The sequence below is a fragment of the Cupressus sempervirens genome, chromosome 5 (genome assembly GCF_028749045.1).
Source record: "Cupressus sempervirens isolate cs-2001-9-10 chromosome 5, ASM2874904v1, whole genome shotgun sequence".
In the NCBI taxonomy this organism is placed as follows: domain Eukaryota; kingdom Viridiplantae; phylum Streptophyta; class Pinopsida; order Cupressales; family Cupressaceae; genus Cupressus; species Cupressus sempervirens.
Window position 1 is genome coordinate 107148361 of NC_143122.1, and position 72089 is coordinate 107220449.

Consider the following 72089-nt stretch of genomic DNA (forward strand, 5'->3'; position numbering starts at 1 on the left):
ATCAAGTTTGACCAAAAGTTGACTAGATTTAACCACGGTTGACTTGAGTTGAGTAGTTTCGAAAAGAATTTTTAAATAATTAAACGAAATTATTTAATCAAATGGAGTACTTAGTTCTAATTAATTAAACAAAGTTATTTAATTAAATGAGAAGCCATTCCTAACTAATTAAATGAAGTTATTTAATTAAATAAGAAAAGTGTCTCTAATTAATTAAAGATTATTTATTTAAATAGAAATAGTAATTATGAGAGCATATCTAATTTTATTAAAATAAATATCTCAACAAAATCTCTCTTTAGTTCAAAAAGGGATATTTCTATTTCACTATTGATCAAAAATTCGTTAAATCAATAAACTCTTTTTTCTACTCAAATTGAATCAGTTAACTCCTTATTTTACTCAAATTAAATCTGTTAACTCACTTTAATTTGGAAATTTTCCTTTATGACTAAACTTCACCTTTAATCCTGACCGTTGATTGAAATCGATCTCAACCGTTGATGAATTCCTGGAAAGTCTATTTAACAGACCCTTATCTCTTCATTTTGAAAGGTTGAATGAGAATTTGCATCAAATTGTTGTTGAAATTCATAGTCACATTTGCTCATATTCACATACGCAAAGATCAAGTTTGACCAAAAGTTGACCAGATTTAACCACAGTTGACTAGTTTCGAAAATAATTTTGAAATAATTAAACAAAATTATTTAATTAAATGGACTACTTACTTCTAATTAATTAAACAAAGTTATTTAATTAAATGAGAAGCCATTCCTAACTAATTAAATGAAGTTATTTAATTAAATAAGAAAAGTGTCTCTAATTAATTAAAGATTATTTAATTAAATAGAAAAAGTAGTTGTGAGAGCATATCTCATTTTATTAAATTAAATATCTCAAGAAAACCTCTCTTCAGTTCAAAAAGGGAAATTTTCAGTTCACTATTGATAAAAAATGAGTTAAATCAGTTAACTCCTTTTTCTATTCAAATATAATCAGTTAACTCCTTATTTTACTCAAATTACATCTGTTAACTCCCTTTAATTTGGAAATCTCCCTTTATGACTGAACTTGACCTTTAATCCTGACCATTGATTGAAATCGATCTCAACTGTTGATGAATTCCAAAAAAGTCTATTTAAGAGACCCTCATCTCTTCATTTTGAAAGGTTGAATGAGAATTTGCATCAGATTGTTGCTGTAATTCATACTCACATTTGCTCATATTCACATACGCAAAGATCAAGTTTGACCAAAAGTTGATCGGATTTAACCATGGTTGACATGAGTTGACTAGTTTTGAAAAGAATTTTGCAATAATTAAATGAAATTATTTAATTAAATGGAGTACTTACTTCTAATTAATTAAACAAAGTTATTTAATTAAATGAGAAGCCATTCCTAGCTAATTAAATGAAGTTATTTAATTAAATAAAAAAAGTGTCTCTAATTAATTAAAGATTATTTAATTAAACAGAAAAAGTGATTATGAGAGCATATCTCATTTTATTAAATTAAATATCTCAACAAAATCTCTCTTCAGTTCAAAAAGGGAAATTTCTAGTTCACTCTTGATCAAAAATGAGTTAAATGAGTTAACTCCTTTTTCTACTCAAATTGAATCAGTTAACTCTTTATTTTACTTAAATTAAATCTTTTAACTCCCTTTAATTTGAAAATCTCCCTTTATGCCTGAACTTCACCTTTAATCCTGACCGTTTATTGAAATTGATCTCAACAGTTGATGAATTTCAGGAAAGTCTATTTAAGAGACCCTCATCTCTTCATTTTGAAAGATTGAATGAGAATTTGCATCGAATTGTTGCTGGAATTCATACTCACATTTGCTCATATTCACATACGCAAAGATCAAGTTTGACAAAAAGTTGACCAGATTTAACCACGGTTGACTTGAGTTGACTAGTTGCGAAAATAATTTTGAAATAATTAAATAAAATTATTTAATTAAATGGAGTACTTACATCTAATTAATTAAACAAAGTTATTGAATTAAATGAGAAACCATTCCTAACTAATTAAATGAAGTTATTTGATTAAATAAGAAAAGTGTCTCTAATTAATTAAAGATTATTTAATTAAATAGAAAAAGTAATTATGAGAGCATATCTCATTTTATTAAATTAAATATCTCAACAAAATCTCTTTTCAGTTAAGAAAGGGAAATTTCCAATTGACTATTGATAAAAAATGAGTTAAATCAGTAAACTTCTTTTTCTACTCAAATTGAATCAGTTTACTTCTTAATTGATTCAAATTAAATCTGCTAACTCCATTTAATTTGGAAATCTCCCTTTATAACTGAACTTCAACTTAAATCCTAACCGTAGATTAAAATCAAACTCAACCGTTGATGAATTTCAGGAAAGTCTATTGAAGAGACCTTCATCTCTTCATTTTGAAAGGTTGAATGAGAATTTGCATCGAATTGTTACTGAAATTCATACTCACATTTGCTCATATTCACATATGCAAAGATCAAATTTGACCAAAAGTTGACTAGATTTAACCACGGTTGACTTGAGTTGACTGGTTTCGAAAACAATTTTGAAATAATTAAATAAAATTATTTAATTAAATGGAGTACTTACTTCTAATTAATTAAACAATGTTATTTAATTAAATGAAAAGCCATTCCTAGATAATTAAATGAAGTTATTTAATTAAATAAGGAAAGTGTCTCTAATTAATTAAAGATTATTTAATCAAACAGAAAAAGTGATTATGAGAGCATATCTAATTTTATTAAATTAAATATCTCAACAAAATCTCTCTTTAGTTCAAAAAGGGAAATTTTCAGTTCACTATTGATCAAAAATGTGTTAAATCAGTTAACTCCTTTTTCTAGTTAAATTGAATCAGTTAACTCCTTATTTTACTCAAATTAAATCTTTTAACTCCCTTTAATTTGGAAATCTCCCTTTATAGCTAAACTTCACTTTTAATCCTGACCGTTTATTGAAATCGATCTCAACTGTTGATAAATTCTAGGAAACTATATTTAAGAGACCCTCATTTCTTCATTTTGAAAGGTTGAATGAGAATTTGCATCGAATTATTGTTGGAATTCATACTCACATTTGCTCATATTTACATATGCAAAGATCAAGTTTGACCAAAAGTTCACAAAATTTAACCACGGTTGACTTGAGTTGACTAGTTTCGAAAAGAATTTTGAAATAATTACATGAAATTATTTAATTAAACGGAGTACTTACTTCTAATTAATTAAACAAAGTTATTTAATTAAATGAGAAGCCATTCCTAACTAATTAAATGAAGTTATTTAATTTAATAGGAAAAGTGTCTCTAATTAATTAAAGATTATTTAATTAAATAGACAAAGTAATTATGAGAGCATATCTCATTTTATTAAATTAAATATATCAAAAAAATCTCTCTTCAGTTCAAAAAGAGAAATTCTCAGTTCACTATTGATAAAAAATGAGTTAAATCAGTTAACTCCTTTTTCTACTCAAATTGAATCAGTCAACTCCTTATTTTACTCAAATTAAATCTGTTAACTCCCTTTAACTTGGAAATATCCCTTTATGACTGAACTTCAGCTTTAATCCTGACCGTTGTATAAAATCGATCTCAACCGTTGATGAATTTCAGAAAAGTCTATTTAAGAGACCCTCATCTCTTCATTTTGAAAGGTTGAATGAGAATTTGCATAGAATTGTTGCTGGAATTCGTACTCACATTTTCTCATATTCACATACGCAAAGATCAAGTTTGACCAAAAGTTGACCAAATTTAACCATGGTTGACTTGAGTTGACTAGTTTTGAAAAGAATTTTGAAATAATTAAATGAAATTATTTAATTAAATGGAGTACTTACTTCTAATTAATTAAACAAAGTTATTTAATTGAATGAGAAGCCATACCTAACTAAGTAAATTAAGTTATTTAATTAAAGAAGAAAAGTGTCTCTAATTAATTAAATATTATTTTCTTAAATAGAAAAAGTAATTATGAGAACATATCTCATTTTATTAAATTAAATATCTCAACAAAATCTCTCTTCAGTTCAAAAAGGAAAATTTCTAGATCACTATTGATAAAAAATGAGTTAAATCAGTTAACTCCTTTTTCTACTCAAATTGAATCAGTTAACTCCTTATTTTACTCAAATTAAATCTGTTAACTCCCTATAATTTTGAAATCTCCCTTTATGACTGAACTTCACCTTTAATCTAGACCATTGATTGAAATCGATCTCAACAATTGATAAATTCCAAGAAACTCTATTTAAGAGACCATCATCTCTTCATTTTGAAAGGTTGAATGAGAATTTGCATCGAATTGTTGCTGGAATTCATACTCACATTTGCTCATATTCGCATACGCAAAGATCAAGTTTGACCAAAAGTTGACAAGATTTAACCACGGTTGACTTGGGTTGACTAGTTTTGAAAAAAAATTTGAAATAATTAAATGAAATTATTTAATTATAAAGAGTACTTACTTCTAATTAATTAAACAAAGTTATTTAATTAAATGAGAAGCCATTCCTAACTAATTAAATTAAGTTATTTAATTAAATAAGAAAAGTGTCTCTAATTAATTAAAGATTATTTAATTAAATAGAAAAAGTAATTATGAGAGCATATCTCATTTTATTAAATTAAATATCTCAACAAAATCTCTCTTCAGTTCAAAAAGCAAAATTTCTAGTTCGCTATAGATCAATATGAGTTAAATCAGTTATCTCCTTTTTTCTCTCAAATTTATTCAGTTAACTCCTTATTTTACTCAAATTAAATCTATTAACTTCCTTTAATTTGGGAATCTGCCTTTATGACTGAACTTTACCTTTTATAGTGACTGTTGATTTAAATCAATCTCAAATGTTGATAAATTCCAGGAAAGTCTATTTAAGAAACTTTCATCTCTTCATTTTGAAATGTTGAATGAGAATTTGCATCGAATTGTTGCTGGAATTCATACTAACATTTGCTCATATTCACATAAGCAAAGATCAAGTTTGACCAAAAGCTGACCAGATTTAACCACAGTTGACTTGAGTTGACTACTTTCGAAAACAATTTTGAAATAATTAAATGAAATTATTTAATTAAATGGAGTACTTACTTCTAATTAATTAAACAAAGTCATTTAATTAAATGAGAAGCCATTCCTAATTAATTAAATCAAGTTATTTAATTAAATAGGAAAAGCGTCTCTAATTAATGAAATATTATTTAATTAAATAAAAAAAGTAATATTGAGAGCATATCTCATTTTATTAAATTAAATATCTCAACAAAATCTCTCTTCAGTTCAAAAAGGAAAATTTCTAGTTCACTATTGATCAAAAATGAGTTAAATAAGTTGACTCCTTTTTCTACTCAAATTGAATTAGTGAACTCCTTATTTTACTCAAATTTAATTTGTTAACTCCCTTTAATTTTGAAATCTCCCTTTATGACTGAACTTCACCTTTAATAATGAACGTTGATTAAAATCGATCTCAACCGTTGATGAGTTCCAAGAAAGTCTATTTAAGAGACCCTCATCTCTTCATTTTGAAAGGTTGAATGAGAATTTGCATCAAATTGTTGCTAGAATTCATACTCACATTCGCTCACATACTCAAAGATTAAGTTTGACTAAAAGTTGACCAGATTTAAGCATGGTTGAGTTGAGTTGTGAGTTTCGAAAGGAATTTTGAAATAATTAAACGAAATTATTTAATTAAATGGAGTACTTACTTCTAATTAATTAAACAAAGTTATTTAATTAAATGAGAAGCCATTCTTAATTAATTAATTGAACTTATTTAATTAAATAAGAAAAGTGTCTCTAATTAATTAAAGATTATTTAATTAAATAGAAAAAGTAATTATGAGAGCATATCTCATTTTATTAAATTAAATATCTCAAAAAAATCTCTCTTCAGTTCAAAAAGGGAAATTTTCAGTTCACTATTGATCAAAAATGAGTTAAATTAATTGACTCTTTTTTCTACTCAAATTGAATCAGTTAACTCCTTATTTTACTCAAATTAAATCTGTTAACTCCTTTTAATTTGGAAATCTCCCTTTATGACTGAACTTCACCTTTAATCCAGACCGTTGATGAATTCCAGGAAAGTCTATTTAAGAGATCCTCATCTTTTCATTTTGAAAGGATGAATGAGAATTTGCAACGAATTGTTGCTGGAATTCATAATCACATTTGCTCATATTCACATATGCAAAGATCAAGTTTGACCAAAATTTGACCAGATTTAACCACAATTGACTTGAGTTGACTAGTATCGAAAAGAATTTTGAAATAATTACATGAAATTATTTAATTAAATGGAGTACATACTTCTAATTAATTAAACAAAGTTATTTAATTAAATGAGAAGCCATTCCTAATTAATTAAATGAAGTTATTTAATTAAATAAGAAAAGTGTCCCTAATTAGTTAAAGATTATTTAATTAAATAGAAAAAGTAATTATGAGAGCATATCTCATTTTATTAAATTAAATATCTTAACAAAATCTCTCTTCAGTTCAAAAAAGGAAATTTCCAATTCACTATTGATAAAAAATGAGTTAAATCTGTGGACTCATTTTTCTACTCAAATTGAATCAGTTCACTTCTTATTTTACTCAAATTAAATTTATTAACTCTCTTTAATTCGGAAATCTCCCTTTAGGATTGAACTTCACATTTAATCCTGATCGTTGATTGAAATTAATCTCAACCCTTGATGATTTCAAGGAAAGTCTATTGAAGAGGCCCTCATCTCTTCATTTTGAAAGGTTGAATGAGAATTTGCATCAAATTATTGCTGGAATTCATACTCACATTTGCTCATATTCACATATGCAAAGATCATGTTTGACCAAAAGTTGACCAAATTTAACTACGATTGACTTGAGTTGACTAGTTCCGAGAAGAATTTTGAAATAATTAAATGAAATTATTTAATTAAATGGAGTACTTTGTTATAATTAATTAAACAAAGTTATTTAATTAAATGAGAAGCCATTCCTCATTAATTAAATTAAGTCATTTAATTAAATAAGAAAAGTGTCTCTAATAAATCAAAGATTATTTAATTAAATAGAAAAAGAAATTATGAGAGCATATCTCATTTTATTAAATTAAATATCTCAACAAAATCTCTCTTTAGTTCAAAAAGAGAAATTTCATGTTCACTATTGATAAAAAATGAGTTAAATCAGTTGACTCCTTTTTCTACTCAAATTGAATCAATTAACTCCTATTTTTACTCAAATTAAATCTGTTAACTCCCTTTAATTTGAAAATCTCCCTTTATGAATGAACTTCACCTTTAATCCTGACTGTTGATTGAAATTGATCTCGATTGTTGATGAATTTTAGGAAAGTCTATTTAAGAGACCCTCATCTCTTCATTTTGAAAGGTTGAATGAGAATTTGCATCGAATTGTTGTTGAAGTTCATACTTACATTTGCTCATATTCACATACGCAAAGATCAAGTTTGACCAAAAGCTGACCAGATTTAACCACGGTTCAAAAAGGGAAATTTCCAGTTTACTATTGATCAAAAATGAGTTAAATCATTTAACTCCTTTTTCTACTCAAATTGAATCAGTTAACTCCTTATTTTAATCAAATTAAATATGTTAACTCCCTTTAATTTGGAAATCTCCCTTTATGACTGAACTTCACCTTTAATCCTGACCGTTGATTGAAATCGATCTCAACCATTGATGAATTCTGGGAAAGTCTATTTAAGAGACCGTCATCTCTTCATTTTGAAACGTTGAATGAGTATTTGCATCGAAATGTTGCTTAAATTCATACTCACATTTGCTCATATTCACATACGCAAAGATCAAATAGACCAAAAGTTGACCAGATTTAACCACGCTTTACTTGAGTTGAGTAGTTTCGAAAAGAATTTTGAAATAATTAAACGAAATTATTTAATTAAATGGAGTACTTACTTCTAATTAATTAAAAAAAGTTATTTAATTAAATGAGAAGCCATTCCTAATTAATTAAATGAAGTTATTTAATTAAATAGAAAAAGTAATTATGAGAGTCTATCTCATTTTATTAAATTAAATATCTCAACAAAATCTCTCTTCAGTTCAAAAAGGGAAATTTCCAGTTCACTATAGATAAAAAATGAGTGAAATCATTTGGTTCCTTTTTCTACTCAAATTGAATCAGTTAACTCTTTATTTTACTCAAATTAAATCGGTTAACTCCCTTTAATTTGGAAATCTCCGTTTATGACTGAACTTCACTTTTAATCCTAACCGTTGATTGAAATCGACCTCAATCGTTGATAAATTTCAAAAAAGTCTATTTAAGAGACCCTCATCTCTTCATTTTGAAAGGTTGAATGAGAATTTGCATCGAATTGTTGTTGGAATTCATACTTACATTTGCTCATATTCACATACACAAAGATCAAGTTTGACCAAAAGTTGACCAGATTTAACGACGGATGACTTGAGTTGGCTAGTTTCAAAAAGAATTTTGAAATAATTAAACTAAATTATTTAATTAAATGGACTTCTTACTTCTAATTAATTAAACAAAGTTATTTAATTAAATGAGAAGCCATTGCTAATTAATTAAATGAAGTTATTTAATTAAATAAGAAAAGGGTCTCTAATTAATTAAAGATTATTTAATTAAATAGAAAAATTAATTATGAGAGCATATCTCATTTTATTAAATTAAATATCTCAACAAAATCTCTCTTCAGTTCAAAAAAAGAAATTTTCAGTTCACTATTGATAAAAAATAAGTTAAATTAGTTCACTCCTTTTTTTACTCAAATTGAATCAGTTAACTCATTATTTTACTCAAATTAAATCTATTAACTCCCTTTAATTTGGAAATCTCCCTTTATGACTGAACTTCACCTTTAATCTTTACCGTTGATTGAAATTGATCTCAATCATTGATGAATTCCAGGAAAGTCTCTTTAAGAGACCCTCATGTCTTCATTTTGAAATGTTCAATAAGAATTTGCATCGAATTGTTGCTAGAATTCATACTCACATTTGCTCATATTCACATACACAAAGATCAAGTTTGACCAAAAGTTGACCAGATTTAACCACAGTTGACTTGAGTTGACGAGTTTCGAAAAGAATTTTGAAATAATGAAACAATATTATTTAATTACATGGAGTACTTACTTCTAATTAATTAAACAAAGTTATTTAATTAAATGAGAAGCCATTCCTAATTAATTAAATGAAGTTATTTAATTAAATAAGAAAAGTGTCTCTAATTATTTAAAGATTATTAAATTAAATAGAAAAAGTAATAATGAGAGCATATCTCATTTTATTAAATTAAATATCTCAACAAAATCTCTCTTCAGTTCAAAAAGGGAAATTTCAAGTTCATTATTGATCAAAAATGAGTTAAATCAGTTAACTCCTTTTTCTACTCAAATTGAATCAGTTAACTCATTATTTTACTCAAATTAAATCGGTTAACTCCCTTAAATTTGTAAATTTCCCTTTATGACTGAACTTCACTTTTAATCCTGACCGTTGATTGAAATCGATCCGAACCGTTGATGAATTCCAGGTAAGTCTATTTAATAGACCCTCATCTCTTCATTTTGAAAGGTTGAATGAGAATTTGCATCGAATTGTTGCTGGAATTCATACTCACATTTGCTCATATTCACATATGCAAAGATCAAGTTTGACCAAAAGTTGACCAGATTTAACCACGGTTGACTTGAGTTGAATAGTTTCGAAAAGAATTTTGAAATAATTAAATGAAATTATTTAATTAAATGGTGTACTTACTTCTAATTAATTAAAAAAAGTTATTTAATTAAATGAGAAGCCATTCCTAATTAATTAAATGAATTTATTTAATTAAATAAGAAAAGTGTTTATAATTAATTAAAGATTATTTAATTAAATAGAAAAAGTAATTATGAGAGCATATCTCATTTTATTAAATTAAATATCACAACAAAATCTCTCTTTAGTTCAAAAAGGGAAATTTGCAGTTCACTATTGATAAAAAATGAGTTAAATCAATTAACTCCTTTTTCTACTCAAATTGAATCAGTTAACTCCTTGTGTTACTCAAATTAAATCTGTTAACTCCCTTTAATTTGGAAATCTCCCTTTATGACTGAATTTCACCTTTAATCCTGACTGTTGATTGAAATCGATCTCAACCATTGATGAATTCCAAGAAAGTCTATTTAAGAGACCCTCATCTCTTCATTTTGAAAGGTTAAATGAAAATTTGCATCAAATTGTTGTTGGAATTTATACTCACATTTGCTCATATTCACATACGCAAAGATCAAGTTTGATCAAAAGTTGACCAGATTTAACCACGGTTGACTTGATTCGAATAGTTTCGAAAATAATTTTGAAATAATTAAATTAAATTATTTAATTAAATGGAGTACTTCTAATTAATTAAACAAAGTTATTTAATTAAATGAGAAGCCATTCCTAGTTAATTAAATAAAGTTATTTAATTAAATAAGAAAAGTTTCTCTAATTAATTAAAGATTATTTAATTAAATAAACAAATTAATTATGAGAGCATATCTCATTTTATTAAATTAAATATCTCAACAAAATCTCTCTTCAGTTCAAAAAGGAAAATTTTCAATTCACTATTGATCAAAAATGAGTTAAATCAGTTAACTCCTTTTCCTACTCAAAATGAATCAGTTAGCTCCTTATTTTACTCAAATTAAATCTGTTAATCCCTTTAATTTGGAAATCTCCCTTTATGACTGAACTTGACCTTTAATCCTGACCGTTGATTGAAATTGATCTCAATCGTTGATGAATTCCAAGAAAGTCTATTTAGGAGACCCTCATCTCTTCATTTTGAAAGGTTGAATGAGAATTTGCATCGAATTGTTGCTGGAATTCATACTCATGTTTGCTCATATTCACATACGCAAAGATCAAGTTTGACCAAAAGTTGACCAGATTTAACCACGGTTGACTTGAGTTGACTAGTTTCGAAAAGAATTTTGAAATAATTAAATGAAATTATTTAATTAAATGGCGTGCTTACTTATAATTAATTAAACAAAGTTATTTAATTAAATTAGAAGCCATTCCTAATTAATTAAATGAAGTTATTTAATTTGTGAGGCTTCACCCAATTCATCATAGTACCAATGAGATAATTGGATTACGGTGATTTTAATCCTATGTTTAATACTCTTTTAAGACTATAGGGTTATGTCATTTTAATATCTGCATTTTGATGATTTGCAATTACCTCTGCATATTATGACCTAATTGATGCATTTAATGATTCTATTTCATGTTGTAAGCTATTGGCATAGCTTTAATAGAAATTGAATGGTAGAAATGCTTGTAATATAAGAAGATAATGTTGAAGTGGAAATTAGTGTTAAAGGATAAATTTTGTTATGTAATGAGACCTAACCTGCATACCTAGGGATTCAATAGTTATGTATTCAACATCTTGTTATAGAATATGAAGTTATTCAGAATATTAAATTGACCATGTTATGTTGATAAGTAAAGTTTAGTTTTATAGTATTTTGAACATTTTACATGGAAATTGTTAGAAGAAGTAATGTAATTATAAGGAATCAAGTATGGAACTTAAATGTCGAATGTGATATGTAAGTTTTGATATTTTAATATTTTGAAGGTTATATTTGAAATGATTAAGAAAGGGAAAGTTAATTTGAGATGATGAAATATATTCATGTCTAATGTTGAATGAGATAATGATTTATTTTACATATGCTTATATAATTTTCTTGGACTACTGACGCTCCAGTTTAGTGTGCAGGAATTTGACCATGGGTTAAAGGGGAATTAAGGCTCAAACTACTACAAACATGACATAACCAAGATTGAATCAGTGGAAAAGATTCAAACCTAATTGTAATGTGTTTTATTTTGTATATGTGAATTGTATGTGTGCATAGTAACCTAGTTCATGTATTATTGTAAAACAAGTCATTTTTTTAATATAATGTGATATTTTGTGTGTGTCACTTGACACTTGTGCTTGTTATGTGATATGACATGTTATTCGTCAATGGATCATGTGGCCACCTTATTCCATGATAAATGCCTCAATTGAGGAATTTGATTATTGCCTTAGTAAGTAAAAGGACAAGGTCATCACCTTGGGGAATTTGAAATTTGAATCACCTAGCTTTGGGAGGGTCATTAAGTAACTTTAAGGTAAGTTGGGATTAAAATTAACCCCACCCATGTTAGTACTATAGGCTAGGGAGCTATTAATGACCTTTAGGGTGTCTAGTGGACCTAGGAGACCCCATGAAAATGGCATTCTTTATGGAATCCGAAAATGAGAAGGATATATATATGGAGGTATGGCTAAATGAGAAACCACTTGACCACTCTAATTTTAGAGACAGTTAGGTTTTGGAGGGAGAGGAGGGGAGCTCTACTGCAACTATCCTTACCCTAGCTTGGACCAAGGTTGGTATCTCAAGCTTGCTTCCTTTCCTTTTTCTTTCTTTTAGCATGGTTAAGCCAATCTGCAAGTGTGGAGTTTATCAATGGAGTATGCATTGCATTGCATTGTGGAGTAGCATTCATGTGAGTGTTTGAATGGTGTTTATTCCATGTAGATTAGTGTGACACCATTGTGAATCTTGTTGTATTGTGTGGAGTATTGTGAGTATGAGGTTTGGATTTCCTCTATTTCCTTGTTGCATTATGGGTGTTGATATTGTGTTGTGATAATGTGATGTGCTCTTGAAAATCTGTTGTTTTATTGCTACTTGGTTTTTTTTTCTTGTTGTGCTTGAGTGTTCTTATGGGTGTGGGACTTACACTCACCCTTGTGGGAAGGGAAGAGAAGTCCAGGGTGAATAGGTAGCAGTTGGATTGCATAGTTGAGGATCTTGGAGTATGGGCTCCATTGTGTGCCATTGTCATATTCATATTTTGCCTTGGGGGAGGATAAGAAAAAAAAAAAAAAATGGTGAGGAAGGAAGTAACTGAAGTATGGGTTTGTAGGAAGCTAAAGCTATTGGTTGTGTGTGGTGGAGGATGTTGTGTTGGTAGTGTGTGTGGTGGAAGATGTTTATGAAGCCCTAAAAGGGCATGATATTATGAAGCCCTGAAAGGGCCTTGTATTTTGTTGATTTAGCCCCGAAAGGGCATGAGTTTTATGGAAAATATGATATGAAATGGTAAACCTCCTTGTGTTTCCACCTTCACCCTATGTTCAAGGTTTCAATGGTGAGCCTTTGTGAAATATCCTTGGGATGGGATTTGTTGCAGTTTTTTTATGTGGTGTATATGTTTCTTACAAGTGTGTATGTGGATTTTGTTTGAGCCTTGTTCCCCTAGCGCGGGGGTGGTCTCTTTGAGGCCTATGGTTGAGTGGAAAGCACCCATGGTCCTTGTTGTTTTGTTGTGATGCATTTGCAAGTTCTTAGAGAAAAATATTGGAAACTTGGAGTCCTTGTTATCTTCCATGTGCATAGGAGGAGAAGACAATATTGCATTGAGATGAGATAGAGAGAAAAACTCCATTTTGTTATGTGAGCCTAAATGTATTGTAAGAGAAAGCTATTGTCTTGGTTTGATTGTCAATGGAAAGGTTGTGAGTGCTCATGTGTAGTAAAAGTATTTTCCATTGTGTATATTATGATATGTTGACTTCACCATCTTTTTGTGTATCATGAGGGTATCAGTGAAGATAATTCATTGTAATAATATTGTTGTTTTATTGGATGGTAACACCAATCAGAGATCCAAATTACTTGATGCTCTTGAGTGGAACGCAAAAGAAATTTGATATCATAGAATATATAATATTCATAAGAAGGATTATCCTGGTGGATTGCTATTACCATTTTAGTTCCATTGTTTACCAATTGTGAATGTACATTCAAATCTAGATCTGCATAAGAAGATAATGTTGAGAAAATGGTTTCTAAATTTCATAATTCATAGATAGGGATAATCCAGATAACTTCATATAAAGTCTTGTCATGAAATGTTGAGTTATTGGATTAAGTTAATGTTTTGAATGCTAAATGAATCACAATTTTAAAACTATACTTAGTTTATAATTATCTCCTAATTATCCTTGCAATAACTTACCTTGAATATCCTAGATTACAGAAGAAGAAAATCAAGTGATGATATAAAATATACAAGACTTAAGACACAAGCTTGCTGTAGGTGCACATTTTATCCTTTGGAAAATGTATGAGAAAGTAAAATAAATCTCTTCTCTTAATACAAACATTAAAATATTCAAGAGTATTCCTTAGACTCCTAGGACCCTATAACCTATAAAGCATATTTTAACATAATAAACTAACCATCATATTAATTGCATTAGAAGGGGCCTCACATAACTCAAGTCAACACCCTATCAAATCAAAAGAAACTTTTAAAAAAATATATATACAATTCTTATGTTAAACAAACCTAAACTAGCACCAAGTAATATTTTAAACAAGACATAGCGTCACAAACAACCTACTATATTATCTACCCTAGGCTAGCATGGGTTGGTGAATGAGAAAACAATTTAATATGCTATGGAGACCAAGGTATTTAATTTCTCTGACATGACCAAGACTTATTTCATCCACCTATTCCCTAGGCGCTTTGTGCCTTCAAATATTATATTGGAATACCGTGCAAGTTTATGACATAATTCTGACAAGAGGGAATGGCTTCCATTTTTTCCTTGACGCCTTGATTTGCCTTGGAAGAAGTTATGGCATTTTATATTTCTTTCTTCACCCACCTAATTAAGACTAGGATAAACTCCACGCTGCCAACAATATGGGACCAAGTCGCAAGTCGATTTAACATGGGAATTCAAAATATTAATAGGATTTGACTCATGGAAAAGGTGTCGATGCTTGTCTTGGCCAAAAATTTGGTAAGTGAGCCCACCATGGAGAGAAACCCAAGGAATTTTCTTGGTCTATGGGTAAGTGAAGAAGATTATGGGGTAGTAGCACCTGGGTAGTAGGGTGATTTGGAACTTTGCTAGAGAAAAAGTATTTCATCTTCTTAAAAGAAATGTGAGTGGGGTCAAGTTAATGGACTATGATTAATAGGGTATTTTAGATAGATGGATAGTTAATATGTTCATATGCATTCATTTTGTTACCTTAGTATTAGTAAGGATAGATTATCTTTTAAAATCATTCTTTTATGATATATGTTTATATAAATGAATTGATCATTCTTTTCACTACAATTTCAATTGTAGTAGGTATTGACCCTAATATTAAAATGTGATGTCGCTTACATTAGAGATATAATATGAATAATAAATAGATAATTAAATCTTAATAACTATGTCAATGAAAGATGTAAGTTGGGATATGAAAATAATAAAAATATACACCCATTGATTTTGGGAACATTTTAAATACTCTAGAAAAGTGTTAATTGTGTATATATTGTTATTTGAATCGATTGCCTAGAGTAGCATAGTTGGCATCAAAGTTGACGATAGTTCTAATGGATGGTTAATCGAGGGTTACATGCATTGAAAAAATGTTAACTCATATGAAAAATTAGTAAAGATGACATTGAAATGTGGAGTACAGATTGAAGTAGTAGGTATGAGTATTCTCTTTCCAAACCCAGGGTCAGTAGATGTCAAATGGATGTCCAACTTAGTGATGATATAGTTGTAACACACATATCTCTTTTCGAGGTTATTTAGGCTTATGAAATTAATTAATAATAATAATAATAATTTAAAAATAAAATAAAATTGTGCTTAATGTACATTTAGGGTAAATTTAGGGCATGACATAATTAAATAAGAAAAGTGTCTCTAATTAATTAAAGATTATTTAATTAAATAGAAAAAGTAATTATGAGAGCATATCTCATTTTATTAAATTAAATATCTCAACAAAATCTCTCTTCAATTCAAAAAGGGAAATTTTCAGTTCACTATTGATCAAAAATGAATTAAATCAGTTAACTCCTTATTTTCCTCAAACTAAATCTGTTAACTCCCTTTAATTTGGAAATCTCCCTTTATGACTGAACTTCACCTTTAATCCTGAACATTGATTGAAATCAATCTCAACCATTGATGAATTCCAAGAAAGTCTATTTAAGAGACCCTCATCTCTTCATTTTGAAAGGTTGAATGGGAATTTGCATCGAATTGTTGCTGGAATTCATACTCACATTTGCTCATATTCACATATGCAAAGATCAAGTTTGACCAAAAGTTGACCAGATTTAACCACGGTTGACTTGAGTTGACTAGTTTCAAAAAGAATTTTGAAATAATTAAAAAAAATTATTTAATTAAATGGAGTAGTTACTTCTAATTAATTAAAAAAATTTATTTAATTAAATGAGAAGCCATTCCTAATTAATTAAATGAAGTTATTTAATTAAATAAGAAAAGTGTCTGTAATTAATTAAAGATTATTTAATTAAATAGAAAAATTAATTATGAGAGCATATCTCATTTTATTAAATTAAATATCTCAACAAAATCTCTCTTCAGTTCAGAAAGGGAAATTTCCAGTTCACTATTGATAAAAAATGAGTTAAATCAGTTAACTCCTTTTTCTACTCAAATTGAATCAGTTAACTCCTTATTTTATGTCATGGCAAAACTACAAGGGCAAAAACACACAATTTTCTTTTTTGTGTAAAAATAATTAGAATAACATGTTCTACTAGGATTACGATGAATAAACCATGATGAGACTTGTTGTTTGAGTAGCTCGAAAATAATTAACCCAAAGGTTCAAGGAATGAGTTTGAGTTAACTAATTAATCCATTTAATGAAGTCATAATCCATCAATTGTTTTAATTATATAATTTGATCATGAGAGTTAAACCACTAACCCTGCAGATGAACTAAAAGGCCAGAGCCTCCTATTAACTTATCATCATAAACGACATTACAATCTAAATTAATTAATTATTCATTTACAATAAAAGAACAAAAGACTTGAGTCACTACAATAAATCTACAAGTAAATCTAATCCTCGTTCAAAACTATTATAGTTTAAAGCCCAATATTTATATGATAATATTACAATAAATCTAACTAATTTTTATACCATTAATTGTTTTATAAAAAAAAACATTAAATCTCCTTTATATTAGAATATTTAGATTTGAAATTTATCCTCTTGAATTAGAACCATTTTAACATCCTAAAAACCAAAATTGTCATTCCATGCTAGCATGAACATAACTTATAATGTTATACCACTTTTAATGCCTAGAGCAAAAATTAACTACTAATGCTAATTATACAATTAAAAGCCAATTGAATTAAAATTAAACATAATAAAATCTAACTAATATATATCAATAGCATACTATACAAAAAAAAATAACAAATAACATTTAATAATAAAAAAAGTAAACTTAACCACTACTAACAAAGTAACATTTAAAATAATGTCTAACACCTCCTAAAAATACAATCTAATCCATATTAATTGAAGACAAAATAATCTACACTCTAACTATACAATTCCTATAATTCTATTAAATTCTTATCATGATAATAGCAATTTAACTATTACTACTTCCTAGGAGACTACCTACCTAGGGCTAAATTAATTTACATGGCTTACTTCATGACATGTTATTGTCATTGATCCATCAATTTTTCCATATGTCTTACTTTAAACTTTCTTTTCACCCTTTTTAACATTACGTGATTCAAGACTAATCCGTATGCATGCGATTCCTAGCTCCTTACATGGTTAAGGAGGTCTTTTTAACTTTTAGTTTAAACTTGCAAACCCACGTATCCTTAATAAGTCAAACATGTCACTTATTGCAAGGTACTTAATGCTCATGTCCTTAATTGCTCCCATTCCCAAAAGTAGTCGACTTCCTCTTGCCATAATGGTTTTGTAGACCAGTACTTGGTAGGCGTGCTACAAGGTAAGAGAGGATGATTTAAATGCAATTTCTTTGCAAGAAGATCCCAAGCACTAGTTAAGGAATGGGGAAGAAAAATCTGACACATGTCAGATCCAAAGACCTATCAAATACTAGCAAAATCCCATGGAAGGTAAAGCCTGTGGATTTGCCTATGATTTAAGCTTGCCAAAATTATGATGATTGGATGCAAGTTGAGGGAAGTCGATAGGCTAAGCTTATTCTATTGTCATTTATTATTTAATGTCTTATCAACTTGCAAATGAGACTTGCCTTAATGGTCAATTTCGTGACTACCCAATTGAAAGATGGTGATACGTACCTAGTGGTAAATTAATGAGATATTTTATTGTACTATGCCATTCTATGCTAGTATCTTATTATTAGTATTATTTATTTAGCTAGAGATACTTGTGCATATTCTTTTATTATTATATTTGTTTGTAATAGGAAGAATATTAAATTCTTGATCTCATATAATTTCCAGAGAACAAAATGTGCACCTATAGCCATAATATTTACACCTTATACCCCCAATATCATCTATTCAGTTCTCTTCCTCTATAGGCTAGGATTCTCATAATAGATTATTACCATGATACTTTAGAGATTACTAAATATGTTGAGATAGCCTATACCAATAAATTTATTGTTTCATTTGGGCAATATGTCCATACAAAAGCATATATAGAAAGCATGACATGATTCTTATAAGGACAAAAGATTATTCATATCTTGCAAATAATGAAATTTAGTAACCCTTTACATGTAAGAATCCATTTCATTGATGCATATACTTTTATTGTTCTAGAGATTTGAATTCATGATAATATTCCATAAAACCAATTCTCTTAACATGGCTATTCCTCCATAGTAATTGAATTCTAACTTATAATCTGCATAGGAATAAACAGACTCAATATCTTTAAGAATCAAGACAACTTAATTTCCAACACAATACATGCTTCTACAATAATTCTTACTATACTCACAAGGTGGTGGAATTTTCGTAGTATGACAACACTTTTCATATCTTACAACTAAAATGTTTCAGCACTAAACACCAAGCAACTCTTCCATTCTCATATGATTGAGGAGATACAAATATCAAGGGATAATATTCAATCTTTTCTTCCAAGGTAACATTATACAAATTTCCCTCTTTAGGTCATTCCAAAATTTAAACAATAATAAGACAACAACATCACATGGGAGCAATACAAGGAAGTTTTCATAATCTTTTTTTTTTTTTTTTTTTGCATCCTGGTTCAAGGCTCCATCGGGAAAGAACCAGTAAGAAAACCCAATGTCATTGCCAATACATCCACACTCAAAATAAAATTACATAGGATTACATTTCAAATGAAAACACTTTCAAATCCTTCACAAATGCTTTCTTCCAATGCCTTCAAACTTCAAGAAATATAGGGAGAAACCAGAGCTTACCCAGGGTAACATCACAACATCAAGCAATTCAAGCATACACCCATATCCAATTTTGCACAATAGATCCAAACATAGGACCTGACCAGGGGGGGAGGTGGATTTTCCCAATGGGAGATGTCAATCACCATACCTTAACATAGCCCTTTCGGGGCTAATATCTCAGGAACTTTCTTTGTTCCACAAATGCCCTTTCGGGGCCAATCCAACAAGGATTTTCTCTCCTTTCCATACTCAAGATTTCACAATATCAAAAAGGTATGTGATGACCGGTAGGGGCCCATACACTCTACCCTTTTTCCCTCCTCTCACCATGAAAGGAGACTCTGCACCATTGAGGTCCAACTAAAGCCCTACCCCCAAATGGCCAATTCTTCCCTATCCAAGGGTGAGTAATGCCAAATACACCCCATGGAAACCCCTCAATACAATACATCAAGATATACAAGGAAGAATCCAAGAACAACACAAAATAAAAACCATCCAAATCAACCCAACATACAAGCAAGCAACAAATAGCAATACAACACCATATGCAAGGACAAGCATGATCAAACATGGAGAAAACCAAATACAAGGCCAAGAATCCTACCTTCAACAAAGAGTGATGGTAACAATGGAGGTTTGAGAAGAGCTTATCCTTTTCTTCCTTCAATCTCCAACTATCTTCCAAACTTTCTCTAAAAGTAGAGATTGGGTAACCCCCCAACTAGACCAAGAAGGGCCTCTAAATAATCCTCAAACTCAACCGCCAAAGGGATCAATAACTACTCCCACCTACTTACAATTCTAGAAACTCCTAAGTCAACCTACACTATGGTTAAACCCTAAGTGGAGGTGAGGTGAGGTAACACAAGATACCCATGGTCAATTTTCGCACAAAGGCAAAAAGAGACTTTTTGAGTGACCTCAAAAGTCAATAAAAGGGGCTTAGGGGTTGGAAAAGAACCCTAACCCATACCCATACCCTTTGGGTAGAATAATTTCATGTTTTAAGTCTTAGGACAAAGGTTTAGAGCCAAATAAAATCTAGGAATAAAATAGCACCTTCTAACTACTCTAACATGCAAATACGCACTAATCTGGATTAGGGACGACTAACTTCAATTAAGAACCTAATAGTAATCTGACACTAACTTAAACCAACTTGGTCCAAAGGGTACACAGCTAACCTTAATCAACACACTGAAGAGCACAAACAATTCATGAGTGTCAAGTGACACTGAAAGAACATAGTTACGAACATTAACATTTACTGAACACAAAGAGATACATACATACATCTCACAATACAATACTTCAATTACGAACAAAAAGGTTTCGAAAATTAGCACATGGAGATCAGTTCTGTTCCTTCGTCAGTTTTCTCAACTAAAATATCCGCACACTCATTGCACACATTAGTAGTCCCGAAAAATCACATGTACATACATACGTATCAGAAATTTACTTAAATTGAAACATACATAAATAAGGGTTTCTTGCATCCTACTTACATCCTTAATCATAAAGATTCCAAAATTAATGTGTTACTCCTACATTTTAGTTAATTCATCACATACATATACATAAAGCATTAAATGACGGACATCAATATCTGAAAACAACATCACACAACATGAAGAAAATATGATATGTTCAAGTATCTGATAGTGTCTCAACCATCTCGAGTCGTGAGTATCAAAATGATAAAATAAAAACTAGGGCTACGGAGGGTTGGGGCGAGGCCTCACATTTTACTCAAATTAAATTTGTTAACTCCCTTTAATTTGGAAATCTCCCTTTATGACTGAACTTCACCTTTAATCCTAATTGTTGATTGAAATCAATCTCAACCACTGATGAATTCTAGGAAAGTCTATTTAAGAGACCCTCATCTCTTCATTTTGAAAGGTTGAATGAGAATTTGCATCGAATTGTTGCTGGAATTCATACTCACATTTGCTCATATTCACATATGCAAAGATCAAGTTTGACCAAAAGTTGACTAGATTTAACCACGGTTGACTTGAGTTGACTAGTTTCGAAAAGAATTTTGAAATAATTAAACAAAATTATTTAATTAAATGGAGTACTTAATTCTAATAAATTAAACAAAGTTATTTAATTAAATGAGAAGCCATTCCTAATTAATTACATGAAGTTATTTAATTAAATAACAAAAGTGTCTCTAATTAATTAAACATTATTTAATTAAATAGAAAAATTAATTATCAGAGCATATCTCATTTTATTAAAATAAATATCTCAACAAAATCTCTCTTAAGTTCAAAAAGGGAAATTTCTAATTCACTATTGATAAAAAATGAATTAAATCAGTTAACTCCTTTTTCTACTCAAATTGAATTAGTTAACTCCTTATTTTACTCAAATTAAATATGTTAACTACTTTTAATATAGAAATCTTCTTTTATGATTGAACTTCACCTTTAATCCTGACCGTTGATTGAAATCGATCTCAACCGTTGATAAATTCAAGGAAAGTCTATTTAAGAGACTCTCATCTCTTCATTTTGAAAGGTTGAATGAGAATTTTCATCGAATTGTTGCTGAAATTCATACTCACATTTGCTCATATTCACATACGCAAAGATCAAGTTTGACCAAAAGTTGAAAAGATTTAACTACAGTTGACTTGAGTCAACTAGTTTTGAAAAGAATTTTGAAATAATTAAACGAAATTATTTACTTAAATAGAGTACTTAATTCTAATTAATTAAACAAAGTTATTTAATTAAATGAGAAGCCATTCCTAATTAATTAAATGAAGTTATTTAATTAAATAAGAAAAGTGTCCCTAACTAATTAAAGATTATATTATTAAATAGAAAAAGTAATTATGAGAGCATATCTCATTTTATTCAATTAAATATCTCAAAAAAATTACTCTTCAGTTCAAAAAGGAAAATTTCCAGTTCACTATTAATAAAAAATGAGTTAAATCCGTTCACTCCTTTTTCTACTCAAATTGAATCAGTTAACTCTTTATTTTACTCAAATTAAATCTGTTAACTCCCTTTAATTTGAAAATCTTCCTTTATGACTGAACTTCACCTTTAATCCTGACCATTGATTGAAATCGATCTCAATCGTTGATGAATTAAAGAAAAGTCTATTTAAAAGACCCTCATCTCTTCATTTTGAAAGGTTGAATGAGAATTTGCATCGAATTGTTGCTGGAATTCATACTCACATTTGCTCATATTCACATACGCAAAGATCAAGTTTGACCAAAAGTTGACCAAATTTAGCCATGGTTGACTTCAGTTGACTAGTTTCAAAAAGAATTTTGAAATAATTAAATGAAATTATTTAATTAAATGGAGTACTTACTTCTAATTAAATAAACAAAGTTATTTAATTAAATGAGAAGCCATTCCTAATTAATTAAATGAAGTTATTTAATTAAATAAGAAAAGTGTCTCTAATTAATTAAAGATTATTTAATTGAATAGAAAAAGTAATTATGAGAGCATATCTCATTTTATTAAATTAAATATCTCAACAAAATCTTTCTTTAGTTTAAAAAGAGAAATTTCCAGTTCACTATTGATAAAAAATGAGTTAAATGAGTTAACTCCTTTTTCTACTCAAATTGAATCAGTTAACTCCTTATTTTACTCAAATTGAATCTGTTAACTCCCTTTAATTTGGAAATCTCCCTTTATGACTAAACTTCACCTTTAATCCTGACCGTTGATTGAAATCGATCTCAACCATTGATGAATTCCAGGAAAGTCTATTTAAGAGACCCTCATCTCTTCATTTTGAAAGGTTGAATGAGAATTTGCATCGAATTGTTGATAGAATTCATACTCACATTTGCTCATATTCACATACGCAAAGATCAATTTTGACCAAAAGTTGAAAAGATTTAACTACGGTTGACTTGAGCTGACTAGTTTCAAATTTTTTTTTGAAATAATTAAATAAAATTATTTAATTAAATAGAGTACTTACTTCTAATTAATTAAACAAAGTTATTTAATTAACTGAGAAGCCATTCCTAATTAATTAAATGAAGTTATTTAATTAAATAAGAAAAGTGTCCCTAACTAATTAAAGATTATTTAATTAAATAGAAAAAGTAATTATGAGAGCATATCTCATTTTATTCAATTAAATATCTCAACAAAATTTCCCTTCAGTTCAAAAAAGAAAATTTTCAGTTCACTATTAATAAAAAATGAGTTAAATCCGTTAACTTCTTTTTCTACTCAAATTGAATCAGTTAACTCCTTATTTTACTCAAATTAAATTTGGTATCTCCCTTTAATTTAGAAATCTCCCTTTATGACTGAACTTCACCTTTAATCCTTACCATTGATTGAAATTGATCTCAACTGTTGATGAATTCAAGAAAAGTCAATTTAAGAGACCCTCATCTCTTCATATTGAAAGGTTGAATGAGAATTTGCATCGAATTGTTGCTGAAATTCATACTCACATTTGCTCATATTCACATACGCAAAGATCAAGTTTGACTAAAAGTTGACCAGATTTACCCATGGTTGACTTGAGTTGACTAATTTTGAAAATAATTTTGAAATAATTAAACAAAATTATTTAATTAAATGGAGTACTTACTTCTAATTAATTAAACAAAGTTATTTAATTAAATGAGAAGCCATTCCTAATTAATTAAATGAAGTTATTTAATTAAATAATAAAAGTGTTTCTAATTAATTAAAGATTATATAATTAAATAGAAAAAGTAATTATGAGAGCATATCTCATTTTATTAAATTAAATATCTCAACAAAATCTCTCTTCAGTTCAAAAAGGGAAATTTCTAGTTCACTATTGATCAAAAATGAGCTACATCAGTTAACTCCTTTTTCTACTCAAATTGAATCAGTTAACTCCTTAATTTACTCAAATTAAATCTGTTAACTCCCTTTAATTTGAAAATCTCCCTTCATGACTGAAGTTCACCTTTAATCCTGACCACTGATTGAAATTGATGTCAACCATTGATAAATTCTAAGAAAGTCTATTTAGGAGACCCTCATCTCTTCATTTTGAAAGGTTGAATGAGAATTTGCATCGAATTGTTGCTGGAATACATACTCACATTTACTCATATTCACATACGCAAAGATCAAGTTTGACCAAAAGTTGATCAGATTTAAGCACGGTTGACTTGAGTTGACTAGTTTCAAATTTTTTTTTGAAATAATTATACGAAATTATTTAATTAAATGGAGTATTTACTTCTAATTAATTAAACAAAGTTATTTAATTAAATGAGAAGCCATTCCTAATTAATTAAATGAAGTTATTTAATTAAATAAGAAAAGTGTCTATAATTAATTAAAGATTATTTAATTAAATAGAAAAAGTAATTATTAGAGCATATATCATTTTATTAAATTAAATATCTCAACAAAATCTCTCTTCAGTTCAAAAAGGGAAATTTTCATTTCACTATTGATAAAAAAAATGAGTTAAATCTGTGGACTCTTTTTTCTACTCAAATTGAATCACTTAACTCTTTATTTTACTCAAATTAAATCTATTAACTCCATTTAATTTGGAAATCTCCCTTTATGACTGAACTTCACCTTTAATCCTGACCATTGATTGAAATTATTCTCAACCGTTGATGAATTCTGTAGTGCCTGCCTCTGGTTCACATTTTGTTATTGTTGCTGAACTCTTTTAGAACTAGTTTTATGTTGTTGGTTAGCAACATTCTTTTGAGATTATCAGATATTGTGCTATTGATTCAGTTTATTATGTGATGAGATTACTTAGACTCTACATTTTATGTATGTATGATGATTATTTTTAGTGTTCACAATTATTTATGGTGATTATTACATTGCTTTCAATTATTAATGATGATTAGTAAGATGATTTATTATCATATGTGCTTTCTTATGGATACTTACCCCATACTTGCATGTGTATGGTGTGCGTGTTTTCTTTTGTATGGCGTGTCTGATGTGGTTAAGGAAGGGAGTCGTAGTTACCTACTAGTCGGGATCTACATGATGCACCACTTCCTACCATTGTCTGTTTAGTTTAGTATATATTGTGTTTGTACATGCATGATTTTTATGCAGGTTTCAGGTACTGGGTATCGAATTTTCTAAATTTCTAGAATGAGTGTACCCTATCACATTATCTCAATGATAAGAGAGGAGAGATAAATTCTCAAGTCCAAATCGCAACCCTTTGAGCCATTTTTCTTAATTGAAAAATCAGGACAAGTATCTGAGTTGAATACCCACCGAATGTGTCGGATGACATATTTCGTAATTTTTAGCTCTTTAGATTTATTTTGTATGATTTGTTCTATGATGAGTTTTCATATTTTATCTTAGAGGTCTATGGTGAATTTTTTATTAATTAAGTCTTAATAAATAAATTTAATTAATAAATTATTTATTTGAGAAAATTAATAAAATATCATGATCTTTGATGTTTTGATTGTAATTAATTAAATGTGAATTATTGAGGAAAATGAATTAAATAAAAGAAAACTAAAAATTAAAATTAATAATAATTATAAATAATAATAAAGTAATAAATAAAATAATAATAATAAAAGTTGTAAAAATTAAAATAAAAGTTATAAAATTTAAATAGAGATTATTTAAAAAGTAAATTGGAGTTATAAGCTTGCATGGGAACTAACATGTGTCAACAACATGGGCTTTAGTGCATCAATTAAGCACAAGGTGTCTACAACTCTATGACTCATCAAAACGGTTGGAAAATACCCATGCTTAGTTGGTGACATTTTTAAGCAGTTTCAAGAAGCAATCCAAAGGTTTCTTGAGAGCTCTTTATATTTAGGCATTCATAGAAGCTTAAGGAGGGGGTGGAGAGCAATTGGAACAGGGGAGGACTCAAGAACTCTGAAGAAGGGAGCTTGCTCTGCAAATTTTCTGAGGAAGAGCGAATTAGCATTAGAATCCGGGTACATTCTTGTGATTTTTCTTATGTTATTTCCGCATCATGCATTCCTGTCTTCTTCGTGTCTTCCATATGTCTTCTAAGAAATTTCATATTTTTATTGTTTGCATTTTGAATTTGGGCAATTAAATTTATTTGAGAAATTTATATGCATAGATTTAAAAAAAAAAAGAGAAAACGGGTTTGGGTTCGAATTAGAATTAATTGAAATAGATTTGAAAATGGTTTCAAGATTTATGGCCAAATCCATTAGTGAAATTATTAGATAAATTTAGAGAACAATTACGTTAAGAGAAAATTCTTAATTCATCACAAATTGTCCTGTCGCTGCCCCTTGGATAGATCCAAACTCAGTCATTCATAACTTTTTATTGTAATCAAATTTATTCGATCGCTCAGGTCAGAATTGGCGCAACTTGGCCCTCTCAACCATATTTCAATTTCAGCCCAATTCAACGGTTCATTAGGGAGAGATGGCCATCATATTGAGACTGTTTTATTCAAAGACAGATATTTCTCCATTTCCCATAACCAAAAATTCTTTATGCTTAAACGTCACAAAAATAATATATCAAAGCAATATAATTAGAATTTAATAATTATTTAATTAGTCTAAAGACTAATAAGAATGTTCTAAATGAATTAATGGAGATTTTTAATGGAAAGTTTGTAGATAGAGTTGCTGGATAGAGATATGGAATTCAATAGAGAATGGATGACTTTTAACATTAATTATTTAATGTATATTAAATATTATTTAATATATAATTTAAGAAATGACAATTTTAAATGAAGAGAATGTAATGGTAATGAATTAATGGTGTTAAGAGTTAGTCAAATATTAACTAACGAGTATATGGAAAGATTCTATAGATCGAGTATTTATAGTTTGATGAGTTCATTATTTATTAATGTTTGGACTAGCAAACTATTAATAAATAATGGTTTGATTAGTTATTAATAAATACGATTAGAGTTAATCTAGTGAAAATTATTTAATGATTAATGTTTTGTAAAAGATATTAGTTTTTGGTTTGAAGTATGATTGATTTTTAATCAATTAATATTCAATGAGTTGTGAATATAATTATATTATGCGATTGAGATTTATCTTGAAATGACTATCATTAAAATGAATTAATTAAGGAAACATTAGTATTCATAAAGAATGATGAATGTGATCTATTAATAAGATTTTCAATATAGCTTGTCATTAAATATCAGCAAGTGATTATTATTGAACTATGAACATGAATATTTGTGTATGGTTGACTTTTAGTTATTAGTCAACTAATATTCATTAGGTTGATGGTTTGGTTGTGAAATTATTAATTAAATCAATTAACTAAAGTTAATTGGATTTAATAATTAAGTTATGTAATGGAGATTTTATTGATATAATTCTTTTAATGAGATTGTAGAAATATTGATATCAAGTTGATAGGTCTTATTCTAATAACTTGAATAATGACTTAGATATTTTAACGGTTATTAGTGATAATTTAATAATGATTATAATTAAGAGGCTTAAGTGTTAAAGATACTTAATTGAGTTTCAACCATTAAAATATTAATGGATCATGGAATTGTGCACCTATGTTAATTGGTAGATTAAATTGATCATAATCTTCTTATTCGAAGATTGATAATTGGCTTTCTTATATTTTAACGAATAATGATCCTTGATTTATGTTGAAAGTTGAAGTAACCTTAAAAGAAGAGTTAATCAATTTGAATATGGATCATGGTTAAATATAGAGAACAATTTAATTAAAGGTCAATAATGATCAGTTTAGTGAATATTTATCCTTAAGTTATTCATAAAATGTAATTCTTAATAATAGAAGGATAATGCTATCGGAGAACAATTAGGTTGACATGTAGGTCAAATGATGAAACTTGGACACTTGAAAATATACTTGCAAACAGGAAACTGAAACCCCTACAATTGAAAATAAAAAATGAAACCCCTACACATTATTCAACTATGTGAATTTAGTAAACCAAAGCATGTGTTTGCATCGTGTATTCTATATGCTTCTTGTTTTGAATTTTGGGTTGACTAGTGTTGACCAGTCCTAGGATGTTACCAGAGGCTCGGGAGTTATGAGATATGATGGCATGTTGATCTTCTTGGTTTCAATCTTTATAAGCCCAACCATGGTAATGTGATTGTATGCTTTATGAAATGTTAGTATTTACTGATTGTTATTTCAGTCTTCATGTGTGAAGCTGAGAGGTATGTGTATGAGACACTTGAGGTAATTATTTTTGAGTCATCGATCAGTTATCCTTGGATTATTTTCTAGTCGCCATGATGGGACTGAAATATGGATTTATTTCTTGATGATGTCATATTGTGACATGTTTGACTCAACCATTTTGGAGTCTTCGATCAGTATGATTTTGAGATATTCTTGGTTGCTTGTTGAGAACCATTTATCTTGAGATATATTTTGGTTATTGAGAACCAATTGTTACTTATGATTATCAGTGATGCCTTCAGTTGCCAATAGAGAACTGTTGTGATCATGATTTTCTATGGATGCTTTTTCAGATGCTCATGGAGATTTGATGATTCTTATCTTAGAGATTTGATGATTCTTATTATGAATATTTGATGCTTTTATGCATATTTGATGACTTTATTATAGATTATCTTTTATGATTTTGAGATTTATGATTCCATGAGCTTAGGGTAGGTAATCTACTTGTAGTGTCGGGAAGTGGCTTGCAATGTGGGTCGGGGCCCTAACTGGCTACCAGGGTAACTCATTGTAAGTTTGGTTAATAAGTGATAATATTTACACACTAAATGGGAATTAAATGAACCTAAAAAGATAATTTTTGATGTTCTCGCCAATGCCTTGAGTGCTTGTACAGGCTAGGATGGGAGTAGTGAGAACGCATGGTTACGACCGTGCATTCCATAGTATGCCTCGTCAGTATGAGAGGATACTAGTGGCCGCATGAGATCAATATGGACACCTGAAGTTTACCTAACTGCTAGGGTAACTTGTACATGATAAATGTGATGACACTTTTCCGCTTGTAGAGTAGGTTTCCTACATGTCTTTGTGTTCCTTTGGGAATTAGATATCGGTTTTGTGTGATGGAACCTTTGAGTTAGTATACTTTTAGGATTCCTGGACTTATAGATATTTGTGCTTTGTGAATTGATATCCTGTTTGGGACTTGAGATTATCTCTTCAGCACGGTGGGAGTGGACCACTCAAGTTCCATGCGGTTAGGTGGTAGTGTATTTTCACTCTTATCATTTGAGATCCATCCGAGACACCATGGCTGGAGTATCCTTGGTTGGTATTTATTCTTCATTATGTTATTGGAGCATTATGATAGATAATATACCTTATGATGGATGTATTTACTGGCATGTTTCTTATATTGATGATTTGCTTTACTTTGCATATGTTAGTTGATGATTTATTATGCCTTACTTTGCATGTTAGTAGGATGTTTTAGGAGTGACATTCCTACTATGTTAATACCGATGATTTCTTCGGTGCTTTGGAATGTTACGCATGGAGGGATGGCTAGGATCCATGATGGTCTAATGATGCTATTTACAGTTGGGAGGAACAGTGCACTTAGTTATTTATGTTTGTGATATATGGTTATATTTTGTAATAGATGTTTATATCTTTATGATGATGATGTATTATGTATTATTTATGGTTTCATTTACTTCAATTGCATCATGGATTAATATTAGATGATGATGATGTACTTTATTTACTTGGATGTTTATTCTTTTAAGCTTTTTATACCCTGTGATATGTAGAGTGGATGATTGAGCTAAACTAAAATATAGTTAATTTAGATGTGATATAACGTTAAAGGATCTTTAAAGAATGTAGCCTGTTATGTATATATGTTATGTTTATTTTCATTTGAATTGTTGCTATTGCTTTCACAAATTTTATGAATGGTTTTATCTTTCATGTTTAAAAAAAAAAAAAAATTCTTTGGCAAACTTAGTAAAATTCTTTGGATCCCTTGGCGGGGCATTACAAATTCCAGGAAAGTCTATTTAAGAGACCCTCATCTCTTCATTTTGAAAGGTTGAATGAGAATTTGCATCGATTTGTTGCCGGAATTCATACTCACATTTTCTCATATTCACATACGCAAAGATCAAGTTTGACCAAAAGTTGACTAGATTTAAACACGATTGACTTGAGATGATTAATTTCGAAAAGAATTTTAAAATAATTAAACGAAATTATTTAATTAAATGGAGTACTTCTAATTAATTAAAGAAAGTTATTTAATTAAATGAGAGGCCATTCCTAATTAATTAAATTAAGTTATTTAATTAAATAAGAAAAGTGTCTATAATTAATTAAAGATTATTTAATTAAATAGAAAAAGTAATTATGAGAGCATATCTCATTTTATTAAATTAAATATCTCAAAAAAATCTCTCTTCAGTTCAAAAAGAGAAATTTCCAGTTCACTATTGATCAAAAATGAGTTAAATCAATTAACTCCTTTTTCTAATCAAATTGAATCAGTTAACTCGTTATTTTACTCAAATTAAATCTATTAAATCCCTTTAATTTGGAAATCTCTCTTTATGACTGAACTTCACCTTTAATCCTAACCGTTGATTGAATGCGATCTCAACCATTGATGAATTCCAGGAAAGTCTTTTTAAGAGACCATCATTTCTTAATTTTGAAAGGTTGAATGAGAATTTGCATCAAATTCTTGCTGGAATTCATACTCACATCTGCACATTTTCACATATGCAAAGATCAAGTTTGACCAAAAGTTGACCAGATTTAACCACGATTGACTTGAGTTGACTAGTTTCAAAATTTTTTTTGAAATAATTAAACGAAATTTTTTAATTAAATGGAATACTTACTTCTAATTAATTAAACAAAGTTATTTAATTAAATGAAAAACCATTCCTAACTAATTAAATGAAGTTATTTAATTAAATAAGAAAAGTGTCTCTAATTAATTAAAGATTATTTAAATAAATAGAAAAAGTAATTATGAGAGCATATCTCATTTTATTAAATTAAATATCTCAACAAAATCTCTTTTCAGTTCAAAAAAAGAAATTTCTAGTTCACTATTGATCAAAAATGAGTTAAATGAGTTAACTCCTTTTTCTACTCAAATTGAATTGGTTAACTCCTTATTTTACTTAAATTAAATCTGTTAACTCCCTTTAATTTGGAAATCTCCCTTTATGATGAAACTTCACCTTTAATCCTGACTATTGATTGAAATCGATCTCAACCGTTGATGAATTCCAGGAAACTCTATTTAAGAGACCCTTATCTCTTCATTTTGAAACATTGAACGAGAATTTGCATCGAATTGTTGTTGGAATTCATACTCACATTTCCTCATATTCACATACGCAAAGATCAAGTTTGACCAAAAGTTGACTAGATTTAACCATGGTTGACTTGAGTTGACTAGTTTCGAAAAGAATTTTGAAATAATTAAACAAAATTATTTAATTAAATGGAGTACTTACTTCTAATTAATTAAACAAAGTTATTTAATTAAATGAGAAGCCATTCTTAATTAATTAAATGAAGTTATTTAATTAAACAAGAAAATTGTCTCTAATTAATTAAAGATTATTTAAATAAATAGAAAAAGTAATAATGAGATCATATCTCATTTTCTTAAACTAAATATCTCAACAAAATCTCCCTTCAGCTTAAAAAGGGAAATTTAAAATTCACTATTGATCAAAAATGAGTTAAATGAGTTAACTCCTTTTTCTACTCAAATTCAATCAGTTAACTCCTTATTTTACTCAAATTAAATCCGTTAACTCCCTTTAATTTGGAGATCTCTCTTTATGATTGAACTTCACCTTTAATTCTGACCGTTGATTGAAATCGATCTCAACCGTTGATGTATTCTAGAAAAGTCTATTTAAGAGACCCTCATCTCTTCATTTTGAAAGGTTGAATGAGAATTTGCATCGAATTGTTGCTGGAATTCATACTCACATTTTCTCATATTCAATTTTGCAAAGATCAAGTTTGACAAAAAGTTGAGCAGATTTAACCACGGTTGACTTGAGTTGACTAGTTTCAAATTTTTTTTTGAAATAATTAAATGAAATTATTTAATTAAATGGAGTACTTACTTCTAATTAATTAAATAAATTTATTTAATTAAATGAGAAGCCATTCCTAATTAATTAAATGAAGTTATTTAATTAAATAAGAAAAGTGTCTCTAATTAATAAAAGATTACTTAATTAAATAGAAAATGTTCTTATGAGAGCATATCTCATTTTATTAAATTAAATATCTCAACAAAATCTCTCTTCAGTTCAAAAAGAGAAATTTCTAGTTCACTATTGATAAAAAATGAGTTAAATAAGTTAACTCCTTTTTCTACTCAAATTGAATCAGTTAACATTTTATTTTACTCAAATTAAATCTGTTAACTCTTTTTAATTTGGAAATCTCTTTTTATGACTGAACTTCAACTTTAATCCTGACTATTGATTGAAAACGATCTCAACCGTTGATGAATTCCAAGAAACTCTATTTTTGAGACCCTCTTCTCTTCATTTGGAAAGGTTGAACGAGAATTTGCATCGAATTATTACTAGAATTCATATTCGCATTTGCTCATATTTACATATGCAAAGATCAAGTTTGACCAAAAGTTGACCAGATTTAACCATGGTTGACTTGAGTTGACTAGTTTCAAAAATAATTTTGAAATAATTAAATGAAATTATTTAATAAAATGGAGTACTTACTACTAATTAATTAAACAAAGTTATTTAATTAAATGAGAAGCCATTCTTAATTAATTAAATGAAGCTATTTAATTAAATAATAAAAGTGTCTCTAATTAATTAAAGATTACTTAATTAAATAGAAAAAGTAATTATGAGAGTATATCTCATTTTATTAAATTAAATATCTCAACAAAATCCCTCTTCAGTTCAAAAAGGGAAATTTTCAGTTCACTATTGATAAAAAATGAGTCAAATCAGTTAACTCCTTTTTCTACTCAAATTGAATCAGTTAACTCCTTATTTTACTCAAATTAAATCTGTTAACTCCCTTTAATTTGGAAATCTCTCTTTATGACTGAACTTCACTTTTAATCTTGACCGTTGATTGAAATCAATCTCAACTGTTGATGAATTCCAGGAAAGTCTATTTAAGAGACTCTCATCTCTTCATTTTGAAAGGTTGAATGAGAATTTGCATCGAATTGTTGCTAGAATTCATACTCACATTTGCTCATATTCACATACGCAAAGATCAAGTTTGACCAAAAGTTGATCAGATTTAACCACGGTTGACTTGAGTTGATTAGTTTCGAAAAGAATTTTGAAATAATTAAACAAAATTATTTAATTAAATGGAGTACTTACTTCTAATTAATTAATCAAATTTATTTAATTAAATGAGAAGCCATTCCTAATTAATTAAATGAAGTTATTTAATTAAATAAGGAAAGTGTCTCTAATTAATTAAAGATTACTTAATGAAATAGAACAAGTAATTAGGAGAGCATATCTCATTTTATTAAATTAAATATCTTAACAAAATCTCTCTTCAATTCAAAAAGGGAAATTTTCAGTTCACTATTGATTAAAAATAAGTTAAATCAGTTAACTTCTTTTTCTACTCAAATTGAATCAGTTAACTCCTTATTTTACTCAAATTAAATCTGTTAACTACCTTTAATATGGAAATCTCTCTTTATGACTGAACTTCACCTTTAATACTGACCGTTGATTGAAATCGATCTCAACCGTTGATGAATTCCAGGAAAGTTTAGTTAAGAGACCCTCATCTCTTCATTTTGAAATGTTATATAAAATTTTTTATCGAATTGTTGCTAGAATTCATACTCACATTTTTTCATATTCACATACGCAAACATAGAGTTTGACCAAAAGTTGACCAGATTTAACGACAGTTGACTAGTTTCGAAAAGAATTTTGAAATAATTAAATCAAATTATTTAATTAAATGGAGTTCTTACTTCTAATTAATTAAACAAAGTTATTTAATTAAATGAGAAGCCATTCCTAATTAATTAAATGAAGTTATTTAATTAAATAAGAAAAGTGTCTCGAATTAATTAAAGATTACTTAATTAAATAAAAAAAGTAATTATGAGAGCATATCTCATTTTATTAAATTAAATATCTCAACAAAATCTCTCTTCAGTTCAAAAAGAAAAATTTTCAGTTCACTATTGATCAAAAATGAGTTAAATTAGTCAACTCCTTTTTCTACTCAAATTGAATCAGTTAACTCCTTATTTTACTCAAGTTAAATCTGTTAATTCCCTTTAATTTGGAAATCTTCCTTTATGACTGAACTTCACCTTTAATCTTGACCGTTGACTGAAATCGATCTCAACCATTGATGAATTCTAGGAAAGTCTATTTAAGAGACCCTCATCTCTTCATTTTGGAAGGTTGAATGAGAATTTGCATCGAATTGTTGTTGGAATTCATACTCACATTTTCTCATATTGACATACGCAAAGATGAAGTTTGACCAAAAGTTGACCAGATTTAACCACGGTTGACTTGAGTTGACTAGTTTCAAAAAGAGTTTTGAAATAATTAAACAAAATTATTTAATTAATTGGAGTACTTACTTCTAATTAATTAAAAAGCATTGTTTAATTAAATGAGAAGCCATTCCTAATTAATTAAATGAAGTTATTTAATTAAATGAGAAAAGTGTCTCTAATTAATTAAAGATTACTTAATTAAATAGAAAAAGTATTTATGAGAGCATATCTCATTTTATTAAATTAAATATCTTAACAAAATCTCTCTTCAGTTCAAAAAGGGAAATTTTCAGTTCACTATTTATCAAAAATGAGTTAAATCAATTAACTCTTTTTTCTACTCAAATTGAATCAGCTAACTCCTTATTTTACTCATATTAAATCTGGTAACTCCCTTTAATTTGGAAATCTCCCTTTATGACTGAACTTCACCTTTAATCCTGACCGTTGATTGAAATCGATCTCAACCGTTGATGAATTTCAGGAAAGTCTATTTAAGAGACCCTCTTCTTTTCATTTGGAAAGGTTGAATGAGAATTTGCATAGAATTGTTGCTGGAATTCATACTCACATTTGTTGGCATAAAGTTATTTTCCATTAGTGACAACACTTTTCTCATAGTCCAAACCGAGCATCGAAGACACAGTTCAAACTGAGTGTTGAAGACTCAGTTCAAACTGAGCGTCGGTGACAGTAGTTCAAACCGAGCAGATGGACTCAGTATTAACCGAGTTCAGTCGGTTAACATAAAACTTAGTATTAACCAATTTCAGTCGATTAATTAAGAACTTAGTATTAACCGAGTGAAGACGGAAGCAGTGTTAACCGAGTGTAGTATTAATCGAGTGAAGACGAAAGCAGTATTAACCGAGTAAAGAAGGACTCAACGTTAACCAAGCTCAGTCGGTAAGAAAAGAAGTTAGTTTTAACCGAGTGACACTATATCTATCGAGTCACCAACGGTTACCGAGTTCCAGGCAACGTTGTATGACTAGTATGAACCGCGCCCCTACCTCTACCTAGTGCATGATGATGTTGTGTAACGTGGCGATTGTCGTGTATCAGAAGGTCATCATGTCTATCTGAAGAACTCGAGTTTATTTTACCATTTGGCCAACTTAGTTGTATTTTGTTTACTTGTGTTCAACCGACCTTGCATCTATTATTACTGGAATGGTATAAATAATGCTTTACATTTTGTAAAAAGGAGACAACAATAATAATAATAACAATGAAAGGATGTGTGATGCGAATATAGAAGCATAACAGTATATTAGCAAGGTCTACAAGGTGCAACAAAGACTTTATCAATCACAAGAGGTGATCAATTGTAAAAGATCTAATCAAGTTATATATAGATCTGATTGGTTCATCCTAACAGGTGAATCATCTTGTAAATCCTCTAACCAGGTAGACTTAACAGTCTTTGATAAAATCTCCTAACAGAGTGCATACTTATAAAGTGTGTTTCAAATCCTTTAACAAGGTGGATCTAGCAATCCTTCATGCTCTTAACAGGGCAGATCGCTAGAAGTGATCATTGTATGCCTTAACCGGCTAACTTCCTACTACAGTAAAGAAGATTTGTGGATTTCATCCCCACCCTAGTTTTACTTTCTATTTTGGAAGGTTTTTGGGTCACCAAAATCTTTGTGTATATATGTTTTGGATATTTATTTATCTCTTATATGCTGCAGATTAGGTGAATGAATACTTTACTGGTTTATGTTGAATTGATTAAAAGGTGTATTGTTACTGATTCACCCCTCCCCTCTTAGTAACCTGTTATATCTTGAATATTTCCAACAATTGGTAACAGAGCTTTTTTGGTTCTTAGGAAAAAGCTTGACAGCTTGAGCAAAGATCAAAGTCAATGGAGATATTCAGACTGGAGAAAGTTATAAAAAATGAAAAGTTAGATCTAGAAATGGCCATGGTTCAACTCAAAGAAGCAAAGGAACATCTTTCTCAATCCCTAAAAAGAAGAAAGGAACTTGCAAAACAAATGAATGACCATCTTTATGTTGAAGAAAGGATTGAAGATCTGTTACCATCAAGCAATTTAGAAGAAGCTGACAAAGCAATCAAAGAACTTCTAGGAAAGAATGGATCTCTGCAAGAAGAGGTAAGAAAGCTTAAGAGAGAATAAGAAATATAGTCAATCAGGCTATGTGAAGTTTTCAATCAAAGAAACAAAGCACAAGAAGAACTGGAAGATAGAAGTCATGAAATCTACAATCAATCTCATCAGCATGATGATCTTATAGACCAACTTGCCAATGCAAATGAAGAAATCAGGATTCTCAGAGCACAAAATGAAAGAATAAAGAATAATTTAAACACTGAAAAGCAAATCAATGAAAGTCTACAGAGGGACTTAAGATCTGAGAGACAAATCAATGAAATCTTGGAAAATGACCTAATCTCTGAAAGGCAAGTCAATGAAAGGATGATGAAATCTTAGGCAAATGTGAATCAATTAAATGAGCAGAATCTTCACAGACAAACAGACAAAGTTGGTCTTGGATATAAGGAAGCTGGTGAATCCTCCAAACAAGGTGAACAAAGGAATAAAAGACTCACTTGTAATCACTGTGGCAAGTTAGGTCATACATCAAACAAATTCTAGAGCAATGGGAAAGAAAAATTCAATGGTAAATGCTTCAACTACAATCAGCATGGTCATAAGGCAAATAAGTGTAAAGAAAAACCAAAATTTGAGGGCAATTATCACAAATGCAAAAATCATGGTCATAAGGCATTCCAGTGCAAATCCAAATCATTCAATCCAGCTAAACAACTTGTCAAAGCTATATTTGGATCGGACTACAACACCTGGTGCAGATGTCACTATTGTGGAGAATATGGACATACTAGCATAAATTGTGCTAGACATCACCTAAGGAAGAAGGACACTACTGTAAGGTGCTATACATGTACAGAACTTGGTCATATAGCTAAAAATTGCATGAATATCAAAAGAATTGAAGATGAGAAGAAAATCAAAGTAGACAACATTCGAAAGAAAATGAAACAGCAATGGATTCCAAAATCTACCGAGCAAGATAAGTCAGATAGAAATGTCACTCAAGAAATGGGTGACTCCACCATTTCCAATTAATATTCATATAATAAATATTGGAACTGCATCCTCCAAGATTTATCCTAAGTAGCTCCAAAGGAAGAAGAATGATCAAATCAGTATTTCAGATACACTTTGATTCCAGGTTTGTTCAACACTTTACCGAGTTTGGTCGGTTGTAACAAAGCTTCATTAACCGAGTAGCAGTTACCGAGTTGAGTTGGTAAGAGACTTTACCGAGTTCGGTCGGACGCAACAAAGTTTCATTAACCAAGTTGTGTCAACCGAGCGAGGTTGGTTCATGACCTAACCGAGTTAGGTTGGTACTTCAATATTTTCATTCGATCGCCGAGTTGATAATATCTACCGAGCTAGTGGATGACAACCTGTCATTTCAGCTACCATCATACCAAAACATTTATGGTGAATTTGTTATCAAAAGGGGCAAAATTTGATCTTAATTTTTACAGCGAACAAAGAGCTAAGTTATCTTCTACAATTTCAAAGCGAGCTTAAAACATTCTCGAGCAAATTTTTCAAAAGGGAGAAAGAATCAGTTCAGAATTCTTCTACACCTACTGAGTAGCAATGGCATCTGGAAGTGGCAGCTCCAAGACCAAGAAAGGTTCAGAAATGCTAGTTAAAGGAGAAGAATGGAAGGCACCAAACTTCAAATTGACACCAGCTATTGCAGAATCACTGGACCCTAATAGTGCTCAATCTCAAATCCCTACAAAGGTACTTCTTATTAATGATATCCACTCTCATTTCAAATGCTCCATTCAAGAACTTGGAAACCTAGAAATTGATAATGCCCTAGGTGAAATGAGCATAAATGGAAACCTGAAACCCGAACATAAACATCTTGAAACAAAAGGGTTAACCCACATTTCACACTTGCCAAGGAAATTTCATGTAAAATGGGTTAGGTATGTACTCAGTCGGGTTCACAATGGCCAATTGTGGTTAGAGCAACCAGTGCCCATCACAAAGAAAATGATTAGCAAAATTACTAGACTCCCCATGTTGAGCAAAGCCAAGACTACCAAAACCCTAGGTTGGGAAGAATTGCAGAGACTAACCCAAGTAGAATGGGATGGTAGGGGACTTAAGCTCGGTACAGTAGCTGACATTGAATTGAGATTTGGTATTCACGTCATTGCTCACAAAATCTACAGTTCAAGCCGTCCAAACAGTGTATCCTGCGAAGTTGTGGATTTGGCATACAAAATAGTAAAGAAGAATGTAGAATTTGATTTATCAGAATTCCTTTTGTCCTAATTCAATAAGAATATGGAAAGCATAAGAACCTCCAAAAAAAATCCCTGTAAATTCGGTTCGCTTTTGATTTGTTTATTTTTCTATATTCAAAATTCCTTTCCATCAAAGGGGTCAGTAGTATGGAGTAAAGATATTCCAATTCTTTATCAGATAAATGAGTTCATTGCAGAATTAGGCAAAAATTTTGACAGTGTTTTGGATAACTATTTTGAAGATTTTAAGGAAAGAATGAACCATAGGTTCTGAATTCCACCCAGACTTGTTGAAGAATACAAGGAAGAAGTATGCTTCATGGTAGACTATGACAAGGTATACATACAAGCAGTTAGGCCTTGGGTAGCATGGGTGAAACCTCTTCCCTATGAGGTAAATATTGATGAAACAAGGAACATCATAGAAGCACTGGTGAATGAACCAGTAGACCCAAGGCAACCAGTTTTTGGAACATATGATCAAGCTAAGGCCAGAATTGAGCTTCAAATTAAAATCCCTCAGGCAATTAGCAAAGGAAAGAGAAGAGTAGCCCAACTAAAAACAGAAGTTGGTTCTCTTATGATAACAGAAGGCAAAGGAGAAGATGATGAAGAAGAAGACGAAACCGAGTCAGAAAAAGAAAAAGAGGCTCAACGAAAGAAAGGTAAGGTGATCATCACCAAACCTAAAAGGGAAACTTCTGTAGTTTTCTCCAAGAGAACAAGACAGGGGAAGAAGGAACCTGTACTCGTTAAGCCTCCACTCACATTTGAGGCAAGATTGAAGCAATTAGAAGCAGGTGCTAGCTTCACAAACTTCAAAGCATTGAAGTTTGAAACCATAATAGAATAGGAAAAGATGCAGATTGAGGAAATGGTACTGAACAAGATGGGTAAATGGAAATACTCACCAGATCAGATAGCCTCTCAGATCTCCAAAGAACTATTGGAGAGGTTGCAATCAAGATGGGATGCTGCAATCAAGACTGTCAAAGACATCTATGAGCAGACCTTGAGGAATCTCTTGCCGAGTCTCACTGATGCTGAAGTGAAGACATCACTGAAAGACCACGAAGGTAACATGATGATTAGATTCCACACCTGTTTGATACTTGTCAAAGATATTGAGCATGTGGTAAATGATGCAACAAACATGTGGAAAAACATCTATCATCTACACAAATCCAGTGATGATACTGTTGAAATCAAGGGCATTGACAACAGTGATGATGATGATGATGATATTGAAGATATTCCAGGGGATCTCCATTCAATAATGTTAGAAGTTGAAGAAGAAGCTAGAAAAGAAATTGAGGAAGAAGAGGCTGAAAGAGAAATGGAGGAAGAAGAAGATGAACAAGATAAAGAGGAAGAAGATCTAGTAAAAATTGTAGCTGAAGTCATTGCATCTCTTCCACACTCTCCAACTAAAATAGTATAGCTTCTACTGGTGAGATTGTGAGCTCATTGACCTCATCAATTGATCAATCTTCACCTGTCTCCTCTCAGCTCCGGGTACCATCTATGCAAGTGTCAACCACTTTATCAATCGAGTTGCAGCCACCTTCATTGACCGAGTCTTCCACAGTCACAACAGTAAGATCATCAAGCACATCAACTTCTACTACAGAGTGTATAGTAAGTGTACCTACAGGTACTACAATTTTGACTTCTCCTGCTCCAATTTTGCCAACTGTTAGTTCTCCCACTCCATCTTGTACAGTAATTTTAGGAGTAGCATCAATTTTTGATACTATTAGCACATCTCTTAGTCTTCCTCTACTTAGTCCTATTCTAGTTTTGTCAGCCAGCCCTGTCTCATCAACTATAATCTCAGTTTCCAAGGGTCAAGGTGAAGTCTTTGCAGGAAAAGCAAAAAGATACATGTTTTCCAGCAAGACAATGGATGAGGAAATTGACTTGGATAAGGACATTGTCATTCCTAAAATAGATCTAGATATAGCATTTGTTGATGAAATGAGAATGCTCAGTCAGCTATTAGAGTAGAAGGCTAGGAAAAAACAGCTCAGGCATGACAGAGACCAGGAATATAGCATTATTGAAAGTGCTAAAAATATAATAACAGAGGCTATAGGTGTTGAAGTAGATTCTACTCAACACATTTTGATTCTGTTGGAAGAGGTTGTATATAAATTCAATGAGGATACCTCCGGCCAAGAAAAATTGATTGAAAAGGCAGAGAAGAAATTTGACACTAAGGTGCTTGAGCACATTGCATTAAAATAGGTAGAATTGTCTACAATTCTGAGTAATTTTGAGAATTCTTTTAATAATGTAACTTCACTTTTTGGAAAACTTTGTGATGTTACCGAGTATACCAAAGAAATCAAAGAAAATTTGAATAAAATTGATGAGGACATGAAGGTCAGTGCCCAAATGCTGCAATCTGACCACAGTGCAAGTTCATCCCATCATCATAAAATAAGATTTTTGTTAGAGAAACAGGCAGAATTTCTAAGAGAGGAAGTAAGAATTAGGTCTACTCTGATTGATATCTAGAATATGATTCTTACTATCATGGATACAATGCAAAAGCATATTTCCCATTCCAAAACATTGATCCATGACAACAACTTCTCAATTGCAGATCATATGATTGAACTTTCTGCAGAAATTCAAATAGCACTCTCCACCAGCAAAATTTTGCAAGAAAATTGGGATAAGACTTTGGCTCTTATTCTCAAGGTACATTCAGGATTTATCTCTCATTTTGGAATCTCTATGTAAATTGTTTGGCATTATTATCAAAAAGGGGGAGATAGAACTTTAAGAGCTAACTGTGCAAAGACATATGTATTGACTTGTAAATATTGTGCATATTGTATGGGGGAGACATATATGTAGACACATCTAATAAGATTTGCATTTTTGAAAACTTTTGAACTGTATGTCAATTTCTGTACATAAATGTTGATTCATAATTGTTTTTGTCACTAATGCCAAAGGGGGAGATTGTTGGCATAAAGTTATTTGCCATTAGTGACAACACTTTTCTCACAGTCCAAATCGAGCATCGAAGACACAGTTCAAACCGAGTGTTGAAGACTCAGTTTAAACCGAGCATCGGTGACAACAGTTCAAACCGAGCAGATGGACTCAGTATTAACCGAGTTCAGTCGGTTAACATAGAACTCAGTATTAACCGAGTTCAGTCGGTTAATTAAGAACTTAGTATTAACCGAGTGAAGACAAAAGCAGCGTTAACCGAGTGTAGTATTAACCGAGTGAAGACAGAAGCAGTATTAACCGAGTAAAGAAGGACTCAACGTTAACTGAGCTCAGTCAGTAAGCAAAGAAGTTAGTTTCTGCCGAGTGGCACTATATCTACCGAGTCACCAATGGTTACCGAGTTCCAGGCAACGTTGTATGACTAGTATGAACTGCGCCCCTACCTCTACCTAGTGCATGACGATGCCGTGTAACATGGTGGTTGCCGTGTATCAGAAGGTCATCATGTCTATCTGAAGAACCCAAGTTTATTTTACCATTTGGCCAACTCAGTTGTATTTTGTTTACTTGTGTTCAGCCGACCTTGCATCTATTATTACTGGAATGGTATAAATAATGTTTTACATTTTGTAAAAAGGAGACAACAATAATAATAATAACAATGAAAGGATGTGTGATGCGAATATAGCAGTAGAATAGTATATTAGCAAGGTCTACAAGGTGTAGCAAAGACTTCATCAATCACAAGAGGTGATCAATTGTAAAAGATCTAATCAACTTATATACAGATTTGATTGGTTCATCCTAACAGGTGAATCATCTTGTAAATCCTCTAACCAGGTAGACTTAACAGTCTTTGTATAAAATCTCCTAACAGAGTGCATACTTATAAAGTGTGTTTCAAATCCTTTAACAAGGTGGATCTAGCAATCCTTCATGCTCTTAATAGGGCAGATCACTAGAAGTGATCATTGTATGCCTTAACCAACTAACTTCCTACTGCAGTAAAGAAGATTTGTGGGTTTCATCCCCACCCCAGCTTTACTTTCTATTTTGGAAAGTTTTTAGGTCACCAAAATCTTTGTGTATATATGTTTTGGATGTTTATTTATCTCTTGCATGCTGCAAATTAGGTGAATGAATACTTTACTGGTTTATGTTGAATTGATTAAAAGGTGTATTGTTACTGATTCACCCCTCCCCTCTTAGTAACCTGTAATATCTTGAATATTTCCAACAACATTTGCTCGTATTCACATACGCAAAGATCAAGTTTGACCAAAAGTTAACCAGATTTAACCATGGTTGACTTGAGTTGACTAGTTTCGAAAAGAATTTTGAAATAATTAAATAAAATATTTTAATTAAATGGAGTACTTACTTCTAATTAATTAAACAAAGTTATTTAATTAAATGAGAAACCATTCCCAACTAATTAAATCAAGTTATTTAATTAAATATGAAAAGTGTCTCTAATTAATTAAAGATTATTTAAATAAATAGAAAAAGTAATTATGAGAGTATATCTCATTTTATTAAATTAAATATCTCAACAAAATCTCTCTTCAGTTCAAAAAGGGAAATTTTCAGTTCACTATTGATCAAAAATGAGTTAAATCAGTTAACTCCTTTTTCTACTCAAATTGAATCAATTAACTCCTTATTTTACTCAAATTAAATCTGTTAACTCCCTTTAATTTTAAAATCTCCCATTATGATTGAACTTCACCTTTAATCCTGACCGTTGATTGAAATTGATCTCAACCGTTGATGAATTCGAGGAAAGTCTATTTAAGAGACCCTCATCTCTTCATTTTGAAAGGATGAATGAGAATTTGCATTGAATTGTTGCTGGAATTCATACTCACATATGCTCAAATTCACATATGCAAAGATTATGTTTGACCAAAAGTTGACCAGATTTAACCACAGTTGACTTGAGTTGACTAGTTTCGAAAAGAATTTTGAAATAATTAAATGAAATTATTTAATTAAATGGAGTACTTACTTCTAATTAATTAAACAAAGTTATTTAATTAAATGAGAAGCCATTCCTAATCAATTAAATTAAATTATTTAATTTGGAAATCTCCTTTTATTACGGAACTTCACCTTTAATCCTGACTGTTGATTGAAATTGATCTCAATCGTTGAGGAATTCCAGGAAACTCTATTTAAGAGACCCTCATCTCTTCATTTTGAAAGGTTGAATGAGAATTTGCATCGAACTGTTACTGGAATTCATACTCACATTTTCTCATATTCACATATGCAAAGATCAAGTTTGAGAAAAAGTTGACCAAATTTAACCACGGTTGAATTGAGTTGACTAGTTTTAATTTTTTTTTTGAAATAATTAAATAAAATTATTTAATTAAATGGAGTACTTACTTCTAATTAATTAAATAAAGTTATTTAATTAAATGAGAAGCCATTCCTAATTAATTAAATGAAGTTATTTAATTAAATAAGAAAAGTGTCTCGAATTAATTAAAGATTACTGAATTAAATAGAAAAAGTAATTATGAGAACATATATCATTTTATTAAATTAAATATCTCAACAAAATCTCTCTTCAGTTCCAAAAGGGAAATTTCTAATTCACCATTGATCAAAAATGAGTTAAATCTGTTAACTCCTTTTTCTACTCAAATTGAATCAGTTAACTCCTTATTTTCCTAAAATTAAATCTGTTAACTCCTTTTAATTTGGAAATCTCTCTTTATGACTGAACTTCACGTTTAATCCTGACCGTTGATTAAAATTGTTCTCAACCGTTGATGAATTCCAAGAAAGTCTATTTAAGAGACCCTCTTCTCTTCATTTTGAAAGGTTGAATGAGAATTTGCATCGAATTATTACTGGAATTCATACTCGCATTTGCTCATATTCACATATGCAAAGATCAAGTTTGACCAAAAGTTGACCAGATTTAACCATGGTTGACTTGAGTTGACTAGTTTCAAAAATAATTTTGAAATAATTAAATGAAATTATTTAATTAAATGGAGTACTTACTTCTAATTAATTAAACAAAGTTATTTAATTAAATGAGAAGCTATTCTTAATTAGTTAAATGAAGTTATTTAATTAAATAATAAAAGTGTCTCTAATTAATTAAAGATTACTTAATTAAATAGAAAAAGTAATTATGAGAGCACATCTCATTTTATTAAATTAAATATCTAAACAAAATCTCTCTTCAATTCAAAAAGGGAAATTTTCAGTTCACTATTGATAAAAAATGAGTCAAATCAGTTAAGTCCATTTTCTACTCAAATTGAATCAGTTAACTCCTCATTTTACTCAAATTAAATATGTTCACTCCCTTTAATTTGGAAATCTCTCTTTATGACTAAACTTCACCTTTAATCCTGACCGTTGATTGAAAATCAATCTCAACCGTTGATGAATTCCAAGAAAGTCTATTTAAGAGACTCTCATCTCTTCATTTTGAAAGGTTGAATGAGAATTTGCATCGAATTGTTGCTATAAGTCATACTCACATTTGCTCATATTCACATACGCAAAGATCAAGTTTGACCAAAAGTTGATCAGATTTAACCACGGTTGACTTGAGTTGACTAGTTTTGAAAAAATTTTTGAAATAATTAAATGAAATTATTTAATTAAATGGAGTACTTACTTCTAATTAATTAAACAAAGTTATTTAATTAAATGAGAAGCCATTCCTAATTAATTAAAGATTACTTAATGAAATAGAAAAAGTAATTAGGAGAGCATATCTCATTTTATTAAATTAAATATCTCAACAAAATCTCGCTTCAGTTAAAAAAAGGGAAATTTTCAGTTCACTATTTATCAAAAATGAGTTAAATCAGTTAACTCCTTTTTCTACTCAAATTGAATCAGCTAACTCCTTATTTTACTAAAGTTAAATCTGTTAACTCCCTTTAATTTGGAAATCTCTCTTGATGACTGAACTTCACCTTTAATCCTTACCGTTGATGTAAATCGATCTCAACCATTGATGAATTTCAGGAAAATCTATTTAAGAGACCCTCTTCTTTTCATTTGGAAAGGTTGAATGAGAATTTGCATTGAATTGTTGCTGGAATTCATACTCACATTTGCTCATATTCACATACGCAAAGATCAAGTTTGACCAAAAGTTGACGAAATTTAACCACGGTTGACTTGAGTTGACTAGTTTTGAAATTTTTTTTGAAATAATTAAACGAATTTTTTTAATTAAATGGAGTACCTACTTCTAACTAATTAAAAAAAGTTATTTAATTAAATGAGAAACCATTCCTAACTAATTAAATGAAGTTATTTAATTAAATAAGAAAATTGTCTCTAATTAATTAAAGATTATTTAAATAAATAGAAAAAGTAATTATGAGAGAATATCTAATTTTATTAAATTAAATATCTCAAAAAAATCTCTGTTCAGTTCAAAAAAGGAAATTTCTAGTTCACTATTGATCAAAAATGAGTTAAATCAGTTAACTCCTTTTTCTACTCAAATTGAATCAGTTAACTCATTATTTTACTCAAATTAAATCTGTTAACTCCCTTTAATTTGAAAATCTCTCTTTATGACGGAACTTCACTTTTAATCCTATCTGTTGATTGAAATCGATCTCAACCGTTGATGAATTCCAGTAAACTCTATTTAAGAGACCCTCATCTCTTCATTTTGAAAGGTTGAATGAGAATTTGCATCGAATTGTTGCTAGAATTCATACTCACATTTGCTCATATTCACATACGCAAAGATCAAGTTTGACAAAAAGTTGACCAGATTTAACCACGGTTGACTTGAGCTGACTAGTTTCGAAAAGAATTTTGAAATAACTAAACGAAATTATTTAATTAAATGGAGTACTTACTTTTAATTAATTAAACAAAGTTATTTAATTAAATGAGAAGCCATCCCTAATTAAATAAATGAAGTTATTTAATTAAATAAGAAAAGTGTCTCTAATTAATTAAAGATTAGTTAATTAAATAGAAAAAGTAATTGTGAGAGCATATCACATTTTATTAAATTAAATATCTTAACAAAATCTCTCTTCAGTTCAAAAAGGGAAATTTCCAATTCACTATTGATAAAAAATGAGTTAAATCAGTTAACTCCTTTTTCTACTCAAATTGAATCAATTAAATCTTTATTTTACTCAAATTAAATCTTTTAACTCCCTTTAATTTGAAAATCTCCCTTTATGACTGAACTTCACCTTTAATCCTGACCGTTGATTGAAATCGATCTCAACTATTGATGAATTCTAGGAAAGTCTATTTAAGAGACCCTCATCTCTTCATTTTGAAAGGTTGAATGAGAATTTGCATCGAATTGTTGCTGGAATTCATACTCACATTTTTTCATATTCACATACTCAAAGATCAAGTTTGACAAAAAGTTGACCAAATTTAACCATGGTTGACATGAGTTGACTAGTTTCGAAAAGAATTTTGAAATAATTAAACGAAATTATTTAATTAAATGGAGTACATACTTCTAATTAATTAAACAAAGTTATTTAATTAAATGAGAAGCCATTCTTAATTAAATGAGAAGTTATTTAACTCCTTATTTTACGTAAATTAAATCAGTTAACTCCCTTTCATTTTGAAATATTCCTTTATGACTGAATTTCACCTTTAATCCTGACCGTTGATTGAAATCGATTTCAACCGTTGATGAATTCAAGGAAAGTCTATTTAAGAGACCCTCATCTCTTCATTTTGAAAGGTTGAATGAGAATTTGCATCGAATTGTTGCTGGAATTCATACTAACATTTGCTAATATTAATATACGCAAAGATCAACTTTGACCAAAATTTAACCAGATTTAACCACGGTTGACTTGAGTTGACTAGTTTCGAGAAGAATTTTGAAATAATTAAATGAGAAGCCATTCTTAATTAATTAAATGAAGTTATCAGTTAACTCCTTTTTCTACTCAAATTGAATTAGTTAACTCCTTGTTTTACTCAAATTAAATCTGTTAACTCGCTTTAATTTGTAAATCTCCCTTTATGACTGAACTTCATTGTTAATCCTGACCGTTGATTGAAATCGATCTCAACCGTTGATGAATTTTAGAAAATTCTATTTAAGAGACCCTCATCTCATCATTTTTAAAGGTTGAATGAGAATTTGCATTGAACTATTGCTGGAATTCATACTCACATTTGCTCATATTCACATACGCAAAGATCAAGTTTGACCAAAATTTTACCAGATTTAACCGCGGTTGACTTGAGTTGACTAGTTTCGAAAAGAATTTTGAAATAATTAAATGAAATTATATAATTAAATGGAGTACTTACTTCTAATTAATTAAACAAAGTTATTTAATTAAATGAGAAGCCATTCCTAATCAATTAAATGAAGTTATTTAATTAAATAAGAAGTGTGTCTCTAATTGATTAAAGATTATTTAATTAAATAGAAAAAGTAATTACGAAAGCATATCTGATTTTATCAAATTAAATATCTCAACAAAATCTCTCTTCAGTTCAAAAAGAGAAATTTTTAGTTCACTATGGATAAAAAATGAGTTAAATCATTTAACTCCTTTTTCTACTCAAATTGAATCAGTTAATACCTTATTCTACTCAAATTAAATCTGTTAACTCCCTTTAATTTGGAAATCTCCCTTTATGACTAAAATTCAGCTTTAATCCTGACCGTTGATTGAAATTCATCTCAACCGTTGATGAATTCTAAAAAAGTCTATTTAAGAGACCCTCATCTCTTCATTTTAAAAGGTTGAATGAGAATTTGCATCGAATTGTTGCTGAAATTCATACTCACATTTGCTCATATTCATAGATGCAAAGATTAAGTTTGACCAAAAGTTGACCAGATTCAACCACGGTGGACTTGAGTTGACTAATTTTGAAATTTTTTTTGAAATAATTAAACAAAATTATTTAATTAAATGGAGTACTTACTTTTAATTAATTAAATGAAATTATTTAATTAAATAATAAAAGTGTTTCTAATTAATTAAAGATTATTTAATTAAATAGAAAAAGTAATTATGAGAGCATAACTCATTTTATTAAATTAAATATCTCAACAAAATCTCTCTTCAGTTCAAAAAGGGAAATTTTTCAGTTCACTATTGATCAAAAATGAGTTAAATCAGATAACTCAATTTTCTACTCAAATTGTATCAGTTAACTCCTTATTTTACTCAAATTAAATCTGCTAACTCCCTTTAATTTAGAAATCTCCCTTTATGACTGAACTTCACCTTTAATCCTGACTGTTGATTGAAATCGATCTCAACCGTTGAAAAATTCAAGGAAAGTCTATTTAAGAGACCCTCATCTCTTCATTTTGAAAGGTTGAATGAGAATTTGCATCAAATTATTGTTGGAATACATACACAAAGATCAAGTTTAACCAAAAGTTGATTAGATTTAACCACGGTTGACTTAAGTTGACTAGTTTTGAAAAGAATTTTGAAATAATTAAACAAAATTATTTAATTATGTGGAATACTTACTTCTAATAAATTAATCAAAATTATTTAATTAAATGAGAAGCCATTCCTAATTAATTAAATGAAGTTATTTAATTAAATAAGAAATGTGTCTCTAATTATTTAAAGATTACTTAATTAAATAAAAAAATTAATTATGAGAGCATATCTCATTTTATTAAATTAAATATCTTAACAAAATCTCTCTTCAGTTCAAAAAGAAAAATTTTCAGTTCACTATTGATAAAAAATGAATTAAATGAGTTAACTCCTTTTTCTACTCAAATTGAATAAGTTAATTCATTATTTTACTCAAATTGAATCTGTTAACTCCCTTTAATTTGAAAATCTCACTTTATGACTGAAATTCACCTTTAATCTTGACTGTTGATTGAAATCGATCTCAACCGTTGTTGAATTTCAGAAAAGTGTATTTAGGAGACCCTCATCTCTTCATTTTGAAAGTTTGAATGAGAATTTGCATCGAATTGTTGCTAGAATTCATACTCACATTTTCTCATATTCACATACGCAAAGATCATTTTTGACCAAAAGTTGACTAGATTTAACCACGGTTGACTTGAGTTCACTAGATTCGAATTTTTTTTTGAAATAATTAAATGAAATTATTTAATTAAATGGAGTACTTACTTCTAATTAATTAAATAAAGTTATTTAATTAAATGAGAAGCCATTCCTAACTAATTAAATGAAGTTATTTAATTAAATAAGAAAAGTGTCTCTAATTTTTCAAAGATTATTTAATTAAATAGAAAAAGTAATTATGAGAGCATATCTCATTTTATCAAATTAAATATCTCAACAAAATCTTTCTTCAGTTCAAAAAGGGAAATTTCCAGTTCACTATTGATAAAAAATGAGTTAAATCAATTAACTACTTTTTCTACTCAAATTCAATTAGTTAACTCCTTATTTCACTCAATTTAAATCTCTTAACTCCCTTTAATTTGGAAAGTTGATTTATGACTAAACTTCACCTTTAATCTTGACCATTGATTGAAATCGATCTCATTTTATTAAATTCACTATTGATAAAAAATGAGTTAAATCATTTAACTCCTTTTTCTACTCAAAATGAACTAGTTAACACCTTATTTTACTCGAATTAAATATATTAACTCCCTTAATTTTCGAAATCTCCCTTTATGACTGAACTTCACCTTTAATCCTGACCGTTGATTTAAATCAATCTCAACGGTTGATGAATTCCAAGAAAGTCTATTTTAGAGACCCTCATCTCTTCATTTTGAAAGGTTGAATGAGAATTTGCATTGAATTGTTGCTGAAATTCATACTCACATTTTCTCTTATTCACATATGCAAAGATCAAGTTTGACCAAAAGTTCATCAGATTTAACCACGGTTGATTTGATTTGACTAATTTCGAAAAGAATTTTGAAATAATTAAATGAAATGATTGAATTAAATGGAGCACTTACTTCTAATTCATTAACAAAGTTATTTGATTAATTGAGAAGCCATTCCTAATTAATTAAATCAAGTTATTTAATTAAATAATAAATGTGTTTCTAATTAATTAAAGATTAATTAATTAAATAGAAAATGTAATTATGAGAGCATATCTCATTTTATTAAATTAAATATCTCAACAAAATCTCTCTTCAGTTCAAAAAAGGAAATTTTCAGTTCACTATTGATAAAAAATGAGTTAAATCAGTTAACTCCTTTTTCTACTCAAATTGAATTAGTTAACTCCTTATTTTACTCAACTTTAATTTGTTAAATTCCTTTAATTTGCAAATCTCCCTTTATGACTGAACTTCACCTTTAATCCTAACCATTGATTGAAATCGATCTCAACTATTGATGAATTCTAGGAAAGTCTATTTAAGAGACCCTCATCTCTTCATTTTGAAAGGTTGAATGAGAATTTGCATCGAATTGTTGCTGGAATTCATACTCACATTTTTTCATATTCACATACTCAAAGATCAAGTTTGACAAAAAGTTGACCAAATTTAACCATGGTTGACATGAGTTGACTAGTTTCGAAAAGAATTTTGAAATAATTAAACGAAATTATTTAATTAAATGGAGTACATACTTCTAATTAATTAAACAAAGTTATTTAATTAAATGAGAAGCCATTCTTAACTAATTAAATAAAGTTATTTAATTAAATAAGAAAAGTGTCTCTAATTAATTAAAGATTACTTAATTAAATAGAAAAAGTAATTATGAGAGCATATCTCATTTTATTAAATTAAATATCTGAACAAAATCTCTCTTCAGTTCAAAAAGGGAAATTTCTAGTTCACTATTTATCAAAAATGAGTTTAATCAGTTAACTCATTTTTCTACTCAATTTGAATCATTTAACTCCTTATTTTACGTAAATTAAATCAGTTAACTCCCTTTCATTTTGAAATATTCCTTTATGACTGAATTTCACCTTTAATCCTGACCGTTGATTGAAATCGATTTCAACCGTTGATGAATTCAAGGAAAGTTTATTTAAGAGACCCTCATCTCTTCATTTTGAAAGGTTGAATGAGAATTTGCATCGAATTGTTGCTGGAATTCATACTAACATTTGCTAACATTAATATACGCAAAGATCATCTTTGACCAAAATTTAACCAGATTTAACCACGGTTGACTTGAGTTGACTAGTTTCGAGAAGAATTTTGAAATAATTAAACAAAATTATTTAATTGAATGGAGTACTTACCTCTAATTAATTAAACAAAGTTATTTAATTAAATGAGAAGCCATTCTTAATTAATTAAATGAAGTTATCAGTTAACTCCTTTTTCTACTCAAATTGAATTAGTTAACTCCTTGTTTTACTCAAATTAAATCTGTTAACTCGCTTTAATTTGTAAATCTCCCTTTATGACTGAACTTCATTGTTAATCCTGACCGTTGATTGAAATCGATCTCAACCGTTGATGAATTTTAGAAAATTCTATTTAAGAGACCCTCATCTCATCATTTTTAAAGGTTGAATGAGAATTTGCATTGAACTATTGCTGGAATTCATACTCACATTTTCTCATATTCACATACGCAAAGATTAAGTTTGACCAAAATTTTACCAGATTTAACCACGGTTGACTTGAGTTGACTAGTTTCGAAAAGAATTTTGAAATAATTAAATGAAATTATATAATTAAATGGAGTACTTACTTCTAATTAATTAAACAAAGTTATTTAATTAAATGAGAAGCCATTCCTAATCAATTAAATGAAGTTATTTAATTAAATAAGAAGTGTGTCTCTAATTGATTAAAGATTATTTAATTAAACAGAAAAAGTAATTACGAAAGCATATCTGATTTTATCAAATTAAATATCTCAACAAAATCTCTCTTCAGTTCAAAAAGAGAAATTTTTAGTTCACTATGGATAAAAAATGAGTTAAATCATTTAACTCCTTTTTCTACTCAAATTGAATCAGTTAATACCTTATTTTACTCAAATTAAATCTGTTAACTCCCTTTAATTTGGAAATCTCCCTTTATGACTAAAATTCAGCTTTAATCCTGACCGTTGATTGAAATTGATCTCAACCGTTGATGAATTCTAAAAAAGTCTATTTAAGAGACCCTCATCTCTTCATTTTAAAAGGTTGAATGAGAATTTGCATCGAATTGTTGCTGAAATTCATACTCACATTTGCTCATATTCATAGACGCAAAGATTAAGTTTGACCAAAAGTTGACCAGATTCAACCACGGTGGACTTGAGTTGACTAATTTTGAAAAAAAATTTGAAATAATTAAACGAAATTATTTAATTAAATGGAGTACTTACTTTTAATTAATTAAATAAAATTATTTAATTAAATAATAAAAGTGTTTCTAATTAATTAAAGATTATTTAATTAAATAGAAAAAGTAATTATGAGAGCATAACTCATTTTATTAAATTAAATATCTCAACAAAATCTCTCTTCAGTTCAAAAAGGGAAATTTTTCAGTTCACTATTGATAAAAAATGAGTTAAATCAGATAACTCATTTTTCTACTCAAATTGTATCAGTTAACTCCTTATTTTACTCAAATTAAATCTGCTAACTCCCTTTAATTTGGAAATCTCCCTTTATGACTGAACTTCACCTTTAATCCTGACTGTTGATTGAAATCGATCTCAACCATTGAAAAATTCAAAGAAAGTCTATTTAAGAGACCCTCATCTCTTCATTTTGAAAGGTTGAATGAGAATTTGCATCAAATTATTGTTGGAATACATACACAAAGATCAAGTTTAACCAAAAGTTGATTAGATTTAACCACGATTGACTTAAGTTGACTAGTTTTTAAAAGAATTTTGAAATAATTAAACGAAATTATTTAATTATGTGGAATACTTACTTCTAATAAATTAATCAAAATTATTTAATTAAATGAGAAGCCATTCCTAATTAATTAAATGAAGTTATTTAATTAAATAAGAAATGTGTCTCTAATTATTTAAAGATTACTTAATTAAATAAAAAAATTAATTATGAGAGCATATCTCATTTTATTAAATTAAATATGTCAACAAAATCTCTCTTCAGTTCAAAAAGAGAAATTTTCAGTTCACTATTGATAAAAAATGAATTAAATGAGTTAACTCTTTTTCCTACTCAAATTGAATAAGTTAATTCCTTATTTTACTCAAATTGAATCTGTTAACTCGCTTTAATTTGAAAATCTCACTTTATGACTGAAATTCACCTTTAATCTTGACTGTTGATTGAAATCGATCTCAACCGTTGTTGAATTTCAGAAAAGTGTATTTAGGAGACCCTCATCTCTTCATTTTGAAAGTTTGAATGAAAATTTGCATCGAATTGTTGCTAAAATTCATACTCACATTTTCTCATATTCACATACGCAAAGATCATTTTTGACCAAAAGTTGACTAGATTTAACCACGGTTGACTTGAGTTCACTAGATTCGAATTTTTTTTGAAATAATTAAACGAAATTATTTAATTAAATGGAGTACTTACTTCTAATTAATTAAATAAAGTTATTTAATTAAATGAGAAGCCATTCCTAACTAATTAAATGAAGTTATTTAATTAAATAAGAAAAGTGTCTCTAATTTTTCAAAGATTATTTAATTAAATAGAAAAAGTAATTATGAGAGCATATCTCATTTTATCAAATTAAATATCTCAACAAAATCTCTCTTCAGTTCAAAAAGGGAAATTTCCAGTTCACTATTGATAAAAAATGAGTTAAATCAATTAACTACTTTTTCTACTCAAATTCAATCAGTTAACTCCTTATTTTACTCAATTTAAATCTCTTAACTCACTTTAATTTGGAAAGTCGATTTATGACTGAACTTCACCTTTAATCTTGACCATTGATTGAAATCGATCTCATTTTATTAAATTCACTATTGATAAAAAATGAGTTAAATCATTTAACTCCTTTTTCTACTCAAAATGAACTAGTTAACACTTTATTTTACTCGAATTAAATATATTAACTCCCTTAATTTTGGAAATCTCCCTTTATGGCTGAACTTCACCTTTAATCCTGACCATTGATTTAAATCAATCTCAACGGTTGATATATTCCAAGAAAGTCTATTTTAGAGACCCTCATCTCTTCATTTTGAAAGGTTGAATGAGAATTTGCATTGAATTGTTGCTGAAATTCATACTCACATTTTTTCTTATTCACATACGCAAAGATCAAGTTTGACCAAAAGTTCATCAGATTTAACCACGGTTGATTTGATTTGACTAATTTCGAAAAAAATTTTGAAATAATTAAATGAAATGATTGAATTAAATGGAGCACTTACTTCTAATTCATTAACAAAGTTATTTGATTAAATGAGAAGCCATTCCTAATTAATTAAATCAAGTTATTTAATTAAATAATAAATGTATTTCTAATTAATTAAAGATTAATTAATTAAATAGAAAAAGTAATTATGAGAGCATATCTCATTTTATTAAATTAAATATCTCAACAAAATCTCTCTTCAGTTCAAAAAAGGAAATTTTCAGTTCACTATTGATAAAAAATGAGTTAAATCAGTTAACTCCTTTTTCTACTCAAATTGAATTAGTTAACTCCTTATTTTACTCAACTTTAATTTGTTAAATTCCTTTAATTTGCAAATCTCCCTTTATGACTGAACTTCACCTTTAATCCTAACCATTGATTGAAATCGATCTCAACTATTGATGAATTCTAGGAAAGTCTATTTAAGAGACCCTCATCTCTTCATTTTGAAAGGTTGAATGAGAATTTGCATCGAATTGTTGCTGGAATTCATACTCACATTTTTTCATATTCACATACTCAAAGATCAAGTTTGACAAAAAGTTGACCAAATTTAGCCATGGTTGACATGAGTTGACTAGTTTCAAAAAGAATTTTGAAATAATTAAACGAAATTATTTAATTAAATGGAGTACATACTTCTAATTAATTAAACAAAGTTATTTAATTAAATGAGAAGTCATTCTTAACTAATTAAATAAAGTTATTTAATTAAATAAGAAAAGTGTCTCTAATTAATTAAAGATTACTTAATTAAATAGAAAAAGTAATTATGAGAGCATATCTCATTTTATTAAATTAAATATCTGAACAAAATCTCTCTTCAGTTCAAAAAGGGAAATTTCCAGTTCACTATTTATCAAAAATGAGTTTAATCAGTTAACTCATTTTTCTACTCAATTTGAATCATTTAACTCTTTATTTTACGTAAATTAAATCAGTTAACTCCCTTTCATTTTGAAATATTCCTTTATGACTGAATTTCACCTTTAATCCTGACCGTTGATTGAAATCGATTTCAACCGTTGATGAATTCAAGGAAAGTCTATTTAAGAGACCCTCATCTCTTCATTTTGAAAGGTTGAATGAGAATTTGCATCGAATTGTTGCTGGAATTCATACTAACATTTGCTAATATTAATATACGCAAATATCAAGTTTGACCAAAATTTAACCAGATTTAACCACGGTTGACTTGAGTTGACTAGTTTCGAGAAGAATTTTGAAATAATTAAACAAAATTATTTAATTGAATGGAGTACTTACCTCTAATTAATTAAACAAAGTTATTTAATTAAATGAGAAGCCATTCTTAATTAATTAAATGAAGTTATCAGTTAACTCCTTTTTCTACTCAAATTGAATTAGTTAACTCCTTGTTTTACTCAAATTAAATCTGTTAACTCGCTTTAATTTGTAAATCTCCCTTTATGACTGAACTTCATTGTTAATCCTGACCGTTGATTGAAATCGATCTCAACCGTTGATGAATTTTAGAAAATTCCATTTAAGAGACCCTCATCTCATCATTTTTAAAGGTTGAATGAGAATTTGCATTGAACTATTGCTGGAATTCATACTCACATTTGCTCATATTCACATACGCAAAGATCAAGTTTGACCAAAATTTTACCAGATTTAACCACGGTTGACTTGAGTTGACTAGTTTCGAAAAGAATTTTGAAATAATTAAATGAAATTATATAATTAAATGGAGTACTTACTTCTAATTAATTAAACAAAGTTATTTAATTAAATGAGAAGCCATTCCTAATCAATGAAATGAAGTTATTTAATTAAATAAGAAGTGTGTCTCTAATTGATTAAAGATTATTTAATTAAACAGAAAAAGTAATTACGAAAGCATATCTGATTTTATCAAATTAAATATCTCAACAAAATCTCTCTTCAGTTCAAAAAGAGAAATTTTTAGTTCACTATGGATAAAAAATGAGTTAAATCATTTAACTCCTTTTTCTACTCAAATTGAATCAGTTAATACCTTATTTTACTCAAATTAAATCTGTTAACTCCCTTTAATTTGGAAATCTCCCTTTATGACTAAAATTCAGCTTTAATCCTGACCGTTGATTGAAATTGATCTCAACCGTTGATGAATTCTAAAAAAGTCTATTTAAGAGACCCTCATCTCTTCATTTTAAAAGGTTGAATGAGAATTTGCATCGAATTGTTGCTGAAATTCATACTCACATTTGCTCATATTCATAGACGCAAAGATTAAGTTTGACCAAAAGTTGACCAGATTCAACCACGGTGGACTTGAGTTGACTAATTTTGAAAAAAATTTTGAAATAATTAAACGAAATTATTTAATTAAATGGAGTACTTATTTTTAATTAATTAAATGAAATTATTTAATTAAATAATAAAAGTGTTTCTAATTAATTAAAGATTATTTAATTAAATAGAAAAAGTAAATATGAGAGCATAACTCATTTTATTAAATTAAATATCTCAACAAAATCTCTCTTCAGTTCAAAAAGGGAAATTTTTCAGTTCACTATTGATCAAAAATGAGTTAAATCAGATAACTCATTTTTCTACTCAAATTGTATCAGTTAACTCCTTATTTTACTCAAATTAAATCTGCTAACTCCCTTTAATTTGGAAATCTCCCTTTATGACTGAACTTCACCTTTAATCCTGACTGTTGATTGAAATCGATCTCAACCGTTGAAAAATTCGAGGAAAGTCTATTTAAGAGACCCTCATCTCTTCATTTTGAAAGGTTGAATGAGAATTTGCATCAAATTATTGTTGGAATACATACACAAAGATCAAGTTTAACCAAAAGTTGATTAGATTTAACCACGATTGACTTAAGTTGACTAGTTTTGAAAAGAATTTTGAAATAACTAAACGAAATTATTTAATTATGTGGAATACTTACTTCTAATAAATTAATCAAAATTATTTAATTAAATGAGAAGCCATTCCTAATTAATTAAATGAAGTTATTTAATTAAATAAGAAATGTGTCTCTAATTATTTAAAGATTACTTAATTAAATAAAAAAATTAATTATGAGAGCATATCTCATTTTATTAAATTAAATATCTCAACAAAATCTCTCTTCAGTTCAAAAAGAGAAATTTTCAGTTCACTATTGATAAAAAATGAATTAAATGAGTTAACTCCTTTTTCTACTCAAATTGAATAAGTTAATTCCTTATTTTACTCAAATTGAATCTGTTAACTCCCTTTAATTTGAAAATCCCACTTTATGACTGAAATTCACCTTTAATCTTGACTGTTGATTGAAATCGATCTCAACCGTTGTTGAATTTCAGAAAAGTGTATTTAGGAGACCCTCATCTCTTCATTTTGAAAGTTTGAATGAGAATTTGCATCGAATTGTTGCTAGAATTCATACTCACATTTTCTCATATTCACATACGCAAAAATCATTTTTGACCAAAAGTTGACTAGATTTAACCACGGTTGACTTGAGTTCACTAGATTCAAATTGTTTTTTGAAATAATTAAATGAAATTATTTAATTAAATGGAGTACTTACTTCTAATTAATTAAATAAAGTTATTTAATTAAATGAGAAGCCATTCCTAACTAATTAAATGAAGTTATTTAATTAAATAAGAAAAGTGTCTCTAATTTTTCAAAGATTATTTAATTAAATAGAAAAAGTAATTATGAGAGCATATCTCATTTTATCAAATTAAATATCTCAACAAAATCTCTCTTCAGTTCAAAAAGGGAAATTTCCAGTTCACTATTGATAAAAAATGAGTTAAATCAATTAACTACTCTTTCTACTCAAATTCAATCAGTTAACTCCTTATTTCACTCAATTTAAATCTCTTAACTCCCTTTAATTTGGAAAGTCGATTTATGACTGAACTTCACCTTTAATCTTGACCATTGATTGAAATCGATCTCATTTTATTAAATTCACTATTGATAAAAAATGAGTTAAATCATTTAACTCCTTTTTCTACTCAAAATGAACTAGTTAACACCTTATTTTACTCAAATTAAATATATTAACTCCCTTAATTTTGGAAATCTCCCTTTATGACTGAACTTCACCTTTAATCCTGACCGTTGATTTAAATCAATCTCAAGGGTTGATGAATTCCAAGAAAGTCTATTTTAGAGACCCTCATCTCTTCATTTTGAAAGGTTGAATGAGAATTTGCATTGAATTGTTGCTGAAATTCATACTCACATTTTCTCTTATTCACATACGCAAAGATCAAGTTTGACCAAAAGTTCATCAGATTTAACCACGGTTGATTTGATTTGACTAATTTCGAAAAGAATTTTGAAATAATTAAATGAAATGATTGAATTAAATGGAGCACTTACTTCTAATTCATTAACAAAGTTATTTGATTAAATGAGAAGCCATTCCTAATTAATTAAATTAAGTTATTTAATTAAATAATAAATGTGTTTCTAATTAATTAAAGATTAATTAATTAAATAGAAAAAGTAATTATGAGAGCATATCTCATTTTATTAAATTAAATATCTCAACAAAATCTCTCTTCAGTTCAAAAAAGAAAATTTTCAGTTCACTATTGATAAAAAATGAGTTAAATCAGTTAACTCCTTTTTCTACTCAAATTGAATTAGTTAACTCCTTATTTTACTCAACTTTAATTTGTTAAATTCCTTTAATTTGCAAATCTCCCTTTATGACTGAACTTCACCTTTAATCCTAACCATTGATTGAAATCGATCTCAACCATTGATGAATTCGAGGAAAGTCTATTTAAGAGATTCTCATCTCTTCACTTTTAAAGGTTGAATGGGAATTTGCATCGAATTGTTGCTAAAATACATACTTACATTTGCTCATATTCACATACACAAAGATCAAGTTTGACCAAAAGTTGATTAGATTTAACCACGGTTGACTTGAGCTAACTAGTTTCCAAAAGAATTTTGAAATAATTAAACAAAATTATTTAATTAAGTGGAGTACTTACTTTTAATTAATTAAACAAAGTTATTTAATTAAATGAGAAGCGATTCCTAATTAATCAAATGAAGTTATTTAATTAAATAAAAAAAGTGTCTCTAATTAATTAAAGATTACTTAATTAAATAGAAAAAGAAATTATGAGAGCATATCTCATTTTATTAACTTAAATATCTCAATAAAATCTCTCTTCAGTTCAAAAAGGGAAATTTCTAGTTCACTATTGATCAAAAATGAGTTAAATTAGTTAACTCCTTTTTCTACTCAAATTGAATCAGTTAACTCCTTATTTTATTCAACTTAAATCTGTTAACTCCCTTTAATTTGAAAATCTCCCTTTTTGACTGAACTTCACCTTTAATCCTGACCGTTGATTGAAATCGATCTCAAACATTGATGAATTCCAAGAAAGTCTATTTAAGAGACCCTCATCTCTTCATTTTGAAAGGTTGAACTAGAATTTGCATCAAATTGTTGCTGGAATTCATACTCACGTTTGCTCATATTCACATATAGAAAGATCAAGTTTGATCAAAAATTCACCAGATTTAACCACGGTTGACTTGAGTTGAGTAGTTTCAAAATTTTTTTTGAAATAATTAAACAAAATTATTTAATTAAATGGAGTACTTACTCCTAATTAATTAAACAAAGTTATTTAATTAAATGAGAACCCATTCCTAACTAATTAAATAAAGTTATTTAATTAAATAAGAAAAGAATCTCTAATTTTTTAAAGATTATTTAATTAAATAGAAAAAGTAATTATTAGAGCATATCTAAATTTATTAAGTTAAATATCTCAACAAAATCTTGCTTTAGTTCAAAAAGGGAAATTTTCAGTTCACTATTGATAAAAAATGAGTTAAATGAGTTAACTCCTTTTTCTACTCAAATTGAATCAGTTAAGTCCTTATTTTACTCAACTTAAATCTGTTAACTTCCTTTAATTTGGAAATCTCCCTTTATGACAGAACTTCACCTTTAATCCTAACCGTTGATTGAAATCGATCTCAACCATTGATGAATTCCAAGAAAGTCTATTTAAGAGACCTTGATCTCTTCATTTTGAAAGGTTGAATGAGAATTTGCATCGAATTATTGCTAGAATATATACTCACATTTGCTCATATTCACATACGCGAAAATCAAGCTTGACCAAAAGTTGACCAGAATTAACTATGGTTGACTTCAGTTGACCAATTTTGAAAAGAATTTTAAAATAATTAAACAAAATTATTTAATTAAATGAAGTACTTACTTCAAATTAATTAAACAAAATTATTTAATTAAATGAGAAGCCATTCCTAATTAATTAAATGAAGTTATTTAATTAAATAAGAAAAGTGTCTCGAATTAATTAAAGATTATTTAATTAAATAAAAAAAGTAATTATGAGAGCATATCTCATTTTATTAAATTAAATATCTCAACAAAATCTCTCTCCAGTTCAAAAAGGGAAATTTCCAATTTACTATTTATCAAAAATGAGTTAATTCAGTTAACTCCTTTTTCTACTCAAATTTAATCAGTTAACTCTTTATTTTACTCAAATTAAATCAGTGAACTCCCTTTAATTTGGAAATCTCCCTTTATTACTGAATTTCAACTTTAATCTTGATTGTTGTTTGAAATCGATCTCAACCGTTGATGAATTCTAGGAAAGTCTATTTAAGAGACCCTCATCTCTTCATTTTGAAAGGTTGAATGAGAATTTGCATCGATTTGTTGCTAGAATTCATACTCACATTTGAGCATATTCACATACGCAAAGATCAAGTTTGACCAAAAGTTGACCAGATTTAACCACGGTTAACATGAGTTGACTAGTTTTGAAAATAATTTTGTAATAATTAAACAAAATTATTTAATTAAATGGAGTACTTACTTTTAATTAATTAAACAAAGTTATTTAATTAAATGAGAAGCCATTCCTAATTAATTAAATGAAGTTATTTAATTAAATAAGAAAAGTGTCTCTAATTAATTAAAGATTACTTAATTAAATAAAAAAAGTAATTATGAGAGCATATATCGTTTTATTAAATTAAATATCTCAACAAAATCTCTCTTCAGTTCAAAAAGGGAAATTTCCAGTTCACTATTGATAAAAAACGAGTTAAATTAGTTAACTCCTTTTTTCTACTCAAATTCAATCAGTTAACTCCTTATTTTACTCAATTTAAATATGTTAACTCCCTTTAATTTGGAAACTCCGTTTATGACTGAACTTCACCTTTAATCCTGACTGTTGATTGAAATCGATCTCAACCGTTGATGAATTTCAGGAAAGTCTATTTAAGAGACCCTCATCTCCTCATTTTGAAAGGTTGAATGAGAATTTGCATCGAATTGTTGTTATAATTCATACTCACATTTGCTCATATTCACATACGAAAAAATCAAGTTTGACCAAAAGTTGACCAGATTTAACCACGGTTGACATGAGTTGACTAGTTTCGAAAAGAATTTTGAAATAATTAAACAAAATTATTTAATTAAATGGAGTACTTACTTCTAATTAACTAAACAAGGTTATTTAATTAAATGAGAAGCCATTTCTAACTAATTAAATGAAGTTATTTAATTAAATCAGAAAAGTGTCTCTAATTTTTTAAAGTTTTTTTAATTAAATAGAAAAAGTAATTATGAAAGCATATCTAATTTTATTAAATTAAATATCTCAACAAAATCTCTCTTCAGTTCAAAAAAAGAAATTTTTAGTTCACTATTGATAAAAAAATGAGTTAAATCATTTAACTCTTTTTTCTACTCAAATTGAATCAGTTAACTCCTTATTTTACTCGAATTAAATCTGTTAACTAACTTTAATTCGAAAATCTCCCTTCATGATTGAAATTCACCTTTAATCCTGACTGTTGATTGAAATCGATCTCAACCGTTGATGAATTCTAAGAAAGTCTATTTAAGAGACCCTCATCTCTTCATTTTGAAAGGTTGAATGAGAATTTGCATCGAATTGTTGCTGGAATTCATACTCACATTTGCTCATATTCACATACGCAAAGATCAAGTTTGACCAAAAGTTGACCAAATTTAACCACGGTTGACTTGAGTTGACTAGTTTCAAAAAAAAAATTGAAATAATTAAACAAAATTATTTAATTAAATGGAGTACTTACTTCTAATTTATTATTATTATTATTATTTTAAATGCGCTTGGTAAACTTTTTAACGTGACTGGTAGGGCTGGCGCGACACGCCCACCGGTACCACGAACGCTTTGACCTGGAGCTATGAACCAGTGAGGCCACAAACGGGGGACCTCATCCCCATGAGATTTGAACCTGGATGGCAAGGATAACAACGCAACAACTTAACCATCACAACATGCCACTATTGGCAAGTACTTACTTGTAATTAATTAAACAAAGTTATTTAATTAAATGAAAAGACATTCTTAATTAATTAAATAAAGTTATTTAATTAAATAATAAAAGTGTTTCCAATTAATTAGAGATTATTTAATTAAATAGAAAAAGAAATTATGAAAGCATATCTCATTTTATTAAATTAAATCTATTAACTCCCTTTAATTTGGAAATCTCTCTTTATGACTGAACTTCACCTTTAATCCTGACCGTTGATTGAAATCGATCTCAACCGTTGATGAATTCGAGAAAAGTCTATTTAAAAGACTCTCACCTCTTCATTTTGAAAGGTTGAATGAGAATTTGCATCAAATTGTTGCTAGAATACATACTCACATTTGCTCATATTCACATACGTAAAGATCAAGTTTGACAAAAAGTTGACCAGATTTAACCACAGTTGACTTGAGTTGACTAGTTTCGAAAAGTGTTTTTAAATAATTAAATAAAATGATTTAATTAAATGGACTACTTACTTCTAATTTATTAAACAAAGTTATTTAATTAAATGAGAAGCCATTCCTAATTAATTAAATGAAGTTATTTAATTAAATAAGAAAAGTGTCTCTAATTAATTGAAGAATACTTAATTAAATAGAAAAAGTAATTATGAGAACATATCTCATTTTATTAAATTAAATATCTCAACAAAATCTCTCTTCTATTCAAAAAGGAAAATTTTCAGTTCACTATGGATAAAAAATGAGTTGAATCAGTTAACTCCTTATTTTACTCAAATTAAATCTGTTAACTCCCTTTATATCTGAACTTCATCTTTAATCCCGACCATTGATTGAAATTGATCTCAATCGTTGATAAATTAAAAAAATTTCTATTTAAGAGACGCTCATCTCTTCATTTTGAAAGCTTGAATGAGAATTTTTATCAGATTGTTGCTGGAATTCATACTCACATTTGCTCATATTCACATACGCAAAGATCAAGTTTGACCAAAAGTTGACAAAATTTAACCACAGTTGACTTGAGTTGACTAGTTTTGAAAAAAATTTTGAAATAATTAAACAAAAATATTTAATTAAATGGAGTACTTACTTTTAATTAATTAAACAAAGTTATTTAATTAAATGAGAAGCCATTGCTAATTCATTAAATGAAGTTATTTAATTAAATAAGAAAAGTGTCTCTAATTAATTCCAGATTACTTAATTAAATAGAAAAAGTAATTATGAGAGCATATCTCATTTTATTAAATGAAATATCTCAACAAAATCTCTCTTCAGTTCAAAAACGGAAATTTTCAGTTCACTATGGATCAAAAATGAGTTAAATGAGTTAACTCTTTTTTTTACTCAAATTGAATCAATTAACTCCTTATTTTACTCAAATTAAATCTGTTAACTCCCTTTAATTTGGAAATCTCCCTTTATGACTGAACTTCACCTTTAATCTTGACCGTTGTTTGAAATCGATCTCAACCGTTGACGAATTCTAAAAAAGTATATTTAAGAGACCCTCATCTATTCATTTTGAAAGGTTGAATGAGAATTTGTGTCGAATTGTTGCTGGAATACATACACACATTTGCTCATATTCACATACGCAAAGATCAAGTTTGACGAAAAGTTGATCAGATTTAACCACGGTTGACTTGAGTTGACTAGTTTCGAAAAGAATTTTTGAATAACTAAACAAAATTATTTAATTAAATTGAGTACTTACTTCTAATTAATTAAACAAAATTATTTAGTTAAATGAGAAGCCATTCCTAATTAATTAAATAAAGTTATTTAATTAAATAACAAAAGTGTCTCTAATTAATTAAAGATTATTTAATTAAATAAGAAAAGTAATTATGAGAGCATATCTCATTTTATTAAATTAAATATCTTAACAAAATCTCTCTTCAGTTCAAAAAGAGAAATTTCCAATTCACTATTGATAAAAAATGAGTTAAATAAGTTAACTCCTTTTTTTACTCAAATTGAATCAGTTAACTCTTTATTTTACTCAAATTAAATCTGTTAACTCCCTTTAATTTTGGAATCTCCCTTTATGACTGAACATCACCTTTAATCCCGACCGTTGATTGAAATCGATCTCAACCGTTAATGAATTCCAAGAAAGTCTATTTAAGAGACCCTCATCTCTATATTTTGAAAGGTTGACTGAGAATTTGCATCAAATTGTTGCTAGAATTCATACTCACATTTGCTCATATTCACATACGCAAAGATCAAGTTTGACCAAAAGTTGACCAGATTTAACCACGGTTGACTTGAGTTGACTAGTTTCAAAAAGAATTTTGAAATAATAAACAAAATTATTTAATTAAATGGAGTACTTACTTCTAATTAATTAAACAAAGTTATTTAATTAAATGAGAAGCCATTCCTAAGTAATTAAATGAAGTTATTTAATTAAATAAGAAAAGTGCCTCTAATTGATTCAAGATTACTTAATTAAATAGAAAAGGTAATTATGAGAGCATATCTCATTTTATTAAATTAAATATCTCAACAAAATCTCTCTTCAGTTCAAAAAGGGAAATTTTCAGTTCACTATAGATCAAAAATGAGTTAAATCAGTTAACTCCTTTTTCTACTCAAATAGAATCAGTTAACTCCTTATTTTACTTAAATTAAATCAGTTAACTCACTTTAATTTGGAAATCTCCCTTTATAACTGAACTTCACCTTTAATCCTAACTGTTGATTGAAATCGATCTCAACCGTTGATGAATTCCAGGAAAGTCTATTTAAGAGACCCTTATCTCTTCATTTTGAAAGGTTGAATGAGAATTTTCATCAGATTGTTGCTGGAATTCATACTCACATTTGCTCATATTCACATACGCAAAGATAAAGTTTGACCAAAAGTTGAACAGATTTAACCACGGTTGACTTGAGTTGACAAGTTTTGAATTTTTTTTTGAAATAATTAAACAAAATTATTTAATTAAATGGAGTACTTACTTCTAATTAATTTTAAAAATTTATTTAATTAAATGAGAAGCCATTCCTAATTAATTAAATGAAGTTATTTAATTAAAATTCGATTAATTATTTTAAAATTCTTTTCAAAACTAGTCAACTCAAGCCAACCGTGGTTAAATCTGGTCAACTTTTGGTCAAACTTGATATTTGCGTATGTGAATATGAGAAAATGTGAGTATGAATTCCAACAAAAATTCGATGCAAATTCTCATTCAACTTTTCAAAATGAACAAATGAGGGTCTCTTTAATAAACTTTCCTAGAATTCATCAACGGTTGAGATCGATCTCAAACAACGGTTAGGATTAAAGGTGAAGTTCACCCATAAAGGGAGATTTCCGAATTAAAGGGAGTTTATAGTTTTAATTTGAGTAAAATAACGAGTTAACTGATTCAATTTGAGTAGGAAAAAGAGTTAACTGATTTAACTCATTTTTTATCAATAGTGAACTGGAAATTTCCCTTTTTGAACTGAAGAAAGATTTTGTTGAGATATTTAATTTAATAAAATGAGATATGTTCTCATAATTACTTTTTCTTATTAATTAAATAATCTTTAATAATTAGAGGAACTTTTCTTATTTAATTAAATAACTTTATTTATTTAATTAGGAATGGCTTCTCATTTAATTAAATAACTTTGTTGAATTAATTAGAAGTAAGTACTCCATTTAATTCAATAATTTTGTTTAATTATTTCAAAATTCTTTTTGAAACTAGTCAACTCAACTCAACTGTTGTTAAATTTGGTCAACTTTTGGTCAAACTTGATCTTTGCGTATATGAATATAAGCAAATGTGAGTATGAATTCCAGCAACAATTCGATGCAAATTCTCATTCAACCTTTCAAAATGAAGAGATGAGGGTCTCTTAAATAGACTTTCCTGGAACTCATCAACGGTTGAGATCGATTTCAATCAACGGTTAGGATTAAAGGTGAAGTTCAGTCATAAAGAGAGATTTCCAAATTAAACGAAGTTAACAGATTTAATTTGAGTAAAATAAGGAGTTAACTAATTCAATTTGAGTAGAAAAAGGAGTTAACTCATTTAACCCATTTTTTATCAATAGTGAACTAGAAATGTCCCTTTTTGAATTGAAGAGAGATTTTGTTGAGATGTTTTATTTAATAAAATGAGATATGCTCTCATAATTACTTTTTTTATTTAATTAAATAATCGTTAATTAATTAGAGACACTTTTCTTATTTAATTAAATAACTTCATTTAATTAATTAGGAATGGCTTCTTATTTAATTAAATAACTTTGTTTAATTAATTAGAAGTAAGTACTCCATTTAATTAAATAATTTCGTTTAGTTATGTCAAAAAAATTTTTGAAACTAGTCAACTCAAGTCAACTGTGGTTAAATCTGGTCAACTTTTGGTCAAACTTGATCTTTGCGCATGTGAATATGAGCAAATGTGAGTATGAATTGCAGCAACAATTCGATGCAAATTCTCATTCAACCTTTTAAAATGTAGAGATGAGGGTCTCTTAAATAGACTTTCCTTGAATTCATCAACGGTTGAGATCGATTTCAATCAACGGTCCAGATTAAAGGTGAAGTTCATTCATAAAGTGAGATTTCCAAATTAGAGGAAGTTAACAGATTTAATTTGAGTAAAATAAGGAGTTAACTGATTCAATTTGAGTAGAAAAAAGAGTTAACTCATTTAACTCATTTTTGATCAATAGTGAACTGAAAATTTCTATTTTTTACTAAAGAGAGATTTTGTTGAGATATTTAATTTAATAAAATGAAATATGCTCTCATAATTACTTTTTCTATTTAATTAAATAATTTTTAATTAATTAGAGACCCTTTTCTTATTTAATTAAATAACTTCATTTAATTAAATAACTTTGTTTAATTAATTAGAAGTAAGTACTACATTTAATTAAATAATTTCATTTAATTATTTCAAAATTCTTTTCAAAACTAGTCAACTCAAGTCAACCGTGGTTAAATCTGGTCAACTTTTTATCAAACTTGATGTTTGCGTATGTGAATATGAGCAAATGTGAGTATGAATTCCAACAACAATTCGATGCAAATTCTCATTCAACCTTTCAAAATGAAGAGACGAGAGTCTCTTAAATGGACTTTCTTGGAATTCATCAACGGTTGAGATCGATTTCAATCAATTGTTTGGATTAAAGGTGAAGTTCAGTCATAAAGGGAGATTTCCAAATTGAAGGGAGTTAACAGATTTAATTTGAGTGAAATAAGGAGTTAACTGATTCAATTTGAGTAGAAAAAGGAGTTAACCAGTTTAACTCATTTTTCATCAATCGTGAACTGAAAATTTTCCTTTTTGAACTGAAGAGAGATTTTGTTGAGATATTTAATTTAATAAAATGTGATATGCTCTTATAATTACTTTTTTTATTTAATTAAATAATCTTTAATTAATTAGAGACACTTTTCTTATTTAATTAAATAACTTCATTTAATTAATTAGGAATGGCTTCTCATTTAATTAAATAACTTTGTTTAATTAAATAATTTTATTTAATTATTTCCAAATTCTTTTCAAAATTAGTTAACTCATGTCAACCGTGGTTAAATCTGGTCAACTTTTGAATAAACTTGATCTTTGCGTATGTGAATATGAGCAAATGTGAGTATGAATTTCAACAACAATTCGATATAAATTCTCATTCAACCTTTCAAAGTGAAGAGATGAGGGTCTCTTAAATAGACTTTCCCAGAATTCATCAACGGTTGATATCGATTTCAATCAACGGTCAGGATTAAAGGTGAAGTTCAGTCATAAAGGAAGATTTCAAAATTAAATAGAGTTAAGAGATTTAATTTGAGTAAAATAAGGAGTTAACGGATTCAATTTGACTAGGAAAAGGAGTTAACTGATTTAACTCATTTTTGCTCAATAGTGAATTGGAAATTTCCTTTTTTGAACTGAAGAGAGTTTTTGTTGAGATATTTAATTTAATAAAATGAGATATGCTCTCATAATTAATTTTTTTATTTATTTAAATAATCTTTAATTAATTAGAGACACTTTTCTTATTTAATTAAATAACTTCATTTAATTAATTAGGAATGGCTTCCCATTTAATTAAATAACTTATTTTAATTAATTAGAAGTAAGTACTCCATTTAATTAAATAATTTCGTTTAGTTATGTCAAAATTTTTTTTGAAACTAGTCAACTCAAGTCAACTGTGGTTAAATCTGGTCAACTTTTGGTCAAACTTGATCTTTGCGCATGTGAATATGAGCAAATGTGAGTATGAATTGCAGCAACAATTCGATGCAAATTCTCATTCAACCTTTTAAAATGTAGAGATGAGGGTCTCTTAAATAGACTTTCATTGAATTCATCAACGGTTGAGATCGATTTCAATCAACGGTCCAAATTAAAGGTGAAGTTCATTCATAAAGTGAGATTTCCAAATTAAAGGAAGTTAATAGATTTAATTTGAGTAAAATAAGGAGTTAACTGATTCAATTTGAGTAGAAAAAAGAGTTAACTCATTTTTTATCAATAGTGAACTGAAAATTTCTATTTTTAACTAAAGAGAGATTTTGTTGAGATATTTAATTTAATAAAATGAGATATGCTCTCATAATTACTTTTTCTATTTAATTAAATAATTTTTAATTAATTAGAGACACTTTTCTTATTTAATTAAATAACTTCATTTAATTAATTAAGAATGGCTTCTCATTTAATTAAATAACTTTGTTTAATTAATTAGAAGTAAGTACTACATTTAATTAAATAATTTTATTTAATTATTTCAAAATTCTTTTCAAAACTAGTCAACTCAAGTCAACCGTGGTTAAATCTGGTCAACTTTTTATCAAACTTGATGTTTGCGTATGTGAATATGAGCAAATGTGAGTATGAATTCCAACAACAATTCGATGCAAATTCTCATTCAACCTTTCAAAATGAAGAGACGAGAGTCTCTTAAATGGACTTTCTTGGAATTCATCAACGGTTGAGATCGATTTCAATCAATTGTTAGGATTAAAGGTGAAGTTCAGTCATAAAGGGAGATTTCCAAATTGAAGGGAGTTAACAGATTTAATTTGAGTGAAATAAGGAGTTAACTGATTCAATTTGAGTAGAAAAAGGAGTTAACCAGTTTAACTCATTTTTCATCAATCGTGAACTGAAAATTTCCCTTTTTGAACTGAAGAGAGATTTTGTTGAGATATTTAATTTAATAAAATGTGATATGCTCTTATAATTACTTTTTTTATTTAATTAAATAATCTTTAATTAATTAGAGACACTTTTCTTATTTAATTAAATAACTTCATTTAATTAATTAGGAATGGCTTCTCATTTAATTAAATAACTTTGTTTAATTAAATAATTTTATTTAATTATTTTCAAATTCTTTTCAAAACTAGTTAACTCATGTCAACCGTGGTTAAATCTGGTCAACTTTTGATCAAACTTGATCTTTGCGTATGTGAATATGAGCAAATGTGAGTATGAATTCCAACAACAATTCGATATAAATTCTCATTCAACCTTTCAAAGTGAAGAGATGAGGGTCTCTTAAATAGACTTTCCCAGAATTCATCAACGGTTGATATCGATTTCAATCAATGGTCAGGATTAAAGGTCAAGTTCAGTCATAAAGGAAGATTTCAAAATTAAATAGAGTTAAGAGATTTAATTTGAGTAAAATAAGGAGTTAACTGATTCAATTTGACTAGGAAAAGGAGTTAACTGATTTAACTCATTTTTGCTCAATAGTGAATTGGAAATTTCCCTTTTTGAACTGAAGAGAGTTTTTGTTGAGATATTTAATTTAATAAAATGAGATATGCTCTCATAATTAATTTTTTTATTTATTTAAATAATCTTTAATTAATTAGAGACACTTTTCTTATTTAATTAAATAACTTCATTTAATTAATTAGGAATGGCTTCCCATTTAATTAAATAACTTATTTTAATTAATTAGAAGTAAGTACTCCATTTAAGTTAAATAATTTTGTTTAATTATTTTAAATTTTTTTTCGAACCTAGTCAACTCAAGTCGACTGTGGTTAAGTATGGTCAAATTTTGTTTAAACTTGATCTTTGCGTATGTGAATATGAGCAAATGTGAGTATGAGTTTTAGCAACAATTCGATGCAAATTCTCATTCAACCTTTCAAAATGAAGAGATGAGGGTCTCTTAAAGAGACTTTCTTGAAATTCATCAACGATTGAGATCGATTTCAATCAACGGTCAGGATTAAAGGTGAAGTTCAGTCATAAAGGGAGATTTCCAAATTAAAGGGAGTTAACCGATTTAATTTTAGTAAAATAAGGAGTTAACTAATTTAATTTGAGTAGAAAAAGAAGTTAACTGATTTAACACATTTTTGATCAATAGTGAACTAGAAATTTCCGTTTTTGA